Consider the following 70,018-nt stretch of genomic DNA (forward strand, 5'->3'; position numbering starts at 1 on the left):
TTGATCTTCTCTGGTCACAGGGAGAATGACTTCCATTTTGCAGATGGGATACCGAGGCTCCAGGCAGAGGAATAGGGTACTCGAGCCCACTCCCATGGCCACCAGAGGGGGAAGCCCGGCCTTCTGGCTTGCGGCCAGCTCTCCTGTCCCACTGCAGCTGTGAAGGAGGCTCCAGCTTCCTATGGAGGGTTCCTCCCTCATCACGCAAACAAATGGACACTGATACAGGCCATTTTGCGTTCAAATTGGGTTGATCAGAAATTACTTACCCAACCACATCAGAAGGCACGTTGACATGGGTTTCCCAGAAACTATAGGAGGGAGGTTTGCCCTAGAATTAGTTGGCAGCTTGTACCTATTGTTAAAGAAGAAAAAAAGTCTTGTAAATCTCTTCAACGCTAGGAGAATGAGCATCATTGAAAGAGGCTTGGGATTTTTTTTTTTTTTAAAGAAAACCCTCACAGCCTTCTGCCTGCTGTACAGCTGTAATGGGGCAAAAGGGGAAACTGAGCTCGCCTGAGCAAAGGATCGGATATCAAAGGCAGTGTGTCCCGCCTGAGTGTGGTATTCGTTGGGCCCCATCTGGACTCCTGCCCCCACACCACAGTCTGGAGGTGGGTGGGTGGGGAGCATCTCCTTTCACAGACCACTCCACCTGCTCCCATCTCCCCTCCTGCCCACCCACTTCTGGCTCAGGTTAGCGCTGGAAGCCACCCACGTGTCTGTGAACCGTATACTTCGTCTGTCCAGATAAACCAGGAGGGTGTGGATGCTTCCGATGGGTTTCCCAGTCAAACTTCGGAGGGCGTTTTAACTCACAAGTAGCTCCTAACCAGCACGGTGAACCCCTGCCGGGGACCGTGGGGGCACAAAGGTGAGCCCGTCCCGGGTGAGTGGACGTTAAGTGGTGGAGACACACGTGAATGTGCGAACACCAGAGGCTCAGACACGAGAAGTGACTCCAGGACACCACGAACTGTTAAGTGACATTGGGGACAACGGAGGCTATGGGGCCAGAGAAGGGATTGAGAGGCAGGTTGCTGGATGCGGACAAGGCCCCTACTGGGTGCTCCCGTAGGACGCGGGTTTGTCCCAGGACGAGTTGACAGCTTGCACTTACTGTTACACAAAGAAAAGAGTGTTTTGGGGGCGCCTGGGTGGCTCAGTCGGTTAAGCGTCTGACTTCGGCTCAGGTCATGATCTCACGGTCAGTGAGTTCAAGCCCCATGTCGGGCTCTGTGCCGACGGCTCGGAGCCTGGAGCCCGCTTTGGATTCTGTGTCTCCCTCTCTCTCTGGCCCTCCCCCCATTCATGCTCTGTCTTTCTCTGTCTCAAAAATAAATAAACGTTAAAAAAAATTAAAAAAAAATAAAGTGGGGGAAACTGAGGCTGGGGGGGTGACTTCAGGCACAGTTTCCAAGACAAGCCTCTCAGGGGAGAGGGTCTGTGTCTCGAAGGCCAGGTAAGGGGGGGTGAGGCTGGGGGGCTTTGGGAGCAGGGTAGCCCCACACCTATCCGGGAGACAGCAGGGGCCCCAGCGTGAACTGACCAAAGGGTTTGGGCTGGCGAACGACTGGGTAAGGACGAGGTGGCATTGGGGGCGGAGCCAGAAATCCCAGATACCCTGGTGGTTTCTGACCCAGGTGGTCATGGCTGTGGCCTTGCTGAGATCACCTTTGTCATGGCTCTGTGGGGCTGGCTGGGGCTCAGAGCTGTGGCCTTCCCGAGTGCCTATTTTATAGATGAAGGACCCGAAGCACAGGGGTGGGAGGAACTTTCTGGAAGTACGGGGGAGTGAATGGCCATGCAAGGAGACCACCAGGACTCTCCCACAGTGGTCTCTACTCCCACACTTGGTGACAGTCTCCTCCCTTGTGCTCTGCAAAGGCTGTTGGGGTTGGGGCTGTCCCCCGCCCTCCGCCCTCCCACATTCCCTTAGAGACCCAGGAGAGACTTGCCTTGCAGTGAGGCCTCTGTCTCTAGCCGTGGGATGGAACAGCTCCATACGGGGTTGTCTGAAAATGCAGGTTCCGGAAGCCTGGATTTGGGCATTGAATGACAGCTCCTGCCACCTGTGGGCACGGCCACATCTTTCCTCGGGATAGCTTTCTGGCTGTCCCTTCTCTGTCCTCCCTCTAACAGAATGTGCAGGCCACTTCTCTGAGTGCGAGGTGCAGTCTGACTCCCTGACCTGGTAGGGGTAGGGGGAGCTGGTGATGATTTGGGGGGCCAGAGCCCTGGGCATTTGCAGGAGGCACTGCCGGGCGGCTAAGGAAGATAATGAAGCTTAAACAGACGCCCCACCCGTGTGGGTTCATCCAGGGCTCTCCATGGGCCTCTCTGCTCCAGCCTACAAATCGTTCTCGCCCCTTTGTCTGGTTTCTGGGCTGGGCGCTGGCCCCCATGACATCCTGCCCCAAGCCGACCTCAGGGAGCTTCTCACCCAGGGCCACAATGACCAGGATTCTAAACGATTGGTTTTAGGCTTCACTCGTCTCTGTAGCGTGGTGTCCTTGTTCTTAAACAGACCCTCCAGACCGCAGGCGCTGAGCCGCTTGCTTCCTCCACTGGGGCCGTGGGTGGAGGTCCGGGCAGTGTCTTGTGGTCACACTTCCCACAAGAGGTCCGCTGGAAGAGTGTGGCCCATCACCCGTCTTCTAACAAGAACAGAGCAGGTATACAATTCCCTGATCCCAGGGTTTGTGGGGATCTTGGGTCCCCATGGAGGCCTCTGGTTAAAAGGAAGTGAGGGGGGCAGAGAGGGGCGGGGGCAGGGTTCTGTGGGATCTGGGTCAGACCAGATGGCAGGAGCAGGTGAGCGGGTGAACAGGTGTGCAAGGCTCAAGGATACCCTCCTGTCTCCTCCCCACCCCTTCCTTCCATCTCCAGGCCCCACCCCCACCGAGGGCCAGGGGAAGCTCGCTTTGTCTGGCCTTTCTAGCCCCAGGGAGAGCTGACCAGCCCCCACTGAGCGTAAGGATGTGCAGACTGCCCTATGAGGGCACATGCCCTGCTGTCTGGGTTACGAGGGTGCACCCTTGTGGGCATGTTCCCATGTGCCCACATGCATGTGTGCCCAAGTGTGACAAGGGAGGGTACATCGTGGTGGGAAAAGGCGTTACCACCAAGAGGCAGATAATGTCAACAGCAGGGAACTCTTCCTGTCAGCCCTTGGAATCTAGACTTTGTTCAATACAGCTCTTTGGTTTTGCTGGCTCTGAAGATGAGTGTTAGGATCCCTCTTGGTTTGGGATTTCTACGAATCCCAAGAAGTTACTTTGTAAGTGAAATAGAGGAAAAGCTATCTATTTATCCACCTACGTATCCAACCATGTACCATCCGTGTATTCATTCATCTACCCACTCATCTGTCCATTTACCAATCCACCTGTCACCCATCTATCCGCCCATCTGTATATTCATCCACTCATCCACCCATCCACCCATCCACACACCCACCCATCCATCCACTTACCCAACCGCCCATCCATAATGCATTTGTCCATCTGTGCTTCTACCCATCATCCATTCATCATCCATTTATTGACTGACTAATCAATAGATAGATACACACATATACATCCAATCAATGTTCACTGAACCCCAAATACTGCTGGGACAAACTGTGGCTGCTGGGTACTGGAGAGGCAGGTGAATCAGACATTGTGTTTGCCCCAAGGAGTTCTCGGCCTCATTCTGCAGAAAGACCAGGGGAGGAACAACAGCAACGTGAGGGGATCCATGCTCTAGTTGAGGCTGGTGCAGTGGGCACCCTAAGGAGCCCTTCACTCATCCACAGGTAGACCAAGGGAGGCTTCAATGGAAGGAGGCCTCGGACCTGAGTCCTGGAGAAGAAGAAGAGGCTCACGTGGAGGGAGATGGAGAAGGACATTCCAGGACAAGAGACACAGTGCTACCTCAGTCTCTTGGGACAGGTGCGGGCGTGTGGTAGCCGGTCAGCAAGGTAGTGTCCATGCCTCCTGGCTTTCATAGTATCCTAGTACCCTTCCCGCAGTACCCATAGTATCCTCCTATGTGGAATCAGGGCTGGTCTGCGTGATGAGTAGAGTGTGGCGAAGATGGCCGTTGTAAAGGGCACTGCAGCTTTCAGTCTGGTCTCACGGATTCCTCTGTCTGTGGGAAGCCAGCTGCCATGACATGAGGACATTCAAAAGGACCCGTGGAGAGGAACGGAGGCCTCTGACCAGCAGCCAGCACCAACTTACCAGCCTTGGAAGCCAATCCCCCTCCCTGGTCAGACTTCCAGAGGACTGGCCACCAAGCCGACCTCTGCCTGCCACTTCAGGAGAGACCCCCAGCCAACACTACACAGCCACGCCCCTCCCACATTCCTGACCCACAGAAACTATGAGGATAACAAATGCTTGTAATTGCTTTGACTCATCGTGTTCAGGACAGTTTGTTATTCAGCAATAGATAACTAATACATGGGCATGGTGAGCAGCCTGCTCAGCCCCCAGCACTGGCCCTTCCTTCTCTGTGCCGGCCACTGGGACAAAGAATGTGGCTCCCATGAATGTTTCTGACCAGGGCCAGGGCGCAGATGGAAGGAATTCCCAGAAGACACTCCTTACTTATGCACTAATTCCACAGTATTTGTTGAGGGCCCACTCTCCTGGAGCTTATCTTCTGGTGGGGGTAGACAAACAACGAAGAGAAAAGGAAGTGAGTGCTATGAAAGAAAATTGAGCAGGATGGGGGTGGTGAGGGAATGTCTAGGTGTGGGTGTGGGTGCGGGTGGGAGTTTAGTTGGGGAGGTGAAGGCAGGCGATGCTAATGAGGGGACATTGAGCAGAGAAGTAAAAGAAGTCTGAGAATAAGCCCTGTGAACATCTGGGGAAAGAGTGCTCTGGGCTGAGGCAACCACAGTGCGTGCAAAGGTCCTGAGGTTGGAGTTTACTTGGCATGTTAGAGGAATGGCTAAGGGGCTAGCGAGGCTAGAACAAAGTGAGGGAGATTCAGAGTTGGAGTTGATGAGGTGAGGGCGGTGGGCAGCAGTCCAGGTAGGGCCTCATAAACCACAGTGATGTGTCTGGAGAATGGAAGGTGCTTGTTTCAGGCTTGGGAGCGATTTCAACACTTCTCAGACTCCCAACTCCTTGACATTGGCCCACAGAAGCTGCAGAATGAATGTTCTGGGACACGCATCAGCTCAGGGACGACAGGGAGGGCCCCAACCCGAGTCACAGCCAGTGGGAAGACACTCCATGTGCCTTATAGTCGTCCTTGGCATTGACTCTGGGGTACAGACAGGGAGATACCATTTCTCTCTCTTGCCCACTGTGTTGCTACGTCTCATTCCTTCTAGAGTGAAATTCAACTTTCTCGGCCTAAAGTTTGAGGCTTTATGAGTATGCCTCCAGCTCACGTTTCTAGCTTCACCTCCTACCTGAGCCCATCTTGCAGGCTGAACGTCCCCTCCCCTTTGAGACTCGTAGCTGCCCAACGCCTTTCTCCTCTTCTGAGGCTGAACACCTTCCACGTGATGCTTCCCAGCGCCCTCCAGCCCCAGGAGAGGCTCTGTTCCTTCCCAGGCTTCCCCGCTCCCCGACACGCTTAAGTTTCTTCCAGCCTGTATTGTTTCCAATGGGCTGTTTTGGTCATTCTCATCCTCGTCGCCCTGTAAGGAATGTGTACTTCTTCTTTGGCTACTTTATTGAGGTATAATCCAAACACTGTGATGTTCATCCTTTTTAGTTCTGACATTTGCTGAGGTCTGACAAACGTGGACAGTGTATCACTATTACAGGACTATAGTCAGGATACAGAATATTTCTACCCTCCTCCCCAGAAGTCCTGGTGCCCCTTTGTAGACAATCCCTTCCTTTACCCCCGCTCCTTGAAACCACCATCAGTCTGCTGGTCCTGCCATAACAGAACACCACAGGATGCATGGCTCAAGGAGCAGAAGTTTATTTTCCCACAGTTCTGGACTTTATTCCGAGTCCAAGGCCCAGGTATCAGCAGGGTTGATTTCTGGCAAGACCTCTTCCTGGCGTGTGGATGCTCACATTTTCATTGTGTGTTCATATGGCCTTTTCTCTGCATGCAGAGAGAGAGAAAGAGAGAGAGAGAGAGAGCTGTCTGGTGTCTATTCCTCTTTGTAGAGGACACAAATCTATCCGTTCAGGACTCTACCATTATGGGCCTCACTTAAACTTAATCACTCCCTAAAGGCCTTATCTCCAAATACAGCCACAGTGGGGGTTACGGCTTCAACATATGAATTCTGGGAGGACACAATTCAGTTCACGTCGCCACTGATCTATTCTCTGGCCCTGTAATTTTGTCTTTTCCAGAACATCCTATAAATTGAATTATATAGTATATAGCCTTTTGAGTGTGACTTTTCCGCCTTAGCATAATAAGTATCAATATTTCAATGTGTCTGTCGCTACTCCATTGATTTTCATTGCTGAGTAGTATTCCAGTGTGTAGATGTACCACAGCCTGTTTATCCATTGCTCTGTTGAAGGACATTTGGGTTGTTTCCAGTTTTGGGCAATTTTGAATAAAGCCACAAAACCCACAAACGCATATAGGTGTTTGTGTGACCATTAAGTGTTCATTTTTCTTAGGTAAATACCTAGGAGTGGGATTTTGGGTTCTACGGTAAGTGTATAATTCGATAAGGAACTGCCAAACTGTTTTCTAAAATGGCTGCACCATTTTGCATCCCCATCACCAATGTATGAGAACTCCCATTCCCCTGCATCCTCTAATTCCTCTGCATCCAATTCCTCTGCATCTTCAAAGCACTGGGTATTGTCAGGTTTTTTCAGAAAAAATAAATAATTCATTGTCTTGCCATTCTAAGAGATAAGAGGTATTTCAATAAGGTTTCACTATGCTTTCATTGATGGCTGATAATATTGTTTTCATGTGTGTTTTTTTTTTTTTTTTGCCAGCCACTTATCTTCTTTGGTGCAGTGTTTGTTCAAATATTTGGCTTGTTTTTTTAGTGTGTAGTTTATTTTCTTATTATTGAGTTTTGAGAGTTCTTTCAATATTTTGGATGCATGTTCTTTATCAGGTATGTGGTTTGCAAATATTTTCTCCCAGTCTGTGGCTTGTCTTTTCATTTCTAAGAGTGTCTTTCAGTGAGCAGAAATTTTTAGTTTTTATAAAATCCAATTTGTCATTTTCTTCTTTTATAGATTTTCTTCTTGTGTAAACCTTTTTGCTGATTATGCTTTTAGTGTCCTATCAAAGAAATCTTTGCCCAACCTGAGGCTACAAAATTTAGCTCCTCTATTTTCTTACAGAATTTTAACAACTTTAGATTTTACATTTTGGTCTATGATTCATGTTGAGCTTCTTACATGTATACATTTGTAATTTTCATCAATTTTGGAAAACTTTCAGCCATTATGTCTTCAAATATTTTTTATTGTCCTTCCTTTCCTTTCTGTCTAGGACTCCATCAACATGAATGTTAGACCTCTTGATATTGTCGTGCAGGTCATGAGTCACCGTTTATTTATTTTTTTAGTATTTTTCCTTTCTGTATTTCAGTTTAGATGGCTTTAACATTTCTACGTCTTTGAGTTTAACCTGCTGTCTGTGAAGTAAGTTTTTCATTTCAGACGTTGTATTTGTCATTTCTAGAAGTTTCATTTCAGTGTGTGTGTGCATCTTCCATTTCTTTCTCATGTTCACACTTTCCTTTCATTTCTTGAACATATTTATAATGGCTCTTTTAAAGTTCATTGTAAGCTAATTCCACCATCTCAGTCGGGTCTGGCTCTGTTTCTTTTGACTAATTTTTCTCCTGGTCTTGGGTCACATTTTGCTGCCTGTTGGCATGTCTAGCAATTTTCGATTGTATGCTGGGCATTACATATGCCACATTGTTCTGAGTTTGGATGAGGTTGTCCTCTTTCACAGTGGATTGAAATTTGTTTTGGCAGCCAACAAAGTTATTTGTGGATCAGTTTATTCCTTTTGAGGCTTGTTTTCTATCTCTGTTGGGGCAGTTCTAGAGTAGCCTATACTGCATGGCTAGTTTACATATATGACTAAGGCATGGTCATTCTGGGTTTCCACTGAATGCCCCAGGTATTCAACAAGGGCTTTCCATCCTAGCTGGTAGGAACTTGCATGGGTCTCATCTCAGGTGAGCTCTGGGACCTGGCTGAGTTTTGCCCAGCTTTGTGCAGTTTCCCTTCACATATGTGCAACTTAATCTTCAACCAAATACTCAAGAGGACCCTGTGAATGTTTCTGGATTTTTTCTCTATAAATTCTTTCCTCTCTAGTACTCTGCCTCACAAAGTCTAGTTGTCCTGACCTCCCCCAAGCTCCTGTGTTTCCTCAACTCAGTGAGATCACTAAATACCCTTTCCCTGCATTCTGGGTCCCCAGAAAGAATGCCAAGTTGGCTGTGGGGCTCAATGTTGTTTTCTCCTTCTCTAGAGAATAACAATCTTAAGTTGCTTGTTTTCCAATACCTGAAAAGATCTGTTTCATATATTTTGTTTAGTTTTCTGGTTTTTAATTTTTTTTAATGTTTTCTTATTTTTGAGAGAGAGAGAGACAGAGAGAGAGAGAGAGAGAGAGAGAGAAGCAGGGAGATAGGGACACACAAAATCTGAAGTAGGTTCTAGGCTCTGAGCTGTCAGTACAGAGCCTGATGTGGGGCTCAAACTCACAAGCCACGAGATTACGACCTGAACCGAAGTTGGATGCATAACCATGCCACCCAGGCACCCTACTGATTTTGTTTTTTAATGAAAGAGGGTAAGTCCCATACCAATTATGTCTTCATGGGTGGTGGTGGAAATTCCACTTTTAAGTTTCTTTACCTGAGAAATTGGGATGACAATACCTACCTCCTAGGCTTACATGCAGTAAGACACAGGCGTGTTGGACCCAATCCTCACGCCTTTTCAGTTCCTCTACTGCCTTCAAAAAAATCTCTTGGTTTGACACCTTATTCTTGTTGGGTCACTGCTCTGCCTTCAGACTTGGATGAGAAAACATTCCATGGGGAATGGGGTCCAGCTTCCTGAGCATTTTCTCTTGAGATGAAACAACCTTTGTGGTGAATCTTGACCTAAAGGAGATGGGACATGGGATGGAGCCAGGCTGTTAAATCCTCCCACCTCTCTCCCTTTTGTGCGCTCTTTGATGGTGTGATGGTGCGGACCCCCCCCCCCCCCCCCCCCCCCGAGAGTAACTCCTCCCTGTCTCTGGAAAGCTTATTATAGAGCTTAGCTGGTGCAATGCTACATGGCCGTCCTCACTTCACGTTTCCTTTCCTTCTCTTGCATGCTCCTGAACCTGGGCTTGCTCACACAAGGTGTGGGTGCATCACACGCCATGCAGCACCGGGCAAATAGCTGTGCTTGGCGACCAGGACTCACCAGATTTCACTGGTTGATCTGAAATGGGAAGGGAGTGGCTCTCCACACACACACACCATCCAAGGGAGTCAGAGTTCTAGATCTAAAACTCAAGGAGACAGCTTCTCCTTTAATTTCCACTTTAAACAAGACACAGAGGACATTACTGGATCTGAAGGACACAGTGAGGGCTCTTGTGAGGTTCCGGGACAGGTTAGAGAAGCCCTTTCCACTCTAAGTCCCAGACTGGTTGGGGGGGTGGGGTGTTGAGAAGGACCCCAACCCATTTATTTTGCTGACAAGAAGCCTGAGGGCCGAGGTGGGTTCCAAGCCTCTGGGTTCCTAGACCCAGCTGTTTCCCCTACACCATAGCTCCGTGCTTAGAAATAAGAAATTCAATTTTTCAAATAGGTTTGTGATTGAAACACAAAATCCTAACACTCATGTTTCTGATCCTCGATTCTGCATTCCTTTCTGTGTGCCCAGCTCCCCGTGGCAGCCCTTAGGAGGGGGTCCTCCCCACGTCTACATGGGCAGGAGCAGCAGTGCCCCCTCCAGGTCACAAAGTCCCTCCCCACACCCTTTCCGCCCACTCCCCTGTCATCTTGCTCCCTTGTCCTAGACTTTACGTACATTTCTCACTCCCCAAACATTCATTAAACAAATATTTACCGAGCACCTACGAGGGTCTTGCTGGGTGCTGTGGCTGCAGCAGTGGGAACGTCGGCTTGGGACCCTGGTCTGCTTACACATCCCTCTTTGTCGCCAGGGTCTCGGGAGAGAGATTTGAGATGCTCAGCCCAGGATGAATCCTGCCTGGGCGGCACTGAGTCCTGATGGGGTCAAAACATTGAAATAAGTTTGATTTACAGAGCAACCGAGCAGATAGCACATAGAGTTCCCATATGCACCCCCTTCACCCCTCTGTGGTTTCCCCTCTTATTAGCATCTTGTGTTGGTGTGGTCCATTTGTTACAAAGAAGGAGCCGATGTTGATACACTATTATTAACCAGAGTCCGCAGTTTACATTAGGGTGCACACCTTGTGTTGCACATTCTGTGGGTTTTGAAAAATGTACAATGTAGGGGCGCCTGGGGGGCTCAGTCGGTTGAGCTTGAGCGTCCGACTTCGGCTCAGGTCGTGATCTCCCGGCTTGCGAGTTCGAGCCCCGCATCGGGCTCTGTGCTGACAGCTCAGAGCCCTGATTCTGTGCCTCCCTCTCTCTCTGCCCCTCCCCTGCTCATGCTCTCCACAGTTCTGCCTTTTCCAGGATGTCGTGCGGCTGGATTGTACAGAATGCAGCCTTTTCGGATTGCCTCCTTTCTCTTAGCAAAATGCATTTAAGGTTCCCCCATGTCTCTTGGTGGCTTGCTAACTCATTTCTTTTTTTTTTTTCAACTTAAAAACATGAACAAATTTATTTCTTGACTGTCATACATTCACAGGGCTCAGAATTCTAAGGGCACTAAAATTCGCCTCTCACTCCTAACCCCCGGCTGTCCGGTTTCCTTCTCTGGAGGGCACCGATGCGAACACTTTCTTGGATGCTAACACAGCCTTCCGAAGACTCCTTTATACGTATAGAAGCATTTTTCTTTTTTTCCCATCTTTCTTACCGTCTTAAAAAACACACACCATAAAGGTTGCCATCTTAACCATTTTTGAGCGTGCAGGTCAGTGGCCCTGAGCATGCTGACAATGACACGCAATTGTCGCTGCCACATCCACATGGAGAACATTTACATCTTCCCAGACTGAAGCTCCTCCCTGGAAACACCAGCCCCCCACTCGCCCCTCCCCCAGCCCCAGCCCACCATCCTGCTTTCTGCCTTTGTGATTTGATGACTCTCCAGGGATAGGGGGATCCTTTTCGAGAGTCTCCAGGTGATTTGACTGGGGGGCCGGGTCGAGGTCCTGGAATCTCGGGGCGGTGGGTCCCCAGTATGGTGCCTTCCGAAGCGCGTCCTTGAACCTGTGAACGTGGCACTGCATTCCCTTTCTTTCCCTTTGTGTTTTGATGCAGCCTGTCTTTCGTTTCCACATTTCCTGGACTCAGCCGCGTTGCCCACCCCATTCACGGGCAAAACGCTGCATCTGTCTTAGGAGCTTGGGCATCCCTGCCCTGCTTCCTGTAGGCCTTGGGGCCGTGCGTGCCTCAGTATACCCACCTGCACAATGGGTGTCGGTCCGTCACGCCGACTTACTGTGGGCCCCCGGGGGTTCTGGCTCCCCACCCGCTGCGCGTCGTGGGCACGTGGTCTCATCCCCACCGTGTTTCCTGTGGCTCCCGTGTGGGGTCCCGTGCGGGAGGTTTGTGCCCGCGTGGGGCAGCGGGGGACCGGGGCCTGGGTCCGCCTGTGGGGACTGTGTGAATCAAAGCAGCCGGCCGCGGCTGGAAAAACCTGGCGGGACGCTTAACGCGGCCTCTTGGCAGACCATTGTGCAAACGCCTTTCCTCCCAGGGAAACACGTCCGCCCCTCAGAGAAGGTGCGAGAGCTTCCCGGACACTGAAGGGGTCCTGCTGGGTGAACTAACTCTTCATTATTCTGTTCCCGGGGCTCCTGCGCTGGCCTGGTGCCCAGCGCACAGCCGCGCGCCCGCATGGGGTCCCCCAGACGCTGGGCTGCAGATAGTCCCGGGGTCCCCCCCCCCCCCCCCCCCGCTCGGAAGTGCCCACGCCGGCCCGTCCTTGTCCGCTCGCCCGGGACAGACACCAGCGAGCTCGTCCTCTGGTACCTGAACATCTTGTTGGTGAGGACACGCGGGTTCCCGTCTGCCTGCACAGGTCGGCTGCGCGTGGGGCTGGGTTTTTGGCACTTGGGCTCGCTGTACCCCTCCCTCTCTGGGTCATTGTTTAGCCTTTTGTCACCTCCACAGCCCCCCCTCCCCCCCACTTCCAGGACTGGAAACACCACCTGCTGTTACGACTTCCAAGTGGGATCATTCAAAACCCAAAGTGGCCAGACACGGGCGTCGAGAGCGACGAGATAGGCCTTGATCCCCAGGAGCAAGGGTGAGGGGCTATGGCTGCCCTGAGACCACCCCAGACAGCCCCTCCCCAGGTCTCTTTACCACTACCTACCGCCCCCGCCGACCATGAGCTGGAGGCGACGCCTCCACCCCGCACCCATCGGCCCTCTTGTTTCTTCCCTGTCCCTTCCCGGCGTCCCACAGGCACAAGAGCAGGGTCCGGGCCCCGTCACAGTTCTTCCCAGCCACCTCGTCCCCCTCGCCCTGTTTCCTTGTCTGCAAAATGGGTGTGGAAGCCTTTGGGACATGCTTGTCCTGCAGAGCTGTTCCGGGACAGAGGCTGTTCTCGCCTCCCGGCTAGTTTCTTACTGAATCAACAAGCAGTCACCTCACCTGGGTACCAGGGCACAGCACTGAGTACCGCCTGGCCCCTGCCCCAGGGAGGTGGCCGTGGGAGGGGCGGGAGCCTGGAAGGTGTGTTCGGGGGGACCCTTCCCAGGCGACACCAAAGGGCTCTGCGTGTGGGGGTGGCAGCCAGGACGCCGAGGTGGCCACAGTCATGGACGCGGATGCCAGACTCCTGGGCTCACATCCACGGCCTCCCCCTCCTGGCTGCAAGCCTCAGTTTCCCCAGCTACTCCCAGGGGGAGACAGGGGTGGGGGCGGGTCTTGTGCCGATGAAACGACTGAGTAGTTCTAGGAGGCACAGCTCAGCACCGGGCAGACGCTGCTCAGGGGTCGTGAGCACAAAACCGTCCTCGAGAGGCCAGAATGCGGCAGGTGGATGGGGACTTTGTCGCTGCTGGGCCCGATTTCAGTGTTTCTGAAAAATGGAGCAGCCAAGGGCACTGACCCCCGCTGAGGAAGGTCGGGAAAGGGCTCGGAGCGTCCTGTCCAACAGGGGCCGGCCTGCCACCCGCCAGCCACTGTCTGGGCTCCGGGGCCACCTTCCCGGGGGAGCGGGCAGGGAAACCGGAGCCCGGGGCGGGAGGCGTGGGGCCGTTTCATCCACCTCGGGATGGGGGCGAGTTCCAGGTGAAGCTATTGTTCCCGCGCACGGGTGGGGATAATGCGTCCCGACAGCCCCAAGGATGGGCCCCTGCGGGCCCCCGGGTTACAGACCGGCCCAAGAGTGGCCCCCACGGTCTGGCCTCTTCACGTGCTTCTGGCCCCCGGGCTTGGACACACCTGGGAGCGGTGCGGCCCATTCACTAAGCGCTTTGGCCGAGGTCACCATCAGCCGGGGACAGAGTGCGCCTTGTCGAGGGCGCCAGCCCAGCCTTTGTGCCCTGCGGGCTGCCCCCGACCACAAGAATTCCCCCTGCTCACCCTCATTCACACAGGGAGGGTGCTCACTGCCAGGGTGGGGGGGCTGCTCTCCCTCCCCCTCCCTCCCTCCCAGGCCGCCTTTGGGCCGGAGGCTAAAGCCTTCACCAAACAAGCCTCGCCCACCATTTTCCAAAACCTAATTGCCACGCTGTGTCTGTGATGGGCACGGACCCAGGGCCGGGCCTGCCAAGAATTTCCCCGTGTGAATACCTGCGCAGGGCATCTCCTGTGGGAACCGGGAGTCACACAGGGCCTGGCGTTTGTCCCCAGCCTGTCTTGTGACATTAGGCGGATCAAAGCCCCATTGTAAAAAGTCATGTTCGCTCTGTTTGTCCGCCTGGAGCCTGCGTCCCGGGACGGCCCTTCCCTCGTCTCGGGTTCGGGGAGGGAGCTGACCATCGAGAGACGAGATGTGGGCCCCCGCATTCCTTCTGGAAGGAGCCCCGCCAGGAGGGAGTGAAATTGTCTCTCCTGGGTTGGAGGCTGGGCGCGCCCTGAGAAAGCACGAGAAAGCGTGGGGGCAGCCCAGCTCCCGGTGTCTTCAGAGGAACAAGCTTCAACCTGGCTCTGCAAATCGCAGCTAAAAGGCAGAGAAAAACGTCACCGACGCTGAAATCACCGAGGCTTCAGAGCCAGCGATGAGGGAAGGGCTGCGGGAAGGGGCCGGGGGTGGCCTCTGCCCGGCACCCCGGGGGGAGGGGGGGTGGCGGGCGGGGAGGAGAGCAGGCTTGGACAGGCCTCGGCAGGGAGCGCTAGGAAGGCGCTCGGGGCTCCCAAGGGGCAGCCTCCCTCACTCCCAAGACCCGCCACTGGGTGTCGGGGTGGGGGGGACCCGCCGCTGAGTGTCCAGTGAGGGGGGCCGGTCAAACCATTGAACCACCTGCGTGGCAGCGTGTGAGCCAGAAGGGTCCTGCCACCTGCCGTGGGCCGCCCGGGGCACGTGTCGAGCGCCGGGAGGGCTCGATGACGTCTGTCTCCGCGAGGACGTGTGTGCCACCTGCTGCCATCCCTGGTGCGTTAGTCAGTAACAAGGTCCCCTCCAAATCCCCGTGGCTCAACCACAAAACTCGATTTTCTTCTCACGCGGAGCGCAGAGCGGAGGGGCGGCCGCTGTCCACGGGGCGAGCCCGAGATCCGGGCTGTTTTCGTGTCGCGCTTCTGCTGGGGGAGGCGTGCGTGCGCCTTTGGGCCGCTGTCCCCGGGAGTGACACATGGCTTTTACTCACTCCTCGCGTGTTCTTCGCCTCCCCCTCCTGGGCGCCCTGGAGGGAGGTCCAGTGGGTGTACACCATCACATCTGCCCTGCTCAGTGAGACCCGCTCGTGTGTTTGAGACGCCAGGGACGTGACGTGGAGCAGGCCACCAAAGGGACTGGGCAGTGGTCACAGTTGGACCCAGCCTAACGCTCATGCTGGCACTTTTTTTTTGGGGGGGGGCACAGTGCCACTCTATCTAGATCCCCTTTTCCATCCAATTCTCTCATGTCACCCCAGATGTCCCTTCTTTCACTGGGAAGATGTAGGGACCATTCTGCCCCTGGGTGCTCCCCTCAGAAGCGCCGCGTCCTCTCGGCCAGGGCCCGGGGACTCGCCCAGCAGTGCTGTGTGCAGTCGATGAAGGCAAACCATAGGCTTCTGGAAGGAAATGTGAGGCTGCCCCTTAGCTAAGTGACTTCCCTTGTTCTCTAGAGAACAAGGCAAAGACATGGAGCTTGATTGGGATTCTGTCTCCCTCCCTCTGACCCTCCCCTGCTTGTGTGCTGTCTCTCTCTCTCTCTCTCTCTCTCTCTCTCAAAATAACCAAACTTTACAAAAAGGAATGGCTGGGTCCAGAGGCTCAAATGCTATCATCAGACCTCAATCTCACCTTCTCCATTTCTCATTTCTGCCTTCCTCAGAGAGTTCTAATCCTCGGATTGGCTCTGATTGATAAGAATGGGGTCACATGTCTACTTCTCAATCAACTAGTTTAGCCAGAGGGGGATCAAGAGACACTAACTGGCCATCCTGGGTCTGGGGACCATCCTTGCCTCTCTTGAGTCTCGTGGACCGGGAAGGGGCATTGGTGCACGAGACACAGTACATCGCGAGGCTTCTGTCTGTTAACAGTAGCACACATTCCAAGGTTTTCTGTGCTGGAAGTGTAAACATTCTGCAGAAGCCCAGGGGAAGGAGACGCTTCCTCCGCTCAGGGCATGGACGGTTAGAGAAGGCTTCCTGGGGGAGGTGTGTTTGCAGACAAAGGGGTGATAGCGAGGGCGTGGCAAGCAGCGGGAACAGAGGGAACAGCATGGGCCAAGAAAGGCCAAGGGCCAAAGAGCATGTCTCACTTGCGGGCTCCTGATCGCTCAGTGAGCCTAGAGAGTAGGGTAGGGGACAAGACCCATGGCAGGCGGTGTTGTCTGGGGCCTGTCTGACTGTTCCTCAAGATTGGGGTGAGATGGGTGGGACCCATCCCAAGGAAGGAGGAGGCACTGCGGTGGGGGGCAGGTCTGGACCTCAGGGTCTAGAATGAGCAGAGAACGTGCCATGGGCATTTCTCATGTTGTGGCACCCAGGACAGGGACGAGCATGGCCGCCCAAAGGGGCCGTTCAGGCAGAAATGGGGTCTTGGCAGGTGTGATATTGCGATTTATGATAAGAGATATCTATTTGGTCTTTGTCCTCTTTGCTGGCACAAAGCTCCTGAAACCCCTGGAATTTCCTGTGATGAGAACAGAAAGGTGTTTTGTTATGTTAATGGAGTGACTCTTGGAAAGTCCCTGAGGAGGGGGGCTGGCAGCCACGGGAGCCCACCCAGGGCTTGGAGGCTTTCAGACCCACCTCCAGAGAGGGGCTGGAGCTTGAATCCATTGCGAATGGCCAATGATTTAATCAATGAGGCCCGCGTAAGGAAGCCCGCAGGAAACCCAAAAGGACTGGGTTTGGAGAGCTTCTGGGCTGGTGGAGGTTTGGAGAGAGTGAGGTACAGGGAGGGCACGGAAGCCCACGGTGCTTCCTCACGCCTAGCACCTCTTCCATCTGGCCGTCCCGATTCTTTCCTTTTACAATAAACCAGTGTCCTAGTAAGTAAAATGTTTCTCTGAGTTCTGTGATTAATGTAAAATTAGATCATTAGGTGGGGCCCTAATCTCATTTGACAGGTGTCCTTGCCTGTAAGAAGAGATCAGGACGCAGACACGAAGGAGGAGAGAGGCCTCAAGAGGAAGCAGCCCTGTGCACTTGTGGATCTTGGACTTCCGGTCTCCAGGACCTGGGGGAGAGGCTGGATCTTGGACTACCGGTCTCCAGGATCGGGGGTAGGGGGGCTGGATCTTGGACTTCCGGTCTCCAGGACCTGAGGGGGGGAATGGATCTTGGACTTCCGGTCTCCAAGACCTGGCGGGGATGGATCTTGGACTTCCGGTCTCCCGGATCGGGGGTAGGGGGGCTGGATCTTGGACTTCCGGTCTCCAGGACCTGAGGGGGGGAATGGATCTTGGACTTCCGGTCTCCAAGACCTGGCGGGGATGGATCTTGGACTTCCGGTCTCCAGGATCGGGGGTAGGGGGGCTGGATCTTGGACTTCTGGTCTCCAGGACCTGAAGGGGGGAATGGATCTTGGACTTCCGGTCTCCAAGACCTGGCGGGGCTGGATCTTGGACTTCCGGTCTCCAGGACCTGGGGGAGGGGCTGGATCTTGGACTTCCGGTCTCCAGGACCCGGGGGAGGGTCTGGATCTTGGACTTCCGGTCTCCAGGACCTGGGGGAGGGTCTGGATCTTGGACTTCCGGTCTCCAGGACCTGGAGGAGGGGCTGGATCTTGGACTTCCGGTCTCCAAGACCTGGCGGGGATGGATCTTGGACTTCCGGTCTCCAGGATCGGGGGTAGGGGGGCTGGATCTTGGACTTCTGGTCTCCAGGACCTGAAGGGGGGAATGGATCTTGGACTTCCGGTCTCCAAGACCTGGCGGGGCTGGATCTTGGACTTCCGGTCTCCAGGACCTGGGGGAGGGGCTGGATCTTGGACTTCCGGTCTCCAGGACCTGGGGGAGGGGCTGGATCTTGGACTTTTGGTCTCCAGGACGTGGCGGGGGGGATGAATCCTGTTGTTTAAGCTCCCCCATCTTTGAGACTTTCTACAGCAGCTCGAACTGACTCTACAGATGCCTGGTTGCAAAGCAGTGGGTCTGTGAGAAGGACCCCAGGGTGCTGGGGACACAGGGAAAGCAGGCCGGACACTTGGAGACAAGGGCCGCTGATGAGTGCCAGAACACCGAGCGCACACGAGCTCCGAGGTGGACTGGGCGTGGCCCCGGGCCAGGTTAGAGCAAGGTCAAAGTCACCCTGAAGATTCCTGCTACAAGGACTGACAGTGGCTGTGGGTTTGCATGGCTCTCTACAAATTGGAGCAACGCCTGCTGTGTACGTCCCCAGCGCCTTCTTGGTGCCAGTGTGGAGGACCCCAAAGCAGAAATAACAGCGACAGCATTTTCGGCTCACTTGATGTAGGCCTTGCACCCACTGAGAGATGCATCGCCTCTGACCTTCACTGCAGCCTCCGGCTGATGTCCTCACTCCAGAGGCCTGGGAAGCCCAGGGCCACACTGCTGTTGGGCCACCCAGTTAAGATTTGAACCCAGGTCTATGGGACCTTGGAGCAGAGGCCCCTGGCCACTCAATTCTTGGCCTTGCTGCATCTACCAAAGGGTGGTTCTTGGCCACTTTTGAAAGAGTCTGGCGTTGATGCGGAGCCCTTGGCAGCTCTCGACTGGGCCCCCATACATCTCCCCTCATCCCCCCACCCCCGGATCCCCACAGTTGGGGGTCTGGGTTCGGGGGTGCTACTGGGCTCTAGAGCACCAGAACCCTGATGCAGGGACAGAGTGTGGAGTTAGGGACATGGGGTCACCAGGACTGCCCTTCTGCCAGGGAACAAGGCTCAGGCTGTGGCCTCTGCTTGTATTTTAGCTCTGGGGACAATAGGGCCGTGTCTGGGGTGCATGAAAACAGCTCTGGCCCCCTGTGTGTGCTGATCAGAGACCTCAATCCCAGTGGCAGTCCAGGTGGCATTGTTCCTGCATTCTGAAGCCATAGCTACCACTTCCTCTTGGGGTCCCTGTTTCCCCAGAGCAGGCTTTCGATTGGCCCCCAATCGAGAAAACTGAGAGATGGAGTCCTGTTCCCGGGGTCCCTGCAGACACTGGGGAGAAGAGGGATCTGGAGGAGAATAAGGCCGCACACACTGTCGGCCAGAGAGATGGGCCACAGCAACCTCCCGGGGGCCCCTGCAGGTGCCCTGCACAGGCTTGAGCTCTGTATGGGTGGGCACCACTCTATATGAGCTCTGGGAGGACCACTCAGGGAGACGGGAAGGGGATGGGTCCAGTGAGTGCCTGGGCTTCAGAATCACAGGTAGGCAGGAGGGTGGCCACTCCTCTAGAGCACCTGTGTGCTCCTCTGACTGCCACCTGTGTGATCTACTGGAGGCTAGGTGCCAGCCCCTGAGCCTCACCTATGCTGTTCCTTCCACCTTCCCTACCTGGCTTTCATCTTCCTCTCCATGGTGGGAAGAAAGCTGAGGTCTCCTGTGTGCCAGCCCCCTGCCCACACTGCCATGTCTTGTCCTCAGAGGACAACTGGACTCACCTTGGGGTCAGCCAGAGAGCACTGCCCCACGGCCCACGGGGAATGACAGAGCCTTAGCCAACCTGGGGTTGATTTTTCTGAGATTTTCTGAGAGGGTATTTATTGAGAGAGGAAGTTGCAAGAGGTGAGAAATTCATCCAGAAACTTGAGGAATTGGATACTTAGAGAGCAAACCCTTTACCACAAGGGGCTGTGTCTCCTTGAACCTATACACCTGCAGATTCCTGGCACTCACTGTTTATCTGCCGGAGATTAAAAATCTGAAAAAGTTAGTTGTTAGCATGAAAATCCCAGAAGAACTGGCTGGTGGTGATTTACATGAGAACATAAGCTCTCTCTGATATCCTGGGGCCCAGCCCAGGAGGTTACCAGTTTTCAAAATAGCCCTGACTCCCAGACCCAGTTGGGCTTCCTGCCCAGGCCTAGGTGGGGTCACCTGGGCCAGGGGTGGGAATGCAAAGTCTGAGGCTCCTCCTCAGACTTGCTGAATCAGAAACTCTAGGGGGCGGGGAATAGGGAGGTAGTCCATGTTCATGGATTGGGAAACCCAGTATTGTTTCACATGTAGATTCAACATGAGCCCAAAGTCTCATTAAGCTGTTTTGTAGGTGTTGAGGAACAGATTCTAAAATCTATGTGGAAAGACACGGGTGACAGAGTAGTCAATGCAATTCTGAAAAAGATGAGACTTCGGGGGCAGGGTCAGCAACCCGTGTTTTAATAAGTCCTCAGGTAGTGGGCACCTGGGTGGCTCAGTTGGTTAAGCATCCAACTTTGGCTTAGGTCATCATCTTCAGGTTCATGGGTTCAAGCTCCCCCATCTGGCTCTCTGCTGACAGCTCAGAGCCTGGAACCTGTTTCAGATTCTGTGTCTCCCTCTGTCTCTACCCCTCCGCCACTCACACTCTATCTCTCTTTCTCTCTATCTCTCAAAAAAAAAAAAAAAAGGTCCTCTGGTGAGTCTGGGGCACCGCCTGGGAACCACTGGGAAAGCACAGAAGTTGTGGGGGTGGGGGGTGAAGGGGACCACATCTGGAGGCTGAAGTGTTTAAGGGCTTCCTCCCTTAACACTCTTCCCTTAAACACTCACCTGGTGAGTGGGCATCTGTGTTCTCCCACAAACATACCCCAAGGTTTCTTCTGGGGCAGGGGAGGGCGTGATTCTGACTGGGCCAAGTTGGAGTTGTGTCTAGCATTGAGGATCTGCTGGAGAAAAGGCAAGGTGTGCCCATATATTAATGAAGTCTGTCTCTATCATATGTGTTTTAAACTCTAGCATAATCCTGGTGTCTTTCACAATCCCCCACTGGCCACTGTTCCGGTCCCTCTTGATACCTTCTAAAGGACCATGGTCACTTTCCTTCCCCTGGACTCCTCACCTCTGGGCTGGCTGCCTCCACCAATGTGTCTCCCATACGGGCCACCAGCATGGCCTTCCTAAAGCACAACGCTTTTATGTGTTCTGAGTACTCAATTTTAATTTTTTTCCCTTAATAGCTTCTGGGTTTTCTGTCTGGCCTAGGAATACTTTCTGCACTGTGAGGTTATAAGGATATTTATCTTTATTACTTTCCATATGCTTGAAGTTCAAAAAGCAACAACAAAACTCCTTTGCCTTTAACTCGTTTGGAAATTATTCTTGTGTACAGTGTGAGGTAGGGATTTAACTTTGTTTCTAACTGGATGGTCAGCTGTCCCAGCTCTTTTCAGCCCTTTGTCATGTTTTACATTCCAGTGTCTATTGGGAAGAGCCTTTGAACTCTTTCTCTCCCATGGATCATTTTGTCCTCAAGCCACGAGTATACCATTTATTTGCCATAGCTTTGGAATCAGCTTTAATATCTGGTCAGTCACCTTCCTTCATGGTCGTCCTTTGCAGAGCCATCTTGACAATTTTTGTGGGTTGATTTCTCCCCCCTGAGCATCAGATTCACATGGTCCAATTTTCCCCCTAAAAAAGGAGAGGAGATTTGGTCTCATTTTTAAAGAAATGCCACAAACCCAAACTCAGAGTCTCGCTGGGATTCTGAAGAGAATAGAATAAGTATATATAATCCTTGAAGATTTGGCCAATTGTGATGGTCGATCCTTCTCAGAGAACATCTCTCTTCGTTTATTTAGGACTTGATTTAAGTTCTTTAACGGCATTTCATCATTTTGTCAAGGAAATCTTGTACGCTTCTGATTAGATGTGTTTCTAACCATTTCATGGCTAGCTCGGCGAGATTAGGGCCTCAGGACGTGGCAGGCCTGGGAGAGGCAGAACAAAATCTGCCACATGGTGATGAGGCACGTTTCTAGCAGGTGCTTGCTCTGGCCTTAAGTGGCCACACCAGCTCGTAAGCCCAGCTCGTGGGGATTTCCGGGGCCAGGTTTGGCTTTGATGTTGGATCCTTTTAAGCTCAGCTCACTGTCATACTGAACTTGGGTTATCAGGATTCATCTTGAATTTTACCATGAAATGGTGTCATGAAAGGGTGGGCTCCTCCTCTGTGCCCTCAATATGTCCCCGTGCTCCCTTCTTGCTATTGGTGACATAGTTAACACTCTTGCGACCCTTTATGATTCAAAGAGCCGGACAGCAGCTTTGCCTGGATGGCGTGAAGGGTTTGGCGGGATCTGAGGCTGAAGCCAGCGTTCTAGCGTGGCTCGCACACACAGGACTCGCATCCGTCCCTCGCACCAGCACGGTGCCCCTGACCCAGCCCCAGAGTCAAATGAGAGAGCCATCCCGAGCCAGGAGAGTGGCTCTGAAAGTTTTCTGCTTCCTGAGCCGGTGGCCCTCGCCCCACATTAGTGCCTGCTTGTCACACCGAGCCCGGTTCAGAGGCAGAGGAACCACTATCCCTCGAGATGGCGAGATGGCGGGCTGGTGGCAATTCTTTATGTCCCTACAGGGGCCCCGCCTCTGAAATAGCTCTCCTGCTGGGGTGGGCGTCGCCAGTGGTCTTCTCCCTCTCACCTCTGTCCTTCAGGCCTTCTTGCTGGGCCATCTCTTGCCCCACGTGGGGGGTCGGGCAGATCCTTGACAGAATGTGGAGTGAAAGAAGCTGGTCACCAGTGGCCACTTACAGAGTGTGGTTACATTTCTGTGAAGCGTCCAGAACAGGAGAACCCACGCAGACAAGAAGTAGACTAGTGGTTACCTGGGGCCGGGGGTAAATGGGGAGTGACTACTAATGGGAACAGGGTTTCTTTTTGGTGTGTCTAAAACGTTCTGGAAAAGACCGTGGCCACGGGTACGCAGCTCTGCGAACACACTAAAAACAATGAAAGTCGGTGAAGTCTATGGCACGTGAGTTATATCTCAATAAAGCTGTTACCAGGAAGAATATGGCCCTGACCTGCCTTTCCGGAACACAGGGACGAGAGCCAGGGCGCTCCTGAGCAGGCCCCCTTCCACTGGCCTCTCCCCGGCTCCCACGTTTGCCCCCGCTGCCTGGCCGCGGTCCCCCTCATCTCCTCGCTTCCCACCGCTCCGGTCCCCCCGAGCTGGGGCACGAGGTCGGCCCTCGCCACCCCGTGTAGCTCCCCCCCAGAGGCGCCCAGTTCTCGGCACAAACGGGACCTCGGCCGCAGTGGACTCCCTTCCACCAGGCGCCTCCATGGTCCACTGGCACCCGTGGCCTTCATCCCCAGCACTGTATGTGGTCAAGGCGCTGGAAGGATCCAGAAGGATCTGAAAAGAACTGAGGGCTGGCATCCCATGCCTGGCACAGAGGAGGTATAAGGGAAGTCCTTATGGACAGGCCGAATCACCAGCGTCCCTGGTTTAGGCCTGGATGCTGGAGGAGGAATCAGGGAGAGGAAGAGGCGTGTAAGGGGGGTGATGGGAGTCTGGGGGCCTCTCGCGCTGCGGCCTCAGCCCCTCTCACCGTGCTGCGGCTCCTGGGCCCAGAGCTGAGGTTGGCCAAGGACGCTCGGCAGGCAGAAGCTTCCAGAGCAGGCAGGCACTAGCACCGTGGGAGGAACACGGAGGCAAGCCCACTCGCCACAGCTGTGACTCGCCAGGACCTGCTCAGCAACTGGTTTTGTCTGCATGTCTGGGCAGAATGCGACCATCCTGGGTGTCACCAGGTGGCGGAATTAGGGTGGCTCGTCAGCCTGGAGGGGACACACTCATCGCTGGGTCTTTCCACCCCTTTTGCGGACCCTTGTTACCAGACACCTTGCCTCGCAGGCCCTGACTTACTGTCTGTTGTTGTTACGTCTGGAAGCGTCCATCCGTCCTGCTCGCGTCGCTTGGTGCCTAGCGAGGGCCGCACTTTCCCACAGAGACGTTCCCCACCCAGCAGGCGTGCTGTGTGTGGGTGGCGGCCAGGGGGACCCGAGCGCCTGCTGCACAGCCCGGCACCGAGCTCTTTGGGGGCCCCAAGGGTGACCCGACAAGGCCGGCCTCCCGGAGCTCCCAGCCAGGCCTCGGGGGTTGGGATGGGGGCCAGGCTGGTGGAAGGTGACAGCGACTAAGCCGGGGGTCTCCATGCGGTGCACGGTCTCCGCTGAGGATCCCACAGAGGGAGTGAGGGTCCCGCAGGGGGTTAAATCAGGCCCCTCCCTTCTTTTCTTTTAACTTCGTTTTTATTTGTGTTTCGTTTCAATCCGAGTTAGTTAACGTAGAGTGTAATGATGATTTCGGGAGCAGAATTTAGGGATTCATCACTTACCTACGACGCCCCGGGCCCCTCCCAAGAAGTGCCCTCCTTAATGCCCGTCCCCCGTTTGGCCCATCCCCCACCCACCTCCCTCCGGCAACCCTCCGTTTGCTCTCTGTGTTGAAGAGTCTCTTCTGGTTTGTCCCCCTCCCTGATTTTATCTTGTTTTTGCTTCCCTTCCCCTACGTTCATCTGTTTTGTATCTTAAATTCCACATGTGAGTGAAGTCATAAGATATTTGTCTTTCTCTGACTGATCTCGCTTAGCATAACACCCTCCCGTTCCATCCACGTAGTTGCAAGTGGCAAGGTTTCGTTCTTTTTGATGGCCGAGTGATACTTCATCGTATATACACCCCACGTCTTCTTTGTCCATTCATCCCTCGATGGACATTTGAGGCCCCCCCTTTCTCACCCTCAGTAAGGACTTATTGAGCACCTCCTGTGTGCCAGGCAGGCACCAGGCCACTTAAAGGCACGGTGGTGAGGCCCTCGTGGTGGGGACGACGGTCTAGCAGACAATCCTACACACGCATCATTTCACCCCATGGAAAGGCCAGGGAGGTTCAGGGAGCGGAAGGAAGTGGCCTGTCCTGCTGGTCAGCTGGGGCCCGGGATGGGAGTCCCCCAGCGTGTTGCTGGGGGAAACGCAGGGTAGCAGTGGCCCGGGGAGACGAGACAGGGGCACGAGGCCAAGTCACAGGTGGGACCTTACAGGACTTTACCCTGGAGCCTCGCTGAGCTCCGGGTGCAGGGCCAGCTTCAGGGGCCGGCGGTCGTGCCCAGGACCTCACTCCGCCAGGCCCCTGCACTCGGTCTAATGCGTCATACTTGCCAGCTGGAAACTCTTACCCAGTTTTGAACAAGGGGCTTGCGTTTCCGTTTTGCTCGGCATCTCTGTGGGTCCTGCTGCCGCCCAGGAGCCCGAGCCGGGCCAGGGGCTGACTCCGGAGCCCAGGCCCCTCCACCATCCCATCCTGGCGGTGGGAGGAGGGCTGGGGCTTGCCCTCTCTGCTGGGCGGGGACGGGCCTTTCCAGGACCCGCTCCCCTCCCCTGGAAGATAATCTCCGGTTAGGAGCCCAGGCCCTCAGCGGCACACGGGCCTCTGATGTTTCACGTGGAGGGCGCTCCCCGGCGGGGCCTTGCGGGGGTGGACGGCGTGGGCCCGGTTGGGAAGGGGCGCGGACGCTCTCAGAGGCCGGGCCGAGGGCCCTGGGCTCGGCCTGGTCACAGGGCTGCCTGCCGCAGGCCAGCGTGAGTGCCAGGCAGAGGCACGCCGTCCAGAACATTCCTCCCGGAGTTTGGCCCAAAGGGCAGGAATTCAGGTCCCGGCACCCGCAGCAAGCGAGCATAATTCCTCACCTCACCTTGCTCATCTGCACAGCGGGGACAACTTCCCGTCTGCAGGGCGGTGGATGGGGGGCTTGTAACGGCTCCGGGAGCCCCCGGCCATGCTGGGCACGTGCTTCCTCTCATCTTGGCTCCCCGACAGACACACTGCTTCCAGAGAGGACCACAGACGCGGGCCCCTGTGTCTGGCCCAGAGGAGGCACCCAATGAGCACTGGGTTAAAGGAGGGAGTGGCTGATGTTCTGCTCCAGGAACGGCCCCCCCCAGGCTCCGGGCTGCCCGTGTCGCGAGGCGAGGCCATGGCCGGGAGGGAGGGAGACAGAGCAGGAATGTCAAGGGGGTGAGAAGGAGCTGGGCGTCCCTCAGGAGAGAGCGGTAAGTAAGCAGCGTTTGAGGATTAGGAAATACCAAGCGGAGAGAGGCCTGAAGGGCCCTTCGCAAAGCAGATGGGAAACCGGATTAGACGCTGAATCGATAGGAGAGCCTCCCAGCGCATTGAAGACACGGCTTCGGAAATGTGGAAGGAAGGTCCGGGCACCCAGCCGTCCTGCCAGCCCAGGCGCCCGGCAGCTGGGCCAGGTGGTACCCGTGCCCGCCTCTGTGGCGGCCAGACCTCCCAGATCCTGGGGCCCCTGCGGGGCTCCTGGCCGGGGGAGTGGAAGGGAGGAGGGGAGGGTGGGCAGGGGTCGAGGGGCAGGAGCAGACCCTGCCTGCTGTATTCTTCCCAGGGGGACAAAGCCACCTGTACAGGCCCTTCCGTGTCTCCTGAAGCTTCCGCCGCGGGCTGTGAGCTGCAGGCTCCACTTGGCCGGGTCTCCAGGCCCCAGGAGGGGCTGCCATTGGGCTCCACATCCCTGGTGGTGGTGCCATGGGCTTCGGTGCCGCGTAATCTTCAGAAAAGGGAGGCAAGTCCAGGCAGGGTGGGCACCTTCCCTCCACTGGTCGCCGGGTGTGGGCGGGGCCGTGCCAGAACCTTGGGCTTGGTACCCCGAGCGCTTTATGCACCCACCTCCGACCCAGCTTCACACTGGGCTGGGCCTTCAGGGCTTCGGAAGCTACTTGGGCAGTTTCTCGAGGGTTCCAGGGAACGCTGGTCCCAGAAGATCCTCTAGGAAAAGGACTTCTGAGGTCAGCTTGGCTTGAGAAACTTTGCTCGCCGTCTCCTCTCGGAGGGGCCTGGAAGGGCTCCAGCCAAACCTCAGTGAAAACTCTGCTTCCTCCTGTGATTTCCAACCCCTGTGGCCCTATTCACGTCCCGCAGAACCAGAGTCTGCTTTGGGAAACGTCTGTGCCCGCCCTGTGCTAAGAGGGCGTCTGCACGGCGGTGACCTGTCTGTCCTGGACCGGCTTTGGGCCTGTGAGCCCGCTCTGTCTGGAGGACCAGTTAGCTGCCGCCCTGCCCCAAGCTGCAGAGGCCCCCTCCTCCCCTTCCAGAGCCAGATACGCCCCAGACTCCTCCATACTGTGTGGGGCAGAGGGAAGGGCACCCCTTTCTGCCTGTGTGGCGGGAAGGAAAATTGCCAGCTGGCTAGAGCAGGGGGCTCTGTCCTGGCCGGGTGCTGGCGTCTCAGGCAGTTCCAATGAAACAGCATAGAGGTCTTTTTCAGGCTGCTGGCCCTGGGAGAGACTGGGGCAGGGGGCCCAGGAAGGATGCAAAGGCAGGAGGGCAGAAGGGTACCGCTGGGCCCGGCAATGCTGGCTGCGTGCACAGGACGCCGGGGCAGAGACGGGCTTCGCGGCTTCAAAGCTGGATGACCCAGGCCTGCCCAGAGTCTGGTGGGGAACCAGGGACCTACGGCAGGCTCGGCAGGCTCGGCACACGGGGACAGGGCCAGGGAAATGCTCAGGGAAGTCAGAGTGGGGGAGCCAGGCATGCAAGGGGGATTTGGGCAGGGGTCAGGGATCAAGGCTTGGGAAGCTCCACTTGGAAATGCCTCGGAGCCCAGCGGGCTGCCCTGGGGGCAGGACACGGGATTCCCCCGGGTGAGCTGGAGCAGAACCCAGGCCCTGACAGGGTGTGGTGAGGACAGCAGTGCAGCCAGCTATTTAGGAGAAAGCTGGCACTTTCCCAGTAGTGAGTACCCCATCTCTGGAGATATTTCAGCAGGAGCTGGGCCCTACCAGGCAGAGATGGCACAAGATAGAGGTTAAGAGCATGAACTGTGGTATTCATCCATCCATCCAACCATCCATCCATCCATCCATTTATCCATCCATCTATCCATCCATCCATCCATCCACTCCCACATCCATCCATCCATCCATCCATCATCCATCCATCCGTCCATCCGTCCAACCATTCATCCAACCATCATCCATCCATCCATCCATCCATCATCCATCCATCTATCCATCCATCTGTCCATTCATCCAACCATCATCCATCCATACATCCACCCATCCATCCATCCATCCATCCAACCATCCATCCATCCGTCCATCACCCACCAGGGCCAACACACAGTTCTGGGTTTGAATCCTACCTTTTCATCACTCTGCAACCTTGGGTTGCTCACTTAACTCCTCTGAGCCCTGCTTTCCTCATCTGAAAATGTCTGTGTTTCTATCCCTTTCTTCACTGGGAAGAGCGAGTCTGAAAACTGGGATCTTGAACAGCCCTCAGGGAATTTCAGGTCCCCAGTCTGGCCAAAGTGGGTGCTGTTGCTTTGGGGCAGCCCCACCCCCGGGCCATGCAGGAGGTGGAGTGCAGGTGTGGGCATGAGGAGGGACCCCAGTGCGCTTGCCTTCAGCCTCTAGCTGTACCACCTCAGCCTTTGTGGGACCCCAGAATCTACCAGAAGAGCATCCCAAGGAGGCCTGGCTCTCCCTTCCTCGTTGGGCCAGCTGCCCCTCCCAGCACTCTCCCCAGTGGCAAGCCAGAAAAACAGCTGTGTGTGCTCTGTAACCGGGCGACCGTGAGGGTCTCTGGCGGGCTCGGTTTGCTGAGTGGTGCAATGGGGACACACAGAGCTTCTGTGTGCAGACATGGGGACCCCAGGCCTGGGACAGGCAGGGATCCTGCCGCTTGGGGCCCCTCCTCAAGGGCTGGCACGGCGTGGGAACGGTCTGGCTCAGGCTTCATGTTCTCCAGCAGATTGACAAGGTCCAGGGCCTATGCTCTGCCTCCCAGGGGACAAGATTGACGGCTGATCGGTGGGGGGCAGGCGGCCAAGGCGGGGTGTGCTGGGAACAGTGAGCCCTTGACTCCCTTCTGGTCCCTCCCTCTCCCCCCAGGTCTGGCCCCAGCCCCTCTGTGGGGATATCAGAGGGGAAGAGCCCAGCACCCCACGGTGGCCCTGAGATGGTTGGTGCACCATGGCAGGAAGTCAGCCGTAGGCATCTGCCACACCAAGGCCGTGAAGTGTGTGGAAGGTGATACGAGCCCTCATTCCCTGAGTCTGCCCCTGGGTCTCCTGCTCCTCCTGGCTGCCCCTTTTCTCTGCCTCTGGAGCATGTGTGGCTCCCATAGCCCTTCTAACTCCTGCCGCAGGCCTGCTTCCTGTCAGCCCAGGACCTCTTGGACCCCTACCCCAGAAAAATCCATGAGTTCCTAACCTACACTGGCTCCCAACATGGCTGAGGGTAGAGATGGGAACATGGCACCTGGGGAAGGACAGAGATTGGCTAGACTGAATGTGGAGCCTGGGGAAGCCAAGTGTCTTGTCTTCGTCCAGCTGCCTTTTCCTTGCAAACTGTGATGACTCATTTTCATGGCCAGGGCCTCAGCCTCCTGATACTGGAAGGCCCCTTGCAGATGGTCCCAGCCAGTGGGGTCCGGAGAGCCCCGGGCCCTGAGGAGGAGCACCGGGGGCTGCGGCCAGGGTCAAAGTGAGGGCCTCTGGGGCTCCATCGGCTGCAGCAGACCAACTCCACAGGTGTCAGCCTTGTCCTCACTCCTATCGGATCACCCACTGTGGCAGAGTCCCAGCCTTCCAGGGACAGGCATCAGGGCTGGAGACACCTCTAGGCCTCCTCTCTCCCATCCAGGGCTCTTCCTCTGGCTTCTTCAGGGGGATGGGGAAGGGGCTTCTGGTTCACGTGTGGCTTCCCAACCTCAGTGGGAGGAGAGGGAGCTGAGGAGGGGAGGCTGTGCCTGGAGCCCAGACTCAGGATCCTGGACTTGGCACCATTGGAGAAAACAGTAACCCCCAAGACCTTGGCCAGGGCTCTGTGTAGACTCCTGCTACACATTCCACCTGCCAGAGGGTTGTTGGCACAGTGCGGGGGATGCTGGCTCCGTAAGGTGGCTTGACATAAGGTCCAGGCAGCACCTGGACCACAGAGCTGGACCTTGCTTGGGATGGACAGTGGGTATTTGAGAAAGAGTCTCCTTGTGCAACCAGAGTTAGATCAGAAGGACGCACCCATCCACTCACCATTTAACTTCTCACCCATCCTCCAGCCAGACTTCTACTTTTCACCCCAGTCTTCCTCGTAGCCATCCACCTGCCAATTGGTTCATTAGTTCATTACTTACTTATCTGTCTTTTCAGTCATCTGTTGGCCCATCCATTCAAAGGTCTGTCCATCCATCCATCCATCCATCCATCCATCATCTATCCACACATTCTTCCATCCATCCTTCCATCATCCCTCCATTCATCATCCATCCACCCATCCTTCCATCCATCCATCCACCCATCCACCATCTATCCATCCATCATCTATCCCTCCATCCATCATCCATCCACCCATCCTTCCATCCATCCTTCCATCCATCCATCCATCCATCCATTATCCATCTATCCATTCACCCATCCATCCAGTCACACATAACCCTTTTAATCATCCATCCATTCATCTACCTTTCTACCTACTATTCCATGAATCAGTCTACCTGCTGATAGGTCATCCATCCATCTAACCACCTATCCACCCTTCCATCTTCCCACCCCACTCATAAAGGTGGCACTCCTTTATCCAGTTGTCCATCTGTGGTCTGCTAATTATCCCACTGTCCATCCACCCATCCACACACCGATCCAGCCAAGTATTCATGGACAGATAATGCCACATGAAGCTGCCGTAATGGCAGAGTGCAGAGTGATGTCATAGTCTCTGAGCTCCTTGTCACCCTGTGCAGATGGCATCTGTCCTTCCAGTGCAGCTGACTGGTGCCAACACCAGGGAGGTCTTGGGGCCATTGGGGACCACTGGAAGCTTGTGATCCTCGTGTGGTCTTGGCCTGGCCTCCTGCCACTTGTGAGGGCAGCCCTGCTTCCCCGGCCAAACCTGCAACCCGAAGACCCACGGCCCTGCACTCCTAGGATGCAGCTTCCCACTGCCCCCTCTGCAGGTATGCCCTGGCAGGTACCCAGATGCTGGGCATGGAGGCGTGCACGGAGCATAACAGAAATCAGAGCTGAAGGCCTCTGAGCTCATCTTTGCCCTAATCACCAGGCGGACCTGTCCCTCTCCCATCATAGGTAAATATAGGACTCTATTTACCTGGTAACACAGCTGGCCAGTGGTGGCCGGGTAGGTGGCTTATGTAATGGCAGCATGGCTCTCAGCAGCCCTTGTGTGCCCCTTCATGATGTGGCTTGTACACTGGGGCCCATCCCTGGGGGTCATCTGTTTGGTCCTGGGAGCCCCGGATGGCCCGGGTACAAGGCCTCACCTGCTAACTGGGCTCCTGGATGTTTTTGTGGCCCCTCTGGAGGGACGCACATCTTCAGGCTCATGAGTGCCCAGCAGGCCTCTCACAGAGTCCCCCATCGTCTCGTTACAGATCACTTGGAAGATTCTGGAGGGCTGAGGCCACTGCTCTGGGCTGTCTGTCCTCAGCCTGGCCCAGGTGAAGCCTTCCCTGGCCCCCTCACTCCTGGGAGCTCTGAGTCTGGCAGCCGCTCTGTGTGGTGGGGTGACCAGGCTACGGTGGACCCCATCCTCCTAACCGCCTCCCGTCCATCACACGGCTCTCAATACCAGAAGCGCACCGACCCTTTCCACCTCTGCTGGAGGAACTCGGGGTGTCCTGCCCTCACCTGCTTGGGTTGCCTCCTCTGAGAAGCCCTCCCTGAACCCCAAGTCCCAAGGCCGAGGCTCCTGAGGCTCTGTAGACCTGTTTCATCATCTGCCACAGGGGAGAGTGACCCTGACCTGGCTGTCACCTTGTAGACTAAAGGAGGAAACCACTGTAAATTTCCTCCTGTGTCCCCCACACGCAGAAGGGGCCCAACAGGCGGAGTCTGCATTTTCCTTGGCCCAGGACTGAGGGGAAGGACAAGCCGCTGGGGGGCTGAGTGGGTAGATGGACAGATGGACAAATGGAAGAATAAATGGACGTGTGATTTAATGGACAAGCAGGAGGGCAGGAGGGGGGGCAGGGAGGGATGGAGAGAGAAAGAAGAGGGGGCGGCTGGACAGCTTGATCAGCCCACCGCCTCTGGAGTCAGACTAGGGCTCTATCCCAGCTCTGCCACAATAGCTGTGTGACTTTGGTTAAGGGCAGCACCTCTCTGTGTCTCATTTCTGTTTTTTCATGTATAAAAGAGAATATAACTGTACCTACCTGGCAGTGCTGTTGTGCAGATAAAAAAGAAAAAAAAAACCCATCATGCAAGGGTCTTAGTGCAAGAACAGCCTCAAGCTCTTGAATTTCTTCTCTCCCAGACTGACCTGGCTCCCGTTCCCAGCAAGCCTGGGTATCTGCACAGCTATCCCTGCGCTGGGCGTGCCGCTGCCCTCCTCCCCCGCCAGCACCCCCACCCCCCACCCTGGCCTGTTAAAATCCCCTGGATCAGCGCCTCTCCCAGGTATGTCCGCTTATGTAATCATCACTGGAGCGGCTACACACAGACTCAGCTCTTCCCTCACTCTCGCTCTCGTGTTTACTCTTTGGCTCAGGGGACGGTTCCATTCAGAAGAAATTGCTATTGTTTCTCAGCCTTCCCTTGGGAAAGCTGAGTTAGGGAGGAGCTCGATGAGCCAGAAGGGGTGGGGGGGAGGAGGGCGGGGTGGTGGCAGGACAGGAGGAGAGAGGGAAGCAGGCCCTGGCACAGCCCAGGGCTTTCTTGACACACACGCAGCTTACGATGCACTTTATTTCCTTAAAAAGAGAAGCCTCAGAGAAGTTTTTGCATGGGCTCATTTTTTGATACACCTGAAAAATGGTTAGGAAAAAGGTGGGCTGTTGTCCAGTTCCCTGGTCGTGACCTTTTACCGTGTCTTGCCGTCCTTTTTGTTCATTCATACATGGATGCGTCTCTCCATCACACATCCACCTATCCACCCACTCACCTGTCCACCAATTCGTCCATCTGTCCCCACGTCTAGCTAGTTAGCTATCCATCCATTCATCATTCATCTATCCACTCGCCCATCAACTCATCCATCCATCCATCCATCATCCACTCATCCATCCACCAACCCACTCATCCATCCATCCATCCATCCATCATTCATCTATCCACTTGCCCATCAACTCATCCATCCATCCATCCATCCATCCATCATCCACTCATCCATCCACCAACCCATCCATCCATCCATCCATCATTCATCTATCCACTCGCCCATCAACTCATCCACCCATCCATCCATCATCCACTCATCCATCCACCAACCCATCCATCCATCCATCCATCATTCATCTATCCACTCGCCCATCAACTCATCCATCCATCCATCCATCATCCACTCATCCATCCACCAACCCATCCATCCATCCATCCATCCATCCATCCATCCTTTCCTTCCTCTAGCATGTATCGAATTAGCAGAAGAAATTCTGCACTAGAAGTTCTGGAACCTGGTTTCCATTCTCAGCACAGCCACCATGTTGAAGCAGATTTCTCCATGCAAGCAACATTTCAGATGGTCATCTGCTCCTGTCTGAGCCTCAGGTCTGCCATTTTCTCTTGTGTCCTTCGCCAAATGCTTCCCTTATTTGAGTTTCAGTTTCCTCATCTGCGAAACAGGGCGATGGTGGTACTTGCCTTATTATTTTGAGGGCACAACACAAGAATATACATGGGAGTTCCTGGAATCACATTATGTTTCCAGCGGGAGCTATTCTAGAAGCGTGCCTTGGGTGGAGGATGCCGAGATGAGCCAAGAGCCTTCCCTTTGGGGCTTCCTGGGCAGTGAGGCAGAAAAAGAGTGGCGGGCCTCAGGGAGGTCTATGCTAGGATGAAGAGTGAAAGGGAATGAGGCCAGAGAGGCCTTGTAGGGCAGGGTCTTGATGGCCGTGGTGGGGAGAAGCGATGTAAGGTTTTGAGCAGGGTAGAGTGTAGTTGGATTGGTGTTTGGGAAGGACCCTTCTGGCTGCTGTGTAGAGAAGGGTTAGGAAGGTTGGAAATGGGGTCCCAAAGGGAGGGAGACCATGTTAAAAGGATTGTAGTTGCCTCTAGGAAAGACCATGAGACTAAATGACGAGGGGGTGCAGCACTAAACCTTACAGTTATTTTTTTTTTTCTCTCCTAAATGTCAAAACTATTCAGGTGCCAGAATCCATGGTTTAGGCCTCAGGTCGTCTGGATGTCTCCAGATCCCCGGTCATTTGGTCATGCAGTATTCAGGCCTTACTCTCCAATCCTTTGTCCCTGGAAGACATTGCCAATCAATTGGAGCTTTCCTTCCCCTAAAGCCTAAAACCATGCCGTCCAATAGGGTAGCCACCAGCCACCATTCAAATATGGCTTTTTAGATCTAAGTCAACTAAAACGAAATACAATTAGCAACTCTGTGGCTCGACTGTAACGGCCACGTTTCAAGCCCCTGATATATACCTAGATGCGGCTCGCGGCTCTGTGCCAGACAAGCAGATCGAGAACATTTCCACCACCGCCAAAGTCCTCTTGGACTGTGCTGGCCTCAGTCAGGCTACCACGGCCAGTCCGCCGGAGCTGGGAGGGCATTCTGCCCTCCTGGGGCCAAATGGGTGAGTTCTGCCAGGCCCCCGACTTGCCGTGGTCACATCTCCCTCCAGGCTGGGTCTGCCCTGTTTCCGTTCTATCCGAATTTTTACATACGGTAAAGTCATACTTAGAGCAGCGTCCTTCTAGGTGGACCCTTCCTAAGGTTACTTTCTTTCTGTCTCTTGAGGGAAATAAAACAAAACCAAGGAAAATCCTTGCCTCGCCGTGCGGCCACAGACATAATTGGCAAGTGTCGTTGCTGCCCTAAGCTCACCTTATGCCTCCAGCCTCCAGAGACTCGATGCTTCTGTTTTCGAGTCTATTTTTAGTGCTTCTGGGTGAATGTCGCTGCCGCCGGAGGCTGACATTTCATCCTCTGGGAACCTTGACCCGCTGCCTTTCCGGTTGTGAGCTGAACCTGCTTTTTCATGCCCCAGAAGGAAAGAACAATGATCATTAATGATTGGCATCTTCTGGAAAATCGGAAATGGGGCCTCTGTGATCCCAGGCTGCCCTTAACCCCAGCTGTGCTGCCTGCGGGGCCACCGTGTGACGGACGTAGCCAGGGTTCCACGGCTGCTGGGGTCACACCGTGGGGTCACCAGCCATGCCAAAGCAGGGCAGGTGGGCGGTGGGCTGGCCACGTGACCAGGGGGCAGAGGAGGCTGAGACAGCGGTTAGAAGCTGGTGTAGAGACCTGTGGTCCACCTGCAGAGACCGGCACGGGGGGACACCCTCCCAAGGCAGGGTTAGGTAGAAGTGAGAGGAAGAGGGGGAGCCTTGCTCTCCACACGGGGCGAGGAGGGGTGTCTCAGCTGGGCGGGGGAGCTTGATTGAGCCTCTGACTCTGGGCTGGGTCCTATTCTGGGTCCTGGGGGGCGCAGAGGGGAGGGAAGAGCAGGAAGGAGTTGGGGGGTGGTTAGTGGGACGGGGAAGGGGCACTGGCTGGCAGGTGGCTCAGGCAGCGGGCATAGAAGCGGGTGAGGCCTCGCTCCTGCTGGCAGGCGTGGATGGTGTTTCCTACAGGTTCCCCCAGGGCCCTTACCTCCCCCAGGTGCCAAGAGGGCCCTTTCAGTCCCTTTGGGAGAGGGGAACCAGGGCTGGCCCGGCCTTCAGGGAAGAGAGACGGCACTTGCCGAAATCGCCTCTGACAAGGAAAGCAAAGGTCACGGGAACAATTCCTCCCTTTCACGCTGGGTGATCTGGCAGGAGCGTGCTGGAGCGGACGGAGGGTGGCCGCCCCTCCCAGGCGCCCAAGACAAACAGGGCGGCAGGAAGTTCCCACGCTCCCAGGGCCCGTGCAGTCACCTGCTCGGCTGGGGCTGCGAGGGGGCGGGGCCTCAGCCACCCACAGGTGAGAGGCGGCCCCACTGCCTGGGGGAGGGGCCGGCAGGCGCACCCCCGCCGAGCACCTACCTACCAGGCGCCCCGAGTTTTGCAAACATCCTCGCCGAATCCTCACGAGGCTCCTGCTAAGTGAACGTGACCATCTTCATCTCACAGCGTGGGAACCTGAGACCCACAGAGGTTAAGCATGTCTCCTCGGGTCGCACGGGCCATTAAAGGGAGAGCTGGGGTTTGGACGCGGGCTCCTCTGTGTCCAAAGCCTCTCGGCTCTCCTCGGTCAGGTCACGCGCTCACTCTGCTAACTTTGCTGGAGCCCCACCGTGTGCCAGGCGTGCTCCCGGGGCTCGGATGGGAACGGGTCAGTGGCCCTGTGGGGTGCCGGGTGCCCCCCATCACAGCCAGCGTTCTCATTAGCAGCGACCTAGGGTTCCATCTGCCACATGGGTGAGTGGGTCCCAGACCGACCCCTGGGGAACGTGCCAGAAGGCGATAGGTCAGCACGCCCAGCCGTGGGGTGAAGGCCCTGGAAGGACGCACCCTGGGTTCCTCGATTTCTGTTTTGGCCCCACTTGTGGAGGCCTCTGGTCCAGGGCGGCCTGGCTTTCTCTCAAAATCAGGGTAGCTGAGACTAAGCACCTGTGCCACCCAGGAACACCCACTTCTCAAGGAGTGGACGGAAAGACCAGATCCCTAGGCCAGGGCCGTGTGTGGCTCGCTTCTTTCCGAGACACTCGGAGAAATGTGTCTGGGCGGCAGCCCCTGGATGACCGGACTGTCTCTCCTCTTGAGCGACACCGATTGAGTGCCTGCCGTTTGCGGGCTTGGGGCTCTCAGGGGTGCAGACAAGAACCTCCCGGCCCTCGACTCCGGGTCCGGTGCCTGACGCACAGCAGGTGTGGGGGAGAAGCCACTGCTGGAGAATCAAGTTGTCACCCCCGCTCCCAGGGACAGAGGCTCCTGGGGCTCCCCGGGGCTTAGAGGACCATCAGGTCTCAGGGGACCCCTGGAAGAACCACACGGCTCTCTCACGGGCACCCGGCCTCGGCCGGTCCCCCCGAACGGGGCCGCACGTCGGGGCACCATCGTGCTGGTTCTGGGGGCTCCTCAGAGCCTGGGGTGAGGCCGGGTCGAGGGGGCAGGCTGGAGTTCAGGGCGGGCTGAAGTTGCCGGAGCCCAGATGACGGTCAGAGCCGAGAGGCCTGGACCTAGGGTGGAGCCCTGGGGTTGGTCCTGGCTGTGTGGCTGCGGGAGAAGGTCTCCCCATCTCTGGGCCCCCAGCCACGAAACCAGCGTGACCACTGTGACCCCGTTCGCCGGCCAGGTTCCAGGAGCCACTTGCACTGCAGTCTCAGAGCTCGTGTGAACGAATGACAGGTGCCTGAGGGCAGGTCCCTGACAGGTCCCTCCTCGGCCGGCCTCCCTCTGTCCCCTAGCTCCCAGCTGCAGGAACAGGGAGTCAGGCCCACGATCAGCCCTGCCCACCCATTTATTCCTCTGCCCACCTACCTCTGGACCTGTCTGTCCATCTGTCCCCACTTCTAGCCAACATTTACTGTCCTCCTCTGGCACTTATCCGGCCGTCCCTTCGAGTTATCCACCGGCCGGCACATGGGCACCAGCCCCCACCGGGCCGTCTGTCCGTCCACCCGCTTAGCCCTCCCCCGCCAGCGGAGTGGTCCTTCTGTGCGCCCACTGATCCACCTGCAACCCCCTCGCCCCATCCCTCCAATCCCCAGCGCTGACCTCAAGTCGTATGTTGGCTCGAGCAAGGCTGCTGTGAATTCCGGGTGACGTGGCAAAGGCTCCGTGGGTCGGGAGTAAACAATTTCAGTCGTCACCCCGTGCCGCCCTCCTTGCCTGGGAGGTCAGAGGGCGCGGGCGTCAGGAAGCACGGGCTTTGGGTCCCCTGTTCATTAGCTGCGGGACCTCGAGCAGGCTAACCAGCCCGTCCGAGGCTCCCGGAGCGTGAGGAGGCCCAGCGGTACCTGCTCTGAGCCGCGGCCACGGCGGGAGGGGGGGGGGGGCGCCCACGGGAAGCAGGACACGTCGTGGCTGCGATCAGCCTGCGTTATCAGCACCCACGCCGCCCAGGTGCTGCCCGGCTGCCGGGGGCCGTGCTTCGGGCAAACGGCGGCCGCGACAGGACACAGGCTCACGACAGACAACCTGCTTCTGCAGCTTTTCATTCATCCACGCCTCCCCCCCCGCTGAGGCCCGCGTCCCCTGCCTTATTTCCGGTTCCACGTCGCCGTGACTGTCCTGTTGGAACGGGGAATATTTGTCCGGAGCCCTTGTCGTCAGCGGGATGGCCCCGACACACGTGGCTGTATTCTCTGTCCCGCGTGGGAGAACCAACCAACCACCCCGCTTCCTGGGGGGAGACCGAGGCCCAGGGCGGGCGTGGGGGGCTTACACAAGGTCACGCCCCCCCCGTGGACACATGTCAGACCTGGCACCAACATCCGGCTCTTGCTGCCCCGGCCGGGAATGCGGCTTTCCCCCAGGGCCACTCCGTCCCTTGGTCCCCTCCGTGTGCGTGTCTGAGGAGGAGGCCCCCGGGCCCACCCACCCCTTGTGTTTCCGCGGCTGCCTCTCTGGGACAGCCTCCACCTCTGCCAGGGCCCGGCTGTCTCCGAAGTGACCTCGGATGCCAGAGACCGCAGTGTGGATGACCACCGGCCCGGTTGCAGCTCAGGAGAGCCCCACAGGCCGCGGGCGGCCGCCGGTTCAAGATGGCCTCCAACGAGCCTCAGCTCTTGCTCTTCCCTCCCTCAGGGACCTCCTTCCCCCCTCAACACGCTCACTTTGTAACCGATAGGAGGCTGTGTGGAAATGAGGGAGGACGACCCCCGAGGCCGTGTTGCAGAAGGCCTGCGGTTTCTGTCCTGCTTTCTTCAACCGCTCGCTCTGGGGGAAGACGCCCGCCATGCTGTGAGGACACCCCTGCGGCCCTGTGGACAGGTCCCCGCGCTGAGAAACAGGCCAGTGTGGCGTCCTGGAGGGGGACCCTCCAGCCCTCGTCAGGCCTCAGATGAGCCCAGCCCGACGGCCTCGTGAGAGGTGCCGATCCGGAACCACCCGGCCCGGCCGCCCCTGGGTCTCTGACCGGCAGGAACTGGGGGTCACGATAAGTACGTGTCGTTTTCGGCCGGTGAGTTTGGGGTGACATGTTCCAAAGCAAGAGAGCGCCAGTATAGGAGGTGGGAATGGTGCTCTCCTGCTTACTCGTTTTGAGCCTCGGTTTCCTCCTGGGCAAGACAGGATCATCATGGCTTCCCCTAGAGCACTGGACGGGAGGTGTTTGTAAAGCATGCCGCCCCGTGCCCGGCTTCCCCCGCGGCTGGGGTCATCGGCCAAGGAGCGGGGGGGCACCCTACCAGCACGGGCACCTTCTCGGTCGGGGATGTGTGCCCACACACACACACACGCGAATCCCCCGGGCCCGGTGCCGACGGGGGCACCGAGGCTCTTAGTCACGGCTGTAGAACCAATGAACGAAGTGAATCGTTTCTTTTTCAAAAATTGATTAAGGAGGGGCGCCTGGGTGGCTCAGTCGGTTAAGCGTCCGACTTCGGCTCAGGTCACGATCTCGCGGTCCGTGAGTTCGAGCCCCGCGTCGGGCTCTGTGCTGATAGCTCGGAGCCTGGAGCCTCTTCCGATTCTGTGTCTCCCTCTCTCTCTGACCCTTCCCCGTTCATGCTCTATCTCTCTCTGCCTCAAAAATAAATAAACGTTAAAAAAAATAAAAAAAAATTGATTAAGGAAAGGTTAACCATGAAAAAAATCCATGTAACACAAAATGTAGCGTCTAAGTCATCTTCTTAAGTGTGTGGTTAGTAGTGTTAACTATGTTCACACCGCTGTGTCGCCGTCCCCACCATCCCTCGCCAGAACGTTCCACCTTCCCAAGCTGAAACTCTGTCCCATGAATGCTAACGCCCGTGCCCCCTCCCCCGATGCCCACTGTCCACCTTCTCTGTCTCACGCATCTGGAGACCCCAGGGCCCTCACGTGACTGGGACCGTGCGTGTCGGCCCCGTGTCACTCAGCATCGCGCCCTCTAGGTCCGTCCCTGCTGTAGCAGGGGTGAGCATCTTCCTCCTCTTTGAGGCTGAAGAATATTCCGGAGCGGAGGGTCTCTTACGCTCCTTTGCCCTGACCATGAGGTCACTGAGGTCAAGCATAGAGTCATTTTTAAAAATTTATTTATTCCCAGCCCCTGTGCCGGAACCTGGCTCTGAACAAGCCCGACTCAAGATGTATTTGCGGAAGAGGTGAATAGAGTCCACACCTCTGGGTTTGTGGCTGGCTGTGCCGCGCGCTGGCCGGGTGGCCTCAGGCAGGTGGCTTTCCCGCTTTGGGGCCCCATCTCCTCGTCTGCAGGATGGAGACAGGGACTCGCCTGCAGGGCAGCCGTAGGGCTCACGTGCGATGACCGGACTCAACTGGTGGGGTCCGCTCTTCCCAGTCTGACCTCCAGGGCCCTCGCGTCACCCTGGCCCCACGGCTGTGCCCCTCAGCAGGGGGCCGGCTGTGGGCGCCCGTCTGTAGTTTCCGCATGGCGGCACAGGATATTTTAATCAGCACCCGTCTTCTGAGCTAAGGCAGCGGGTCCTACATTCCAGGCGTGGCAATTCTGCCGACAAGCCCCGGGGACCAGGCTGAGAGGTCTCGTGCCCGGGAATGCCAGCGGGCGACAGCCCGGGCGCGGTTCGACCCCGGTTTCACGCAAGGCGTAATTTCCGACGTGAGCCAGTACCTTCCCTGGCGGCTAGAGGCTCTGACTGTCCTCGAGGCACCCCGCGTCAGGAAAGCCGGCGGCCGTTTCGCATCCAGCCTGGTGGCCGTGTCACCTGGGGCGTGACTGCGGGGGCTGTGAGGTCAGATGGGCTGGGTCGAACCTCGGGCCAGCCACTGGCCTCTCAGGTGGCCCCGGGACCTCGTCGAATTGCTCGGGGCCTCACTTTCCCACTCTGTAAAATGTGGATATCACCCTCCTCACCGTTTTCTGGGGTCGTTGTGCGACCGGACACGTCGAGGCCGGGGGCGCACTCGACACATGCCAAGTACACGGGGAGCTTTCCTGGCTTTGCTCCCCGCTCTGAGCCTGGGTGCCTTTGTCCGTGCACTGGGGGTGCCCTCGCCGCACCCCGCTCGAAAGGCCTGTTGGTCTCTTTTCTTCCCCACCCGCTTAGGCCTGGCGTACTGGTGACGATGTCTTTCCAGAAGAGAGGAGATCTGCCAGTACGTTTCTGGCGGACTTCCGTCAGCCCCGTCCCAGAGCTGCGGGTCACCTGACCCGCCACCCGCATCCCGCTTGGCTGGTTCACGGGTACCGGCCCCCTCGCCTCCCCCGCTCCTGTCCTGCCTTCCCTGCTCCGCAAATGCACCACTGTCTCTGCCCAGGTGGCAGGCCGGAGTCCACTGTCAACGTCCCCCGGCCTCACTGCCCGCACCAGCTCCTCACCTAAGCCAGGCCACCCCTCCCTGCTCCGTGTCTCCCGCTCCCAACCCACCGCCGCCCGGGGGAACTCAGTGCTGTCGCTGCCTGCACCCTACCCTTCTTCTAGAGCCTTCTAAGGCCCCGAATCTTAACTGCTGCAGTGGCCTCTCTGGACGTCCCTCCCCCCGCGGCTCCTGGTACACCAGCCTCGCTGCATTCTTTCCCGTGCCTCCAACAACCTGGATCCTTTCCTGCCCCAGGGCCTTTGTACTTACTGCTCCCCCTGCCCGGAATGCCTTTCGCTCCATTTCCCACATCGCTGGCTGCTTCCCATCCCCGGGCCCCAACCTCAGGGCTCCCCCTCAGAAGACCTTCGCTGCACTTTATGTAAGTGAGTTGAAACACCGCACTGAAGCGGCTCTTCCGTGTTCCTAAATTCCACTCTCAGAACTTCACTTCTGGCCACCCAAACCCTTCTGTTTCGCCACGACTCTCAGAACCTTCTGGAACACTCTGGCCACCAGAGAGATGTGCGGGTCCTTCTCCACACCGAGCAATTGTCGGGCTCTCCAGACACCAGCTGGGTGTCCCACAGATGAACTCAGTTCTGCTGCTGTCTACCTGTCTGGACTGCACAGGGGACGGGCTCGGTCCCCCAACACTGTCCCCACTCAGGTGCCTCTTGCGAGCCCAGGCTGTCACCCCTGCTTCTGACTGCCCGGCTGTAGATCAGAGGTTCCCACCGCCTCCTCCTGAGACTTGAGAATTGCTAGAAAGGCTCATGGAACTCACTCAGCACAAAGAGTTCACTCTCCAGATTCCTGGTTTAGTACAAGAGGACAGAACTCAAGAACGGGATGCAACTCTCCAATGGGAGAGAGGCATAAAGCTGAGGCGGGGCGGGGGGCGCGGAGTTTCCGCGCACCGTCAGGGGGAAAGTTCCTCCACGCCTCCGTGTGTCCACCAGCCGGAAGCTCCCCCAACACAGACCTTTTGGGGTTTCCACGGAGGCCTCCTCCCACAGGCGTGATGGATCAAGTCATTGGCCATTGGCGGTGAAGTCAACCTCCAGCCTCCTCCCCACCCTCTGGTCACACGGTTGGCCTCTCCCGGCAGCCAGCCCCGTCCGGGGGCTGCCTTCGGGCCTTCCTCCTGTCGCCTCCTGACCGTAAGCCCAGGTGTGGCGGACAAGGTGCCTTCACTTTCTGCCCATTCTCCTTTCTCTCTCCCCCATCTTTCCTTTGCCTGCTTACCTCCGGCTTGGCCTGGGGCTCTGTGGGTCTCACTCCGTTGCCTCTTCTTGGGTTCAGGGGAAACCTCCCTCAGCTTCCCTGGAACTGTGGCCCTCGGTCTCTCCAGATGCCATCCGGGTCGAGGCAGTTCGAACCGGGTGCCTCGCTCCCACCACAGACCTGGATCCCCGCGTCGCTGCTCGAGGGGACCCACCAAGAAGACCCTTGCTGGCCCGAGACGAGAGTAAAGAACCGAACTCTGTTGTGTTGAGACCCTCAGACTGGAGCCTGTTTGTTAGTGCAGCCCGGCCTCGCTCGTCCTGACTCATGCGAGGTCCCACCTTAGACAGAGCTGTCCCTGTGAAGGCCTGTCCTGCCCCGGCTGGAGTCAGGCGCCTCCCCTGGGCTCCCCCAGCACTTGGCCTTTCACATCGTGTCCCACCTTGCGAGAGTCGCCGCGGCACGGGGGCCACCTCTCGGCCTGGGTGAGAGCGCCCCGGGGGCAGGTGCACGCCTACCTTGCCCCCCCCCCCCCCCGCCCCGTCCCCATCCCCAGGCGCGGTGCGGAACCTGGCTTCCCTAGGGCTCAGGCCCTGCCTGTTGAGCCTGTTGAACGACCAGGCTTGGCAGGGACCCAGCGGTCCCCCGTGTGCACATTCTTCTTTCAGAGGAATGTCCCGGCCCAGGTTCCCACAGAAGCGTCCGGACCAGGGGGAGTGACTCTTTGCGCTCTGGCTGTTGCTCTACTGTAGAAAAAGCCATTCTTTTGAACTCTGCTGAGGGAGCCCACGAACGGGGCGTAACTGAGACACAGGAATCCCGGGGTCAGTGGGCAATCACTCAGGCGGGGGCTCCCCTCCCCCGGCGGGTCAGCAAAAAATGTCAAGTGAAACCCATTCTAATTAAAGGGAACATTAAGCAGGGCCCTTTTAAACACGGCTATTTCCTAAAGTCCTCTTTTTTGCTACCAATGAATTCCCCTGAGGAAGGGACAGGGGTGAGGGGGTGAGCGCCCGAGACTCTCACCGCCCCGACCCACTCGCCCTGCCTTTATCTAGAACCGTATCTCAGTGGCGAGTTAAAGACTTCAGGGAAACTTCTCCGGGCCCTAATTCACCAGCTGCTTCATGAGAACACAGTCTCTCAGGCTCCACCCCTTTCGGGGAGGAAGATGATAACCCAGGGGACCCCCACAAGGCGGCTGGGATGTGACCTGCCCCGGAGACCGTGCGATTGGTCTGAAAACAGCTCGGACCCATAGGTGCCCTTGGCTCAACAACTATTAATTGAGCGACTTCTGTGTGCCGGGCACTGTCCTAGCTAGACCTTGGGACAGAGCGTCAAACGGGACTGAAACTGCCCCTCCAGCACACGGCTTGCCCTTGACTTTGTCTCCCACGATGTGATACATGCAGTCTTGTGTTCCTGCGAGCGTGTGCATGTGCATGCGTGGAAGAGAGGGAGGGAGGGAGAGAGAGATGTTTATCTCCTCCCCCCTCGATGCTGGCTTCTACAGTTTTCCAAGCGTCTTGGCCAACGGCGGCCAGAGGAGGGGGAGGGCAGTCAGGCCCTCGCGGGCTTCACGACCGAGCCGGGTGTCCGTCTCACGGGGAAGGGTGGACCAGACCCCGAAGATCACTCATCTGAGTACTGGGTTGAGGGTTCTACAATCAATTAGTCATGTCTGCCACGAGTGCAGACATGGAGAGCGGTGGCCTGTGTGCTCTGCGTGTGTTGACCTTGGTCTAAAATCGAAATTGAAGTCCATTTGAGGAAACATCATGAAAGCTACTGGACAAAGCCATCGAACTTTCTCATCTCAAGGGCCAGGAGGACCCTGTGACATGTCCTGAAACCCACAGTGCTCGGGGTCACCTGAAGGACTCAGACACCCGTGCGGGCCAGACTCACACCAGGTGAGCCCACGGTCACCAGCTTCGTGGCTGCTGTTCTCGCTCTCCGGGGGCTCCCCGGTGCCCCGTCTGGCCGCTTGCCGGGAAAGTAGCGCCTTCAGTGAAATAATCATCACGGTCAGTCTTGGAAGGGACAGAAGCTGAGACAGGAGTCCCGTCCAGAGCAAGGCCCGGGGCTCCTTCCCAAAAGAGGCGGCCCACCTTTCATGCTGAACAGCTTGTGGTTCCTTTCACGCCACGTCTGTTGTAGCCTCTGTACCTTTGCCTGGGCTGTTCCCTCTCTTCCTGGCATGCTTTCCCTCGCTGCCTCTCTGACCGGCCCGCGCTTGCCACCGATCATGCCACGGTGTGAACGACCTGTATGCTGGGGTCTGTCTCCTCTGCTAGGTTCCAGAGGCCCAGAGGACTCCGCCCCGGGTGTGGCCCACGACGGGCGCCCTGGAAATATCACGGAATGACCGTGTCTCGACTTTGTGTCTCACGCCAGCCGTCACTTCTGAGTCTGCCTCTCTCGGAGCTCATGGAAACAGCAGGTTGGTCCATTTTGGTCTCCCGTGCAGGCGTCGAGGTCACACTCCGTCCTCGGATGCAGAACAGGAGGCCCTCTGAAGTTTTCTACAATTTGCCTTTTATTGCTGTGTAAGAAACACCTCCTTAAGCTCTCTGAAAGGTTCTTGAGGACATGAATGTGTGGTCTCTTCCCCTGGAGATGGGCAGGGTCCCCGTTTGCCCCAGGAGCCGGCAGGGGGAGGGGCCCCAGGCCAGCTTCTCTATTGCCCCTTGGGAGTGAGAGTCCCACTGGGGCTCCGGCCAGGGAGGCAGAGAAGCCAGAGTCACTGTTACCGCTGCAGGACTTTGCCTGGGCACTTCGGTCACCCGCGTAAAACTCACGGGGCAAATGTTGTTAATATTGGCACGCTGTTCCCGTCCACGGTTTCTCAAGCACCCGACCAAGCTCCAGGCCCCGAGCAAAGCACCACTGGACGCATTCCCTGTTTTACCCGGCCGCGGCTCACCGGCGTCACCTTTGCTGACGAGGAACAGGAGGCCCCGAGCGGCAGTTCGCGGTCTCCCCGCCTCCCGCCGCGGCTTGGGCCTGCCCCGTGGCACCTGCTGATTCTGCACGCGGGAGCTCTCCGCCCTGACCCCGGGCACGACTCAGGCCTCGGGAACTCTCCAAGGAAGGCCTCCCTGACTGGGACCCCCAGGGTCCCGCCGGAGGCCACCTGAATGCGTATCTGTACCGGTTACCCACGCTGCGTTCCAGGTCACCCCACGCTTAGGGGCTTGAAACGACATTCTGCTGGCTCACAGCTCTGTGGGTCGGCAGTCAGGCACGGCTGAGCTGGGTCCTCCGCTCGGGGTCTCACGTGGCCGACAGCATGGCACCAGGCAGGCCGCGCTCCTTTTGGAGGCTCTGGGGGAGAACCCAGTTGCGCGCTCATTGAGGAGGTTGTCCGGATTCAGGTCCTTGCCGCTGTAGGACTGATGTCCCCGTTTCCTTTCTGGAGAAAACCCTCCGCTTTTAAAAGCAGACCGACCGGCCCACCTGGCTAATGAATGTCCCCACATCCAGCGAACGAGTTAATTGGGCCATCCTACCCAACCTCACCATGGGAGCGAAAGCCATCGTGTTCACAGTCTCAGGGGTAACATTGCCGTAGGCGTGGACACAGGGTGGGGGAACCTGGGGACCCAGGACTCCAGCGGCCACACTGTGAGCGATTAACCGGCACCGGGCTGGTGTGCTCTCGGCACGGGTGCACCCTTTCCCGAGGAGGCCGCGGTGTGCGGGGCTGGGGTGGGGGTACGTGTGGATTAGACAGGCCTCCGTTGGGATTGTGGTTCCATCCCCCGTGGCGGAAGGCTTTAAGGAAGCAGCTCATCTGTAAAACGGAGCGGGGGCTTCTGGTGGGGCATGTGGAAAGCCGAATGAGGCTGTGCAGATCAGCCTTTTGGCAGAGGCCGGCCCTCGGGCACTGGAGCGGCTGAGGCTCTTGGGCCACGGCTTTTTAACAGTGCGGTCTCCTGGTGGGCCAGTTGTTCATGAGGGGAAGGAGGTCAGGGCCGTGCCTGATCTATTGGAGCAGGAACATTGGGTGGGGGGTGGCGGCCGATCGAACATTCCTATGCCCTCCGCGGCGGCGTGGTGATCCCTCCTCGGCTGTGCCCTGAGTGGCACCTGCAGCCCCACGGACAGCCCCACACTTCAGGGCCCTCAGCTTCCTCCCTGTGTCTTCCTGGGGCAGAGCCACCAGACTGATAATTGATGGGGGGGGCGGTGTGGCCCTTTGGGAGTGGACGAAGAGTATCAGATGAGGGGGCCACAAAGACAGGCTCTTCCGTGACCAAAGGCAGGGGAGGGCGGCGGTCAGCGAGCAGGTTCTGGCACGACTGTCCGCGTGTGCCTCTCAGCTTCGCTGCGAACGAGTCATGTGACCAAACGTCTCTGTGCTGCACTGTCCTCCTCTGAAAATGGAGAGGAGAGCAGACCTAGCTCACAAGGTTGTCCCGAGGGTGAGACGAAATAGTGCGGGAAGGCAGCTGGCACGTAGTGACTGCTCAACCAAAGTTACCTTCGCCATTATCTTCCTTTTCCTCGGCATCATCACCACCATCACCGTCAAGACCACCACCGCCATCATTACCTCTTCGTTGGTTTAACAGGTGGGCTCATGCCATGAGTGTGCAAGCAGAGGGAGAGACTCAAGCAGGGATGGGTCAGATTTCTCTGACCCACCACCTCTCAGCAGGGCCCAGCTGGACTGTCTGGGGAGGGGTGGTGGTCACAGAAGCAGACGCTGGCCCAAAGGCATGAACTTTGTCCACCCAAACTGGGCTCTGGTGGGCCTGAGTCGAGGGTCGGTGTTGGGGGTGCTGGAAGAATCTAGGAATGTTGGAGACTTGACAGAAGGCAAGAGGGGGATGAGGCGTCTCCCGGCATCTCCCCCCTTCCACCTGCTTCTCTAAAGGGGCTCTTTGGAGAGAAGCTGCAAGGCAGGATTCCGGAGGACTCCTGCTTCTCTTGGCCTCAGTTGTCCCGTCTCTAAAATGGGGACACGCCTGGCCGCACCAGGACTCAGGGAGACACTGCTGAAGGCCTGACCTGAGCAGTCAGTAGGTGGCGCTGGTGGGCACGAAAGCCACTCTACGGCTGGCGGCGGGGAGCGGGCGGGAGGCGAGAGATCCTGCTGTGGCTCTAGGGCAGCTGTCTGTGGGAGTAGCCCCAGCAAGGCGCCGGTGAGGACTCTCACGACTCCTGGGGGCAGAGGAACCGGCTGGTGTTGGAGGCTCTCCCCTTTGGTGGAGCTGCAGACCCTGCCTTGGGTACCTTAGCTGTCTACGGACATCTCCAGCTCAGCGTGCACCAGACAAGGGGTAATACCCCTCCGGAGTCACCCCTAGCTCCCCGCCCCACTGGGTGGGGCCTCCTCCCAGGTGTGGTGGAGTGACATCCCATGCCCTTGGCCCTTACCTGGACCCTGTCCCTGAGCCCTGCCGGGGTCACCTTTAAACCCCCCCCCATCGACCCCGGGGCCCCTGTGACAGTGGTAATCTCCTCTCCCACCCCTTCTAACCTCCGCCTAACATCTTAAAGAAGCTTCCAAAGTGTCACGTAAGGCCCTGCATCTGCAACTTGCAGGGTCCCTGGCCCTCAGGATAAAGTGCAAGGCCCTGATAAGGCCCACGAGGCCCTGAAGTGTGGGGCTGGCTCATGGCTGCAACCCTGTCCTTAGTCACGGGCTGGCTTGCCCCAGCGTCATGGCGGCATGGTGTCCCTCCCTCTGGGTCTTGCTCAGGCCTTTCCTACTTTTCCTGTCCATCTGCCTCGTGGGTAGGCTGTGTGGGTTCCGGGAGTCACCGCTTGTCTTGTTTGTGGGGTGCCTGGCATATATGAAGCCCTCAAGAATGTTCTGTGTTCGTATGCCTACGATTACTCTTGCCCTCACCCAGCATGGGATGATGAAGTAGGTGGATACACAGATGAATGAATGAATGAATGAATGACACTCCCCTGCATCTTCCACTGGCCGCCCGGATGGTTCCGAGCTCACGGAAGGAGGTGGCCGTGTGGGTCCCCTGCAGGTGGCACCCAGGCCAGCTGGGGAGTCCCGACTCCCCCGGGGGGGGAGGGGGCAGGTCTTAGGTTGGCCATGGCTCCGCCCTGACCTTAACCCCAGAGGAAGGAAGGAATGGTGGCCGGGCAGAACGCCCCGCCTACCTGGGCAGCCCTGCCCTTCCGTTTTCTTTCCGTTTCATTCTGTTGCAAAGGAGGAAAGGCCGACCAGGCGACCAGGCGGATGGGGCTGCAGGCACAGACGGACAGGTATTTTGCAAGTGAGACCAACGGACTTCTGGCGAGGGGCTGGGGCCACTGTTGAGCCGTCTAGGCCCTCCTGGGTGGGCGCCTCCCAACCCAAGATAGTGCCAAGGCTAGATCACTCAGGCGCGGCCTCCAGCCCTCCCACCCAGGATGGCCCACCTGGCTTCTGCCTGGTCATTGCCTCATGCAGAGGTAAGGATGGTCTCGAAGCCCCAGAACCGGGGCTGGAGCCCCTGGTGTCTGGGTCAACCTGTGCCGCTTATAAACTCAGGCCGAGACGCCCACTCTCTCTGAGAAGGGGAGGTTGGGGCTCTGGGGTCAGGGGGAGGGACCCCGCTTCCATGAATTTGGGCAGGGCACTCTCTACCTCTCAGGTTCTGGGCCTGGGAAAGGGAGGTGTGAAGGGACCCAAGGCCACGGGGGCCCGCATAGGAGCCAGCCTCCCACGTGGGGTGTAAAAATCATGACATATTCAGAAGCTGGAATGTTCTTCTCAGGCTGTAAATCAAGCGTGGTCACATCACCTCTCCAGCCACCAAGACCTCTCCAGGCACTTGGGACAGTTGTCCACCCCACGAGGCCCTGGAGGTCTGGCCCGGCCTGCCCAGGTCTATCCCGCTCATACGTGGTCCCGGCTCCGGCCTCCGGTCTCGCTGGCCCAGCCCCCGAGCTCCCCTTCACGCATGCTGTTCCCTCTGCCCAGAACAGTCCTACCTCCTGACCCCATACCTTCTCTCCTTAGCCCGCTGAGTAGCCGCCCCACGTCCGCCTCCTCTGGGGCTCTGCACACCTGTCGTCGCGGCTCGGGTGTGTGATCGTGTTTCTCTCGCCTCGTCCCTGTGCCCCTGGAGGACAGGTTCTGTCTCCCCTTGTCCACTGGGCGGGAGGCACACGTTCCACGGAGAGATCCAAAGCTGGGGCCCTGCTGCCTCCCCCTTCCCTCCCGGCCCGGCCGGCCCTGGGAGGAGACGTTTGTTTCCCTGGGGAAAAGGGCCTCTCAGGACGGCATCTGCCACTGGAGAAACCGGGAGGAAGAGGGAGTCCAGGCAGACGTGGGCTCCGGGCCTCCGGAGGGCCACGGATGCCACAGGCGCCCCTCGTGGAGTCAGGGACAAGGGGTTCTGGGAAACGGCTCTCCCTGAGAGATCGGCCGTTCAAGTGGACGTTGAAAGAGCCATTAGCTTGAGGCGCCAGGAGACGCGCAGGAAACAGGTTCTGGACGGAAATGACATGGTCCCGTGTGGGTGCGCGCTCAGCCCCTTGGTGGGGTCTCCTGGCGGTGCAGGGGGGAGTCTGTACCACCCCGAATGCCCTCTGGCTGTGCAGTGGGGAGAAGGGCAGGCCTGACAGCACTCCCCCCCCCCCCGCCACGACCCCCTCCAACCTGGGACCCTGCCCTGGGGGTGCCGGGCACCTGTGAGCGTTTCCATCCTGGGGCCTGGGGCCGTGAGTTAGGACCACCGGCCAGGGTGGGGTCCCCGCGCTCCCACCTGCAACCCCCAAGTCCTTCCGCTGCGGACGCCCTGCCCGTAAGTGGTTTGCACGCCTCACTTAACAGTCGGGACCACTCCCCGAGGAGCTAGCTGCTCTAAATGGCCATTTAACAGATGAGGAAAGTGAGGCCCAGAGACGCGCAACAAGAGGCTTGGGAGAAGCTTTCCTCCCTCTCCCAATCTCTCCCCGCCCCTCCTTTACTAGACAAGACTTTCCTGCGCAGGCGTGGGCCGGGTGTTGGGAATACCAAGAGGGCCCTCCTGGGCCTCTCCCCGGCTGGTTACCAGCAGGGGACAAGCAGGTCAGTCCCCAGGCCAGCTCTGGCACACTGGCGGTGGCCCCTGGAGAGCTGTGTGGGATGGGGCTGGGAGGCAGGGTCTGGCTCGGGGAAAGTGTGCTGCGATCCATTAGTGATGTCTGCCGTGCGCATAGGCCTGGGGAGAAGGGGCGGGATTTGCTGTCCACCCCTGGAGCCCAGACCCGCAGAGCCTCTAAAACCCCTCCCGACAGCGCCGGGCTCTTCTCTCCATTTTCAGATGAGAAGGCAGGTTCTGTGTGAGGTCTTACGGCTCAACCATGGCCGAGCTGGGACCTGAGCCCGGGCCCCGAGGGTCCCTGCTTTCCTCGGCCTCCTGCTACTGTGCCCTGGCTGCCTCTTTGCTTCGGCTGCTAGGGAGCTCCGAGGACAGCTTGGGGCCTGCCCTCAGGTGCCCCCTCAGCCTGGGGTTTGGAGCATTTCTCTTGCCCCCTCCTCTGGGCTCTTTATCCTCCCTGCCCGGCCTCCCGTGGAGCGGGCCGGACATAAGTTATCAACTATAAATAAAACCAAGACTTCCGTTCTGGCCCTCACTTGGGTTTCCCGGTGCATTTTTTTAAAAGTCCTTAATGGAAGAAGGGGAGGGGAGACTCCTAACGGAAGATGACATCACCATCAGCTGGCCCCGGGGGGCAGGCCCCCAGCCCCACAGGCCCGCGTGGGCCCTGAATGCCCCCATTATGAGGGGGAACCTCATTACACAAGTTGCGCGGGGCGGCGGAATTTCAAATGGGGTTTTGTGGTTTCTGCCCTTTGCTGCGGAGCACACACAGGCAGCTGCAGTCACCAGCTTCCTCTGCCGCCACAGCCCTGGCGCCCGGCCAGCCCGGTGACCACCTCTTCCACCATGAGTCAGTTTCATTCTTAACTCTGTGACTCAGGCCTCTTTAAAGGGACAGCAGAGCCGACTGGCCCGGGCAGGGACGGGAGACAGTGGAGGAGCCTGCCCCGGGAGGGGGGAGGGAGGGGAGCGGAGGGGAGGGGCCCTGGGTCCCGTGGACGTGGACGGAGGAGGGGTGGCTCTCCGCGGGCGGCCGTCCCTCCACCCCCCCTGCCCCGAGATGCGGGGGGTTTCCTGCCTGCTCCCAGGGAGAGCAGCCTGTGATTCCCCCAAATCTGACTGTCTGCAGGGCGGGAACCCCCGGGCATTCAGCGACCTTGCTTTTTGTCTGGCCAGAAGCCCTGCCCGAGCCATGGCCCCGGAGGCCGGCCGGAGCCGTGCACACCGCCCTCTCGGTCCTGCCTAATTCCCATCACTGTGCCCTTCTGCTCTCCCTCCCCCCCGCCAGGCGGTGCCCCCTGCCACCTGGGACGTGCGTCCCAGGCTTCCCGTGGCTCTGCCTCCTCCCTGAGGCTCCCCCTGCCACCCCGTCGGAGCAGCTGAGTCCTTCCTCTGTGGCATGAATAACAACCCACAACTCCGTCCGGTTTGCTTGTGGGTTAACTGGCTCCCCGCCCCCAAAGACTGTCAACCCCACGAGGGCAGGGCCCCTGCACGTCTTGTCACAGCACAGGGCCTGGCACACAGTTGGTGCTTGGACGAGCGAATGGGTGAATGGCCGGCAGGATTCTTCCATAGCCCACGCCTGTCGCCCCCCCCCCCCCCCAGAGAGTGTGGGGCAGGTCCTCCCTGCCAGATGGGGCACCAGGGGACAGAGGAACCTGTGTGCTGGACAGGCCAAGGTTACCCGTGCATGTTCCCAAGCCCAGGGGCTCCTGCAGGGGCAGGTCTCTGTATGGGGCCTCAGTGAAACCCAAGAAGAATTTCCCTGTTTTCCCTTCCGTCTGACTCACACTTAGGTCGAGAAGTTCCCCTTTTGGTCAGCGCCTCTCCCAAGGCTGCTGAGTGGCCAGGAGAGGCCGGTGGGACCTGGGCTATGGTTCCATTCACAGAAATAAGACCTACCTGGTGCCCCCATCCTGCGTGCATTTGTGGGCCCCCAGCTGGGCCCAGCTCACAGCACTGGCAGTTTTGCAGGGGGCGCGGGGGGGTGCTTATGGGGGTCTCAGCTGCCCGGATTCCTGCATCCACATGGCTGGTGTTCATCTGGGCCTCTCCCTGCAGCCTGCTGGCTCACCGTCCTTGGGGGGGGGGGGCTGGGGCAGGGACTGGAGTCTGGACCAGCCCCAGAGAGGGACTGACCCATCTCTGTCCCAGGCAGCCAGGAGGCCGGGGTGGGGGGTGGCAGCCGGCCTGTGTGATGGGCCCATTCCCCTCGGCGATTCCCCTCTTGAAGGCTGGGGTGGATGGAAGAATGAGGGAAGAGAAAGGATAGAGAAGAAAACGTTGGCTTTGGGGGCACAGATTCTTTAAAAAAAAATTTTTTTTTAACGTTTATTTATTGTTGACAGAGAGACAGAGCATGAGCAGGGGCAGAGAGAGGGAGACACAGAATCGGAAGCAGGTTCCGGGCTCCGAGCCATCAGCACAGAGCCCGATGCGGGGCTCGAACCCACAAACCGTGAGATCATGACCTGAGCCGAAGTCGGACGCTCAAGCTCAACCGACTGAGCTCCCCAGGTGCCCCTGGGGGCACAGATTTTCCACGCGGCCACGGCCTCCTCCGAGGGGCTGTCCACAGGCAGCCCCAGGGGTCTCACGGCGTCGCTCATTCCTTGCTCGGCAGCCGGTCCCGGAGCCCCTCGGTGCCAGGGCACGTCGGGGACATCATCAGTGACTTGCCGCGATCCCGCCCCGCCGAGCTGCCAGTCTGATGGCGGAGCCGGACAGCGAGAATGCGGTGTGGGAAGTGACTTAGCAGAAATGCACAGAAGGGGACGTGCCCAGCTGGGGGGTCATGGAAGCCTCCCAGGAGGAGGGGGCATCTGGGAAAACCCCGAGTAGGGAGGAGACATCAACCGGGGGAAGGGTAGGGGGAGGCAAGGAGGGGAAAGCCTCTGGGAGGAAGGGGGTATGTGCAAAAACCGGAGGCAAGAAGGAAGGTGTCGTGTTGGAGGCACTGAGGCCATCGGGGCAGCGGGAGAGGACAGAGTGCCCGGTGCAGGGTGGGCACACGCGCAGGGCAGGGGACACAGAGGCTCGGAGGGAGGCCGGGGCCCTGCTGGACTGCAAAACCAAGCTGAGCAGCTCTGATGTTTCCCAAGGATGGTGAGGAGGCTTTCCGGGCTTGGTCTGCTTCTGGAACCAGCTTCTGGCTGCCTCAGGGGTCACAGTGCCAGGGGGGGGAGGGGGGGGAAGGGGCACCTGGGCAGGGGCCCTGGGAGGGGGGGGCGAGCTTCCTCCTCCTGCCAAGGCTCTGCCAGAGCTGTGGGGCTGCCCCGGGGGCGGCGGGGGGTAGGGACACCTCCAGGCCCGGTGGGCAGGGGCAGCCAAGACCATCGCTGGAGGGAAAGCTGAGTACCAGCTTGGGAAGAGCGGAAACAGGTGAGCTTAAACCAAAGAGGAGGGACTGGTGGGTGAGACACCACCCGGGCCTGGACCCTCCCCTCTGGGGCCAAGCAGCTCCCCCGGGACCATCCCCAGAGACGCCTCAGCAGCTCCCTTGTTGGCACAGGGACAGAGATGACAGGCTGTGGTGCTGGGTTCTGGGCGGGACGTTGGCTCCCAGTGCATTTGCGGGTCTCATCAGTCACCCGTGGCCATTTGTTACCTGGAGAGACTCTTCTGCTGGGCCCCTCCGTGTGTGGCCGTGAATAATGGAGAGCAGCAGTCGAGCGGCGAAGGTAAAAGATGGGGGTCGATACTCAGTCGCGGGGGGCAGGGCGCGGGTGGAGGAGGCAGGCGCGGGGTGTTGCCAGGGAGCCTCTCCCGGTGGCACCTTCCGGGCCACTCGGGGGACCCGGCGTCTCCACAGCAGGCGAGCATCACAGCCTCCTGTTTTGCGCCCCATGGGATGCAACGATGCCTCCTCTCGTGTAGTTGAGGAGACGGTCCCGTCCAGGGCCACACGGCGCTGTGCGGCTCAGGGGTCCCCACTGCCCCGCTGCCCCAGTCAGGGCTGCTGCAGGCACCAAATCCAATCACAAGAGCGGAGCGCTTTGAAATGCAAAAGCCGTAAGGTAGAATCACAATGAGACAGACACAACCATTTATGGTTTTATGAGGCTGGGCTGCCCCTGTGCTGGGCCAGTCCAGAATTAATTAGGCCCCGCAGCCAAGGACCACAGACCCAGCTAGGAGCGCTGGGAGGGGCAGGCTGGGGCCAGACAGGAAGCGACAAGCATTGCTCATGCTTACTGCTGCCCCAGAGTCTGGAGCCTCAGGCCTTCCCAGCAGCAAGTCCGTTCTCCTTGAGTCAGCTGGCGGGAGAATGGAGGGGTGGGGGAGCTTTGGGGCCTCCCCCTCCCCAACCAGGTGAGGGGGGAAGGATAAAGGTCAGGAGAAGCAAGAGTAAGACCAAGGGTCCACAGTCGACCAGGAGGGTGGGACGGATGGGGGAGGGGCGATTCTGCCCGGCCTAGAGTTTTCTCAGTCTAGATCCGGAAACCTGGTGACTCCGAGCTCCCAAAGGTCACGGGCCATGACCTGGGTCACGGAGGCTGATGGGATGGACAGGTTTGATGGCCAGAGAGAAGAGAGTGGGGCACGGAGGACTGGAAGGTGAAAGGAAAGTCACAGGACCTTGGTTCAGCGAATAATTGACGGATGGGTGGGTAGATAGATGATGGATAGATGTGTAGGTGAACAGATGGATGGGTGGATGGATGGATGCGTTAATGACGGATGGATGGATGGCTGATGGATGGGTGGACAGATGTGGTGAATGGGGCGTGAATGAACATAGGGATGCTGAAGACATGGGCAGGCTGCAAGGAAGGGCTCCCATTGGACGGATGGATGGACGGATGGATGGACAGATGGACGGATGGATGGATGGACGGATGGATGGATGGACAGATGGATGGATGGATGGACGGATGGACGGACGGATGGATGGATGGATGGATGGAGGAATGGATAGATAAGTGGATGGATGGATAGATGGATAGATTAATGGATGGGTGGGTTGGTAGAGAGTGGAAACAGCACCTGAATTTATCTCAAGGAAGGAATGTGGGAAAGTCAGGTGATTCCAGCAGAGGCCTTGGTGGGGCCAGTTGGACCTCCTTGTCAGAGTTTTGGCATGCATGGTGTGATGCCCATGGCCTCCACCAACGGGGCAATAGCCTGGAGGTTGCTGACCCAAGCTAGGACAAGTATACTTGGATCCTCCTCTTGCCTTGGCTTTCTCAGCCCCTTCACCTTGGCCTCATCTCCCCTCCAGGCCTTGATTCCTCTGTCTGAACATGGAGACTTGCTAGATGAGATGGGCCTCTAAGGAAGACAAGTGGAGGCTCCTGGGTTCTCCAGGGGCCAGAGGCAACACCCCAGCCCTTCTCCCGTCCTGCTCATGGGCTCCTCCTCCATCCACTCCTGGGCTCACTCCAGGCACCTGCCATGCACCCTCCTCCCCACCATTCTCCAAGCATCTGGCTACAAGGCCAGCCCAAGAGATGAGCCCCGGGGAAAAGGAGAACTGACCTCTGCCCCGAGGTGGGCAGCTGAGGGGCTGCCATGGCCACAGACGGCTGCTCAGACCGCTGGCAGGTTCCAGGCTGAGTCACCCTGAGTCACCACTGTCACTTCCTACCACACATTCCCTCATTCATACAGTGTCTCATCCCTAAGGCCACTTCCCTGGAATCTTCTCGGGCAGTTGCCAAGGGTGTGGGGGCACTCAGCCTGCCCCAGTCGGATGGGCCAAGAGTTCGGCCTTCAGAGCCCTGCAAGGAGAGAGGCCCGGACAGTGTGGCCTCCCTGGAAGGGGGCGGATGCCCTCTGAGCCCCGCTCCGGCCGGGGAGCCCTCCGACCCTCACTGGCCAGGCACTCCCTGGATGGGCGGGGCAGGTCCCTCCCGCTGTGAGGTTCTGCACCTGCAACCTTGAGACTCGGGTACCTGGAAACACACTGGAGTGCACCCGGCAGAGGAGGGGGAAATGACTCACCTGCCCTCCTCTCCTGTCTCCTGCATGAGGCTCATTCGTTCCTTCACCTCCCACATGTTTCTCGTGTGCATTCAGCCTGTCTGGCACTGGGCCAGCTCCGGAGAGACACCGACCCCACTCCTCGCCCGCTGTCTTTCCACCTTGCCCAAGGAGGAGGCGGCTGTGGCCAGAACGTCTCGCACGCATCTCTCCCTCCGCCAAACGCCGTGTCCCACTCATGTGACTCTCGCTTTGTGTTGGAAATCCCACCGGGTCTTCAAGTCTCTGCATCAGCAATTTCTCTTTAAAGGTCACAGGGAGCCACGGGACGTTTTCACTCCGAACCATTTTATACGAGAGCCCCAACCACAGGCTGTGTTCGGTTCGAATTCCCAAGGTCACCAAAGGAAGTGCAGCTGATTACAGACAGTCCCCAACTCGACGTTGTGGAAGGGACACGTGTGCTTCGAAGCTTGAATGTGGATCTTCTCCTGGGTCCGCAATCGTCTCTCGGGGTGCTGGGCAGCGGCCGGGGCCCCAGCTCCCGGTCAGCCAGCGGTCGCCAGGGTCAACAGCCGGTGCTCGGACCCCCGTTTCTACCCACACAGACACTCTGTTGGCCACTTTCATTACAGGATTCAACACGTCACATGAGACACTCGATGCTTTGTTGTAAAATGGACTTTACTTTCGACGATTTTGCCCGACCGTAGGCCGATGTCATCGTTCAGGGCCAGTAGGCTGAGCTGTGATGTCCGGTAGGTTACATGTGTAATCAAATGCACCTTTGACTTTGCAACATTTTCCGTTTGGCATGGGTTTTTTAGGACGTTACTCCAATGTCAGTTAAGGAAGGTCTGCATGACCTGATAGACATCAGAGTCTGTCGATTCCCGATTGACTTGAGGGCTTGCTGTCCATCACCGTGTTCTTTGATAAGATTTTACCAATCTTTTGCAGGAATCCCAAGAGGCACCCCATTGCGGGACACATTTGTGTTCCTCCCTCAGGAGGAACCTGCCTGCGTTACACCCGGAGGATATGGAGGGCCTGGATTACGCGGGCATAGAAGCAAGAACGGAGGCTTTGGAGTCAAGAAGCCTGTGCGAGTTTGGCCGGCGCCTGCTTTTCTGGACCACCTCTGCTTCACGGGAAGGGAGGCAGGTGGCACGGGGGTTAAGAACATGGGCTCTGGGCTCCGGCTGCCCCTCTCCAGCTGTGTGTCCTTGGAAAAACTCTTTGAGCCTCCTTTTCTTCGTCTGCAAAACGGGGACACTCGTGATCATCGCTCCCTCGCAAGGGCGTTTGGCGAATTAACACGTGGAGGCTGATCTAAGACGAGCGATAACGTGTGAAGCGTCTGGTGTGAGGGGAAGGCGCAAAGGGCACCAGCTGTTTTCTCACTGAGGCGGCTCATTTGCGAGGGGAGCAGCCAGCACCATGGGCGCAAGCTGCGCATGAGGCCTGTTACGGTCAGAGCCACGAGGGGCCGGGGTCCCATCTCACAGATGGCAAAACCGAGACCGGAAGGCTCTGCGGCCGCCTTCTTAGTCACCCAGGCAGCCGGACTGTCTGCGTGTTCCCCTTTCCCGGCACCGGGCCTGGTGGCCTGTCGACGTGGAGCTTACTCAGAAGGAGCACAGGACCTTCCAAGTGGCATTGGCTTGGCAGGAGGCCGGGCACAGGGCAACCGATACGACCAAGGCCTTCTTGCCTCTGGTGTGGGGATCAGGGCCCCTGGCGGACATCTTGAGAGCATTTGTGTTTGGGGGGGTGGAGGAACGGGGGACACCCCCCCAACTCGCTTAAGCCTCAAAAAGACCCCAGTCGAGGGTGCCTGGGTGGCTCAGTCAGTTGAGCATCCGACTTCGGCCCAAGTCATGATCTCACAGTTTGTGAGTTCGAGCCCCACGTCGGGCTCTGTGCTGACAGCTCAGAGCCTGGAGCCTGCTTTGGATTCTGTGTTTCCCTCTCTGCCCCTCCTCTGCTCATGCCCTGTCTCTCAAAAATAAACAAATGTTGAAGAGAAAAGAAAAGAAGAGAAAAGAAAAGAAAAGAAAAGAAAAGAAATATTTTCAGGAGTGCCTAGGTGGCTCAGTAGGTTGAGCGTCCAACTCTGGCTTAAGCCATGGTCTTGTGGTTCGTGGGTTCGAGTCCCGTGTCGGGCTCTGTGCTGATGCCTCGGAACCTGGAGCCTGCTTCAGATTCTGTGTTCGCCACCTCTCTGTCCCTCCTCCTACTCTCCCTCTGTCTCTCCCTGTGTCTCAAAAATAAATAACCATAAAAAAAAAAGACTCCAATCAGCCAGAAGGTGATTCTCGGTGTTGCTGATGATGGTATGGCTCCCTGACCCCGCCCCCTCCCCAAGCCTGCCTGTGGTCACACGTGCCACATACGCTTTGCAACAGTGAGATGTTTCACCTGCAGTTGCTTATAGGTCACTGTCCCTGTGTCTCCATCCCCGTTTTCTCTGTCACCCGTCCCCTTGTGTTGGTGGCCCTGTGACGGCTCTGGACATGTTGGGGCTTTGGCTCAGGAGAAGCTGAGCTGGGGATCCATTTGGTTTGGGCTCACGAGATGTATTTGTGTCATCTGTAGACACGGCTGTGTACAGTTGGGCTGAGGCTGGGTCCCTGGCGTGGGAGGGGCTTCTGGGGACACCTGCCGCTCTGGGGGCTTGCCGGGCACCATGTCGGGAAGACGCAGGGTCGGGGAGGGGGCTGCAATACACATGGGCCATCCTCAGCACTGGCGTGTGGACAGCGGTCAGGGGAAAAGACTTGAGGCGCAGGCAGCGTGGATCAAAATTCTTCCGATGGGTGGACGGAGGGGACAGCTCGTGGATGACGGTCCGTGTGGGCGTGCCTTCTTTGCACGAATGCACCCAACAACACAAGCAGGGGACGCGGAGGCCCTGAGAGGGCAGGGGACTCGCCCAGAGGCACAGTCCCCTCCTCCTGCCACACGGTGGGCTCGGGACCGGACCCAGCCGACAACCTCTCAGGCGAAGAAACGCATCAAAACGAAAACCGCTGACGGGCAGAACCCCTTTTCACCAGCCACCCGGGTGCTTGTCTCCAGAATGTTCTTCCTTCCTGTTCAAGGAGCATTTGCAGTATCGCAGGATGCCACGTCCCTCGGCTGCCAGGAAGTCAGCTGCGGGGCCTAGAGGTCAGTTGAGTTAGAATGTGCCGGTTCAGAAGCCAGTGGGCACCCGGCGCTCCCGGACCCCCTGGGTCTCGGCTGGTCCTCTCACTCCAAGACGCAGGAGGACACCGAGTCCTGCCCAGCCAGACCCGGGAGGGCTTGGGACTGGACAAGATGTCCTCCGTTTTCTCCCACTGGGGCCGCACGATCCCCAACCCCGGTTGTCCACACGGCCTTCCCAGACCCAGCGAGGAGGCCGCCACTGTCCTGCTCAGAAGAGCTGTCCCCTGGGGCGCCTGGGTGGCTCAGTCGGTAAAGCGTCCGACTTCGGCTCAGGTCATGATCTCACAGTCCGTGAGTTCAAGCCTTGCGTCGGGCTGTGGGCTGACAGCTCAGAGCCTGGAGCCTGCTTCCGATTCTGTGTCTCCCTCTCTCTCTGCCCCTCCCCCGTTCATGCTCTGTCTCTCTCTGTCCCCAAAATAAATAAACGTTGGAAAAAAAAAGAAGAGCTGTCCCCTGTGTGTGGCCTGAGTAATTGTCGCTGGCCCCTCCATATTCGTGTTATATGAATCAGCTACTGGCCAAACGAAATTCCCCGGCCCCCAGAGTGTGTAACTAGTGTTGGGCACGTGCCGAAGCACTCTACGTGTCGGCCCGGCCATCTGCACGGCGTTCGGAGCCTCGCCGCTTCCTGCCCTCTTCCCCGATCACTTCGGCCCAAGCCGCCTTGGCTTACTACACGGCCCCCTGTGGCCCTTTGACCCCTCTCTTGCCCCCGAAGGCAGTGATCTTGTCACACCCTGAGCCTCGTGTTCACCTCCAAGGGCTCCGTCTCGGAGAAACCGCAGTCTTGACCAGACCCGCAGCCCACGCGCCTCCCCGCTCAGCCCCGCCCGGCCCGTCTCTGACCGTCTCTGGCCGCATGGCCCCCTCCCCCATTCCTTGAGTGTAGCCACGACGGCCTTCCTGCCGCTGCTTCACATTCTGCAGGCAGCCTCCTACCCCAGGGCCTTAGCACTCGCTACGCCCTCCACTGGGGACACTCTTTCCGGGACACCCACACGGTTTGCTTCCTCTTCCTCTTGAAGGCTGCTCAGGGGGCCTCCCCTGATCCCCCTGTTTGCAGCCACCCCCCAGTAGTCCGTAGCGTTCAGCACTACCTGACGCACTGAACAGCTTATGTGTTGGTCTTGTTACCTGCTGGACGTCTGCAACCTTGCAGCAGGGCTTCTGGCCGTTTCCCTCCCTGCTTTCTCCCCCGCATCTATAACCACGATCTGCACATAGCGGGTGCCCCATAAACACGGTGGAAAGAATGAAGGGACATCCCCGAAGGACGGGTCACATCGTCCCCTAACTTTTATACGTGGAGACGCAGCGGGTCTTGGAAACGGATGAGCTGCCTGGGGTCTCGCGGTTCTTGTGCGGGTCTGAACCTGGCTGCATCTGGCTATGCGATCCAGCTTCTCAGCAAGGCCCTCGCTGCCTCCCACGTGCACAGGGTGCCCTGCCCGGTGAGGGAGGCAGAGGGCGGTGCCCAGCACACGGTGGAGGGAGGAGGGTGCACTTCTGGAGCAGAAGCGTCCGGATGCCAGGGAGGGGTCTCTGGCTTAGCTGGGGTGGGGGCAGTGCTTCGTGGGAGAGGGGACAGCGCGGGCAACGACAGAAAACGGGCGTATCAGCCAGACGGCCTCATCGGGCCCGACTGGAGCTCAGGGGGAGGTGCGGGCAGCGGCGGGGACCCTGGGACAGGGAGAGCAGGCGCGCTGGAGAGTGGCGAGGTCGGCCGGCAGATGGCCTCACAGGCCACTGGGGGCAACCTGGAGTCCACGCGGAAGGGACCGGGGCCGGGAGCCGACACGGGCAGGGTCCCGTTGGGACGACGGGCAGGGGTTCATCAGAGCGCGAGGGTGCGTGTGTCACCCGGGGGAGATGCCAGTGTGGCCGGAGTCCCGAGGGCGGGCTCGAGAGCAGAGGAGGGGAGTTGGAGGGGCACCGGGGAGGAGTCAGCGTGCCCCCAGGTGTGTGGCTGGGGGGCTGCTTGCGGGGAGACAACTTACCCACGGTAAGGGAGGCGACAAGGGGGTTCCGTCTGGGGTGTGCTGATGTTCGGCTGCTCTCGGCCCAGGAGAGAGATCCGGGAGTCCTGCTGCCCGCATGGTGACGTCGGCACGGAGGGGATCGGGTCCCTCCAGAAAGGGGGCGTCTGGAGGAGAGCGGGCCCTCCCCGCCCACCACACCTGTTGCTCCCGGGCACAGAGCCCCTGGCGCCCGGTTCGTGCCGGCCCCTTGTGACACAGGAGGCCAGCCGAGGCTGGGGAAGCTTCTGTCTGCTGCCTCCGATTTCACAGCATTAGTGAAACGTTCGTCTTTGGGCTTCGTCCACCCTGCGTCCTCTTGGAAAACTACCAGGAGGGCTGGAAACAATGTCCGGGCCAGGGAGGGGGCAGTGGAGCCTGGGCCCTGGTCCCAGCTCAGGGAGCTGGAGATTCTGGGGCGGAACATGAGCAGTAACTTCCGGGCATCTCAGAGCTGCAGCGTCTCCTCTGAGCCCTGGATCTACGTCCCAGGCATCTCCTCGGGGTCCCATGGGGTGACCAAGGGCACCCCCAGATCGATCTCCCAACCTTCTCCTCGGTGTCCCATCAGGTGGTCAGAGACACCCCCAGATCTATGTCCCAGGCATCTCCTTGGTGTCCCATCAGGTGCCCAGGGGCACCCCCAGATCGATCTCCCATTGGGTGCCCAGGGGCACCCCCAGATCGATCTCCCATCAGGTGCCCAGGAGCACCTCCAGATTGATCTCCCAACCTTCTCCTCGGTGTCCCATCAGGTGCTCAGAGACACCCCCAGATCTATGTCCCAGGCATCTCCTCGGGGTCCCATCAGGTGCCCAGGGGCACCCCTAGATCGATCTCCCATTGGGTGCCCAGGGGCACCCCCAGATCAATCTCCCATCGGGTGCTCAGGGCCACCCCTAACTCACCACACCCCTAACCAAACTGTTGTTCACCCATCAGCCCCAGCCTGGTGCTCCATGGTGCTCCCAGCTCAGGGAATGGTACCCAGCCTGGCTCACATCTGTCACCCCTGACACGTCCTTCCAGAGACCATCCGGAGGGTCCTGTCCGTTGGTCCTGTCTTGGATCCAGACTCCTTCCAACCTCCTTCCAAGAATCTCAAGTCCATCTCCTTCTCTGTATCTCCACCACCGCCCCTGTTTGCCACCCTGCCCTCGTGGCCTCACGGTGGGTTTCCCCGCGGCACCTCCAGAGTGACCGCTTTAGGCCTACTTCCCTATCCCTCTGGGTATGGCTACTCAGAGGTAAGCCATAGCCCTGCCCTCCAGGAGCTTGGGTCCAGTGGGACATAGGCCCCCCTGTGACCTACGAGGGACGTAGGGAGTGCTGAGAGAGGGGTGTGTGGAGTGTGGGGTCCAGCTGGGGTAACCCGCAACCCGAGCCAGGAAAAGCCACCAGGAGGAGGGCCGTGTCACAGCCGGGCCTCCAGACAAGGGAGGCCAGGCGGTGGGGACAGGAGAGGAGCTCCAAGCAGAGAAAGTGCATCCTGACCTCTGTCTGGATGATGCTTGGGGAGGTGGCTGGGGAGCTCAGCTCCAGGGACGCCCAGGGCTGGCACCAAGCTTAGGAATGAACGGCTAACAGTCATGGACATTATGCTAACGTTGATTGAGCGCCTACTGTGTGCCGGGACCTGAGGTGATATGCATTAACTCACCGATCAGCCCAGCCACGCAGTAATTGTACCCAGTGTTCGGGTTTAGAGACAGAGGCCCAGAGAGGTTCAGTGGCTTGCTCAAGGCCACACAGCCAGTAAGGGCTGAAGCCAGGCTGCCTGGCTCCAGGGCCCGGGTATGGATGGAGGGGTCAGAGTCTTGGGCAGAATGGGCCATGGAGGCCCCAGGTGCTCCCGCAGCTGGGCTGTAGCACCAGCCGAGGGTGTCTCCTGACCCTGGGGCCCTACCTGCCACCTCGCCCCTGGAGCTGAGGCCCCCTGGTACCCCCAGCCCTGGGGCAGGAATGCTGCTGCCCTCGGCAAAACCTTATGCACATTGCCCGCCTCACATGCTCTGCACAATCCTGAATGTTCCATCGCCCGTTTCGCAGCAGGGATGCAGAAGGTCCACGGAACGAGGTGACATTCCCAAGTACACGTACGTCCAGAACCGGACCCTAGTCTATCCGATCCCAAAGCCCACCCAGCCGCCTCCACAGTGACCCACAGGGGTCACTGCCAATGTTCGCTAAGCTTCCCTCTCTGTCTTGCCTCGTTTCACGTCCTTGGCGAGGGCAGGCTTCTGCTAACCTCTCCGTGCTGTAAGCCCGCGGAGCCAGTAGCTGGGAGAATCCTGTCTGTACCTGTTGCCTGTCTCCCGACAAACCGAGCCGAAAGAGCCTAACGTTTACTGAACACCTACTACGTGCCAGCCCAGCGATCTCACGCCATGACTTTGCAGGTGGATCTTTATCACATTTTACGAATGAGGAGGTGAGACTCAAGGAGGTAAAGGTCTAGGTCACCTAGCAGGTGGTGGGGGGGGGGTTGGGCAGAAGGTTGGTGGTGGGGGGGGCAGGATTCACCGCCTGGGACTCCAGGGTGCCTGCTGGAGACACCAGAGCAGCCTGGGGGCGGTGCTGGCGCCCCCTTCAGCAGCCTCCTTCCTTCTCCCGCTTCCTGCCTGGGGAGAATTAAGTGGTGAATGTTTTCAAAGTCGACTGTCAGAAGAAAATGGTTGGAGGAAGGAAGTGTGCAATTAGGAACTTCAGAGCAATTTCCATCGTGTGGTTTGAGCTCAACTGTAAACACTCAGGATGGAGGGGACGTAGCTCTTCTCCCTGGCTTGGGGTTCCAGCCAGCTCTGCTGGGTCCCTGGGGGGGGGGGGCGGTGGGGAAGGCAGCGGGGCCAGGAGCGCACAGGGGAGGTGCTGGGGGCTGCGGGGAGCTCCCGTTCCCCAGAGAGAAGCTTCTTCCAGCAGAAAGTGCGGCCTTACAGAAAGGAAATATTAACATTATAATTATAATTCTGTTTATTTAATTAAGTTATTAAACAGGCCTGGCCTTGGGGAGAGAGAAAAAAAAAAAAACAACCCTCAGATTCATCCCAATTGTTTCTCCCAGGATGTAATTAGAGCCTTTTAGAAGGGATCGGAGCCAGAAGAGGCAGGGCCCGGGGTCGGGGCTTTGCGGGTAGGGTCGGCCCCAGGCAGAGGCGGCTGTGCTTTGAGAACAGGCTCCATGAGGGCAGGGGTTCGGCCTGTTGGAGCCTCCTGCCTGGCACACAGTAGGTGCTCAAAAAGCAGCCGTTTGGTGAGCGCCTCGTGGGCTGTGAACCTGAAGGGGCCGGAGTGGTGGTCTCGGCTGCCCTCAAGACCCTCCGTGGATGGTTTTTCCAGACTCTTCCAGAGAGAGGACTGAGGCCCTGCTCTGGCCTCCCTGGTGGCCATGTTGGCAAAGCGTGTTCCATGCACGGTCCCCATCACGGGTGGCTGATGACTAAGGAGGACAGCACCACCCTTGGGAGACGGTCCCCAAATTCTGCCAGCACCCAGACTCTCCTAAGGTGCTGGAACCCGGGGTCAGGAGCTACACGGGTTGAGGAGGGTGGAGCAGCTAAAGCCTCCTTCTCAGAGTCTCCATCCCATTCTTTCAATCTGAGAAGCCAATTCTGGGACCCCAGACCAGCCCTAAGGGAGCCTCCGCCGAGGGAGGGGGCGCAGGGAGGGTGCTGGCCCTGGGTAGGCCCCAGATCCGGTTCTGCGCCCCCGAGCCGACAGCTGCCCTCAGGCTCCGTGCAGAACCTCCCGTCGGACGGGAAGTGTCTTGTTCCAGCTGGCACAGCCTTATCGAACAGTCGGGCTTTGTGAGTGTGGACAGCTGCAGTGATGGTGACTGACTCTGGGCTGGGGGTGGGGGCCGGCTGGGGGACTGGATTTGGGAGGCCGAGGAGGGGGAGGCCAACGCCAGAGGCATCTGCAAGGGGTGGGGGGGTGAGGATCGTGGAGGTTTCATTCAGAGCCTCCCAGAAAGCTGAGCCCCTCAAGTTGGTGCCAGGATACGAGGCCTAACAAGGGAGTGACCGGGAGGGAGGAAGAATGTGGCTGGGGAAGGTGGGAGGGGCAGGGCCTAGCCCCTGGCCCCCTGCACACAAAAGAGCCATCTTTCAATGGGCGGCACTGAAGTAGTCACAAAACTAACCATTTTGGAGGGATGGGAGGATGTAGAGACCCTTTCTTTATACAATAATTCGTCCACCCATCTACCCATCCATCCATCTACCCACACATCCATCTACCCATCTATCCATCCATCCATCTACCCATCTACCCAACCACCCATCTACTCATCCATCCATCCATTCATCCAACCATCCATCCATCTATCCTTCCTTCCTTCCTTCCTTCCTTCCTTCCTTCCTTCCTTCCATCCATCTATCCATCCATCTACCCATCCATCCATCTACCCACACATCCATCTACCCATCTATCCATCCATCCGTCTACCCAACCACCCATCTACTCATCCATCCATCCATCCATCCATCCAACCATCCATCCATCTACCCATCCATCCATCCATCCATCCATCCATCCTTCTTTCCTTCCATCCATCCATCCATCCATCCAACCATCCATCCATCCATCTACCCTTCCATCCATCCATCCATCCATCCATCCATCCATCCAACATTCAAACAATTTTCACTCAGTCACTTCCTCTGTTAGGCTCCAGGGATCCAGAAAACGATCAGACTGTCCCTGCCCTGGTGGCATTCCCAGTGTATGTATATGGACATGGAAGAAGGGGAAACAGTCAGAAGACAAATAAATCCTTATGGTGACTCAGGGAAGTTCTGTAGCTTGAGAAGGTGTAAACCAACTATGGATGGGTGGGGGGGGGGTGTCTCAGTGACCGACCCTCAGGTTCTCACCCGAAAAATGGGGATGATTATTGTGGTGTTAGACAAGACAATGCATGTAAGATACACACCTTGTGCCTGGCATGGAAGGTGCTTAATAACCATTCTGCTTATTATTTTCATCACCATTGATATTATTATTATCATCTCTGTCCAGGATGGGAGTGGCGTGGTTTAGGGAAGCCTTCCTAAATGTGGGGTCATTGAGACTGGGTATCAAAAGATGACTAGGAGTTTGCTAGGTATAAGCCCTGGGCTCCCTGCTCCCCCCACCCCCAGCAGCCCACATTTATACCGCGTGTATTTCTGCCTCTGCACCTTACTTACAATCCCTGCTCCTCTTCTCCAGGGTCTCCTTCCTTTGAGATCAGCGTTACCTCTAACTCCTCCAGGAAGACCTCTTACCTACTCCGGGTGCCATCTTGCGTCCTCCTCTTTGGAGAGCGATGAGTGCTTGAAGATGGGCTAGAGACCAGTTTTGGGGGTGGAGCACCTCAGTTAAGTGGTTGGGGCAAGACTTGTAACGTTTGACTTGAGACCTGATGAGAAGTCAGCCATGTGAAGATCTGGAGAGGACACAAAAACAGTAAAGGCAAAGGTCCTGAGGAATGAACAGAGTTATGCTTTCTCAAAATGTTTGAAAGACTTGTGCACCTGAAGCAGAAGAAGCAAGGGCTTAGAACGGAGGTGAGGGCGAGAAGGAGGGAGGGGCTGATCGTGCGGGGCCCTGGAGGTAAGAACTGTGGATTTTGTTCTGAGCAGAATGTGAAACCAAGGGAAGGTGTTAAGCAGGAAAGCAACTGGTCTGAGTAAGTTTTTCAAAGTACCACTCAGGCTACCGTGGGGGGGGGGGCGCTGTTCAAGGAAGGCAGTGAGAAGGGCATCCCAGTAGACAAAGCTGGAGAGGGTAGAGGAGGTGTAGCCGGAGAGACGGGGCCAGTTCAGGGCATATTTTGGAAGTAGAGACAACAAGGTTTGGTTTCTAAATTGGCTGTTTGTGGGAGAAGGGAAGAGGGATGATTCTCAGGGGTTTAGCCTGAGCAACGAGGAAAAGGATGAGCCATTTGCAGAGACCGAGATGAGCCTAGAAGAAATAGGTTTGAAAACCAGATGGGCACACACCTCAGTCCAAACACACAGGCTCTGGAGTCGGAGAGACCTGGGTTCAGATCCTAGTCTTAACTGCTTTCTGTCTTGTCCTTGCGTTGTTCCCCGAACTCTAAACCTCTGTCTCCTCACCTGGAAGATGAGGGCTTGTCACTTCATGGGGGATATTAGGGCAATTAATGTAACATGCTTAACACAATGCTCCAGGTAAGAGCTCAGATAAATACTATAATTAGTCATTACCTGTCCACTGGATGGGGAGCTCCTCGACTTCATCCAAGCAGCCTGGCTGAATCCCTTGTTCCGACAGGTCTTGGGACCTAGGCTGCCAAGAGCAGCTCCTGACAGCTGCCACTCCTCCCCCCACCCACCACTCAGGTTCCGGGAGCCTTGGGGTATGGGGCCTCCATGGGAGGGCTGCTGGTTCCAGAATCAAGCAAGATCACAGAGCACATTTTGCAATGGGTGGGAGGGAGTGGGTGCCTGGCACCCAGCAAGGAGCCCCATTCGTAGTTATCTTCCCGAACCAGCTCTAATTGGCAGAGAAAGCATCCCCAAGGCCCCTCTCTGCTTCATGAAGGGCTTGTAATTAGTAGTTGGGGATCAAAAGGGGGAAAGGTTGGCTGAGGCTATGCTTGGAGGGGGGGAGGGAGAGTCCTCTGAGAGGTGGGATTGAAAGAGTGGGTGTTCTGTTCCAATCCTTTCCCCACCCAACAGCTCGAGAGAGCAGTTACCTAATCTCTCTAGAGGTTGGTGTTTGCTTGCTCATTTTATCTCCCCAGTGGGAGTGAAGGCTTTGGCTAAGGCAAGGATTATCTCGGTCCTCACAGCGTTAGGTGCAAGTTTACCCATTCTCCCCTCCCTGCTGACGACTTTCGAACACCTGTCTCCCAGTCTGGTCTCCCTGCTGAATTTCAGACCCCATCTCCAGCTACGTATGTTAGCGTCTCCACGCGGATACCCTACGTTGTGGCAGGTTTCACGCTGAATAACTCATGATTCCATCCAATGAACTTTCCATTTCCGTTGTTACTCTTTTCGGTTCTGGGATTTCCATTGTGTTCTTTATTTACTATTCCACTTTCTCTGCCTAGATTCCTTATCTGCTCCCTTATTATAGCCGCGTTTTCCATGAATTCTTCAAGCATATTTTTCTTTACTTCTTTGATCGTGTTTATAACCAATGCTTTGTCCGAGAAGTCTATTATCCAAAATATCCTGGTATTGATTTCTATCGACTGTTGTTTCCCCCTCTTGACTATGAGTCACATTTTCCTGTTTACTTGTGCATTTGGTAATTGTTGATTGCGTGTTGGACATTGTGGACGATACGTTCATCATATCATCTGGATTCAGATACCTGTCTCTAAGAAGGGTTGGTTTTTGTTCTAGCAGACAGCTCAATTCCTGGCTGATTGCTTGAATGTGTGCGCTCTTGGTTTGCTATTTGTTATCGCGGACCTGCCAAAAGCCTTAGATGTCTTCCAAACGTCTCTAACTTGGTGAGAATCAAGCTCCAAACTGAAAATCTTGTCGAGGCTTGGTTTCAGGATTTGTACCCTCCAGTAGGCTTTACTCTAAAGTGTGGTCTTGGGGCGCCTGGGTGGCTCAGTCGGTTAAGCGTCCGACTTCGGCTCAGGTCACGATCTCGCGGTCCGTGGGTTCGAGCCCCGCGTCGGGCTCTGGGCTGATGGCTCGGAGCCTGGAGCCTGCTTCCTGTTCTGTGTCTCCCTCTCTCTCTGCCCCTCCCCCGTTCATGCTCTGTCTCAAAAATAAATAAACGTAAAAAAAAATTAAAAAAAAATAAAGTGTGGTCTTTACTACTAAGATAGGGTCTTTCTGGTGTCACAGCTAAACGCCTCAGGGTTTAAGCAGGTTCTGCTCTGGTTGAGCAAGAGCCCCCAAGGTCCCTAGCACTGTTTGACATCCAGCATCTCTGTCCCGCGCTCAAACCTTTAGGGGATGATACCACCTGTTAAGCCTCGGGTGACCTCACACAGACTTCCTCCTCGTCCCCTTGAAGCTTCCCCTTCTCCACATTCCAGCCCTGCAGACTGTAGCTGCTTCAGCTATCCCAAACTCTCTGCTCCCTCAGTTCAGTGGGATCTCTTTCTTTAAAACAATTTTTTTAAATGTTTGTATATTTCTGAGAGAGAGAGACAGACAGAGCACAAGTTGGGGAGGGGCAGAGAGAGGGAGACACAGAATCCGAAGCAGGTTCCAGGCTCTGAGCTGTCAGCACAGGGCCCGACGCGGGGCCCGAACTCACAGACCGTGAGATCGTAACCTGGGCCGAAGTCGGATGCTTAACCCACTGAGCCACCTGGGCGCCCCTTGGGATCTCTCTCTTCTACTTGGATGCTTGCTCATTGCACTGCTGTGGGGAAGCATCCCCAACCACAGGCCCAGGGAGATCGGGAGGCTCACTTTTTTTCCTTCCCTTGGGGCTCACAGCCTTGTTCTGCCTTTGATACAAGTTGAAGACCATGGCTTCGTATCTCCTGTTCAGTCTTAGGATTGTTATGGCAGAGGGGCTAATACGGTTCCAGTTACTATGCCGTGACCAGAAAAGAGAAACTCACTCTTATTCCAGACTTACTACAATCCCTCCATTTCGTCCAGACGGATCCCGCGGGGTCCTCTTTGGTGCCACCCTCTCTATCACTCCCTGGCGGG

The 70,018-nt window shown here is 57.5% G+C and overlaps 2 long non-coding RNA genes across 2 annotated transcripts; both read right to left on the bottom strand.

Annotated features, from left to right (window-relative positions):
- Positions 1-20,832: 20,832 nt before the first annotated feature.
- On the bottom strand, positions 20,833-25,537 carry LOC122482857. Its single transcript, XR_006297231.1, has 2 exons — positions 25,308-25,537; positions 20,833-21,244 (listed from the first exon to the last, which is right to left on the bottom strand). It is a non-coding gene; the product is annotated as an uncharacterized LOC122482857 (long non-coding RNA).
- A 7,502-nt stretch (positions 25,538-33,039) lies between these two features.
- On the bottom strand, positions 33,040-35,399 carry LOC122482858. The gene is made up of 2 exons (XR_006297232.1): positions 34,431-35,399; positions 33,040-33,206 (listed from the first exon to the last, which is right to left on the bottom strand). It is a non-coding gene; the product is annotated as an uncharacterized LOC122482858 (long non-coding RNA).
- Between the last annotated feature and the right edge of the window lie 34,619 nt (positions 35,400-70,018).

Source organism: Prionailurus bengalensis, chromosome D1, assembly GCF_016509475.1.
Source record: "Prionailurus bengalensis isolate Pbe53 chromosome D1, Fcat_Pben_1.1_paternal_pri, whole genome shotgun sequence".
In the NCBI taxonomy this organism is placed as follows: Eukaryota; Metazoa; Chordata; class Mammalia; order Carnivora; family Felidae; genus Prionailurus; species Prionailurus bengalensis.